The 72,089-nt window shown below is 34.8% G+C and overlaps 1 non-coding gene and 2 pseudogenes across 1 annotated transcript; all 3 read left to right on the forward strand.

The window, feature by feature from the left end:
- The first annotated feature begins 11,076 nt into the window (after positions 1-11,076).
- On the forward strand, positions 11,077-11,183 carry LOC128560457 (U6 spliceosomal RNA). Its single transcript, XR_008372957.1, has one exon. It is a non-coding gene; the product is annotated as a U6 spliceosomal RNA (small nuclear RNA).
- A 17,709-nt stretch (positions 11,184-28,892) lies between these two features.
- On the forward strand, positions 28,893-28,969 carry LOC128560639 (uncharacterized; annotated as a pseudogene).
- A 19,377-nt stretch (positions 28,970-48,346) lies between these two features.
- Positions 48,347-52,430, forward strand: LOC128598326 (high mobility group protein B3-like; annotated as a pseudogene).
- Positions 52,431-72,089: the final 19,659 nt, after the last annotated feature.

Raw genomic sequence — 72,089 nt, forward strand, 5'->3', positions numbered from 1 at the left:
CCATTTTGACACTTGTAAATAAGAAAGGGAATGAGCCTAGAATGATATGTGGTCATGGATTAGAGTTGGAGGCATAAGTGTGTACTCATATTTAACTTCACATAGGTACATTTAGATATATTATAAATACATGAATATTCATTGGTTAGTATTCACACACATTTCCTTGCTCTTGATAGGACCTAAAATAAGTGATACCTTACTAGCAAACACCCTTAAGTGCGGGTTTTATATACTTCTGGGAAATATATAGTAGGTGAACATGGAACATCTTGTAGTCCCAGAAAGTAATAAAGTACTAAAAACCAAACAAACAAACACAAAAACATACCCTTCATGGATGACAGTATGTGGAAAGCTGAAAATATTTGGGTAGGGTATTAAAAGGGGCAAACAATGAGTAACTTTATAGTGAAGAAATCTAACAAAACCCACCTCAGCCAGGTGATCAAGGTCAACATCAATAATAACATATCATGTAGTTAATGTTTACCCTTGATATGATGTGAGGAAAATGATATTTTACCTCTGTGGTCTTCTTCTAACAATCCCAGTCTAATCATGAGAAAAATATCAAATAAATTCTAATAGAGAGACAACCTATAGCACAACATTTGAGAAGTACTCTAAAAAACTGCCCACGTCATCAAAAATTGAGTCTGCAGGTTCACCCATGTTGTTGACTAGAACTGTCCTACATTGCAGCAGATGTTTGAAATGGTGTAGTGAATTATAGAAAACTGGCCATTTCTTATAAAATTTCTTATGTGGTTACACTTTGGCCTAGACATTTCATTTTGGGTATTTACCCAAGATAAATGAACTATATATTCCCACAAAATGTCTTTCATAAAAATATTCATTTAAGTTGTGTTAATAAAACTAAAAATAATCTAAATATCTATCTACTAGTTAATGGTTATACAAATTGTGGTAACCATAAAATAAAATTAATGAGCTACTGATCCATGCAATAGCAGAGTCAAATCTTAAAGATTATTTTATTGAGATATAGAAGACAAACACAAAAGATTATGTAATTTGTAATATTTCATCTAAAGTTCAAAAATTGACCAAATATTCTATGGTCTATAGCATATTTAATAATTACTATTTGAAACATTAAACTAGTATGTTTTCTTCTGAGTGTGGATTTTGAGTAGAAAGAAGCATCAGGAATCTGTCTGGGATGTTAGGAATATCTATATCCTGAATGGGGTGGTGATTACCTGGGTGCATGTAATTGCCAAAATCCATCTAATGGCCCATGTAACATGAGTTCATTTTATTGTACATAATTATATCACAATAAAAAATATTAAGCCACCAAAACAATTCTTAAAATATACATGAAATTTTGCCTACAATAAGCTATTATTCTTATCCAGAAACAAAGTGTCTCTCTCTCTCTCTCTATATATACATATATATATATTTTTTTTTTTTTTTTTTGAGACAGAGTCTCACTATGTTGCCCTAGGTAGAGTGCCATGGCAGCTCACAGCAACCTCAAACTCTTGGGCATAAGTGATTCTCTTGCCGCAGCCTCTCAAGTAGCTGGGACTACCGGCACCTGCCACAACACCCAGCTATTTTTTTGTTGCAGTTGTCATTGTTGTTTAGCTGGTCTGGGCCAGGTTCAAACCCACCAGCCTATGGCTGGCACCCTACCCATTGAGCTATGGGCACCGTCCTCAACATCATTATTATATAGAGTATTCTTCTGTGAAGAAGATAAATACATAGAATAAAATCACAGCCTGAAACTTTTAATTTGGTCATAAACAATTTTTTACTTTTTTGTGTTGTTTTGTTTTTGGTTTGGGTTTTTTTTGGAGGGGAGGAGGGAGTTGCTTGTGTTTTTGTAGTTGTTGATTAGTTGGCTAGTTGGTTGGTTGGTTTTGGTTTTTGTGTTTCTGAAAGATTTCAATGACCAACAATCAAAGCTGCATTTGAGGGATTATTTCTGAACATTTTAAGGAAGACCAAATTCCCACATGATCAAGTTAAAATGACTTCCTTATAATGGTAATACTAAAACTTGAAAACAAATTTGTCCATTGTTGTTACTTGGAAGGCTTAACTAATATCTTAAACTACATAAAATAGTTGACTGGAACACAGATTCATTTCAGGTTCATAGAGAATATATTTAACCTTAAATATGTTTCTTATATTTCAATGCCAACTTTGAAATAATTCTTTTTTCCTAATATTAAGAGCAATGTAAGAAACTCATCTAGTTGTTTATTTTGCAGCATGATGTTGCGTGTTAAACTCTTACCCGATACGTTATTTTTAATTTGCTTTAACTTCATATTTCCTCTTGGAAAAGTACATGTATTTGTTAAGATATCAATGTACTATCTGGTCCTGTGTCCTTCTGTATGGATAAGTTCATTCTCTAGTAGCTACCCACACATGCGTTTCTCACACGATTGAGGAGTTGAGAAGAGAGTAGGAAGGACACATTACTCTCTTTAATGATAATTGATATTGTATGAAATGGATAATGATGTTAGTCAAATATTTAATATGTTTTCTTGAATTTCCTTAGCTTAGGTAAGCAGTATTAGGTTTTTAATGAAGGTTGTGGAATACCCACCCACCATTTTCCTCATAAACAAAGAGTAGTTCAGGGAATTTTAAGACTTTATTGCCCTGAAAGCAACCAAAACAATAGCAAAACACAAACACAGGTCAGCTCTGACTTAATTGAATCAGTACACAATATACATATGCCACAGAGACTTTCTGGAATGGAGTTAAAGTTGCACAACACAAAAACAAGTGGGTAAATAAAATGAATGCTCCTAACACACAAAAAAGATAAATGTCTGAAGCAAAGGATGCTGCATTTACCCTAATTGGATTAATACACACGTATACCTCTATCAAAACTTCACACGTACCCTATACATACATACAATTATTATGTACCCATAGAAATAAAAATAAAACTAAAACTAAGCAACAAAATGCAAAATAACTCACTTTTTTAAGAGATAAAGCAAGCAGCAGGGTCAGACCATGAGAAAAACAAACTACTTAAAATGTAATTGGAACTTCAAAAGGAAAACAAGAAACAGAATATTTTTAAATGGTATAAATTAAAAAAAAATAAAAAAGTTAAATACTGCATGAAGAACCAGATTGAACCCATGAAAGGAAAAATAAAACAAACATATGCATAAAAAATACACAGATTCAATACATTCACCCAGATACACCAAAAACACATGTATGAAAAGCAAACAGGAAGAAGAATTTTCTAAGACAATCATAGAACAAAGGTGCCTTGCCTGCAATGCGTAAAAGAAGGAAATACAAAAGATTCCTCTGTAGAGAGAATCGAAGCTAGAATTAGAGTATCACTCAAGTAAAAGAAGCAAAAGGAACATTCAACTCAGAATATTATACCTAGTGAAAATATCTTTCAAAAATGAAGATGAAGTATGGTTTATTCAGACAAGTAAAGACAGACAGATCTATTACTTACAGACTTACACTAAAAGAAATGTGGAAAAAGCTTAATAGACAAAGGAAATATAATACTAATCATAACCTAGAACTCCAGAAGTGCTAAAAATAAAGTTAAAAATATATAGCTATATTTTTCTTATTTTGATAGCTTTAAAGGATAATTTGTTCCCTACAACAAAGCAGTAGGATTATAAATATCTGCTTTCTGTTACAAAAGATTGCTTGGTATGTTTTCGTTTTATATGAATGGAATTGCTCAGCACTTACTCTTCTATGCCCAGTTTCTTCCACCCAGGATGTGTCAACATTATATGTTTTCATTTCAAGTCATATTCCATTGCATGAGTATACAAACATTTGTTTATTCACGTATGCAGGCAGAATGGAGACTGAAGACCCCATTCTTGGCAGGGGAAGGCACCCACAGAAAAACGGAAAAATTAAAAAGTAAGTTGAAGGAGTCGGAAGAAAGAAAAGTCAGCTAATTTACCTTTAAGCCAGCCATTGCTAAATTTCTTATGTAAACAAGTTTCCGGCCTTTCTTAAAAGTCTGGCCTACTGGGGATACAGCTTACACAAATACCCCTGCTGAGTCTGTGAACACTCTGAGGGAACATAGTGGCCATAGAAGAGGCTATGGTAAGATCTAGAAAAGATACATCATCTAGGTCGTTTCCTGCCCATTAAACAGACAAAACTGATACCCATTATGGAGATTTGCATTTGGCTGGGGCAGAGACCAAGGGAACAGCTCAAGCCCTGAGATATGACCAGGAGGGCTTATGTCCCTTATCGCAGAGGAAAATCCTCTATGGTGGTGATGAGAGGAAAATGCCTCTCTCCCACTGATTCCTTAGAGGAGGCCAGTGGTGGTTTACTCCACAGAGAACTAGTGGAGTTTAACACCTCCCTAGGAATCTGTGTGTGTGTGACTCCAGACAGGAGACTGCTCCCACACAAGGAACAAATTTCAGATTTCTCAAAACTGCTCCAATCCTTAAAATTAATAATATTAACAACAGGAGCTGATATGCTCACCCAGAGAAACTGCTGGTGTCTTTGTGCCCTCCCTCAGCTTACCACCTGGGCAAAGAGATATAAATAAAAGTTGAGTGGAACAGAGACTCTGGGCCACTCGCTGAAGCCCCCAAATGGGCGGTGGTCCCCTGAGCTCCCACCTTTCACAATTCTGTTCTGTGTCTCCTGTCTCTCTCTTTATTGTCCTTCCTAACTTTATATTTCTTCAGTCAGTCATGCCAGTTCCACAGGTCTTAGTGGACCCTGCCTCTGGAGTGGGACCCCAACACACGTACTTGTTTATAAACACGTGGGTTGTTTCTTCTTTATAGCTATTACTAATAAAGTTGCTAAGAACATTTATGTACAAGTCTTTATATGAATAGGTACATAAGATTTTGTTTCTCTTGGACAAATACCTATCAGTGAAATGTCTCTATCATATGGTAAATATGTAATTAACATTTTCAGAACCTGTTTCCAAAGTGGATGTACCATTTTACTTTTTTTATATACAAACAGGAATGGTATATGTTTTAATCCTTCCACATTTCTTTGTCAACATTTGGCATTCAGTTAGTTTTCTTATTCCTCTTTAATTAGCCATTCCAATAGGGATTTAGTTGTATCTTATTGTGGTTGTGATTTGAGCTTTCATACTGACTAATGATTTTGGCATCTTTTCATATACTTATTTGAAACCTGTGTATCTTCTTTGAACTTTGTGTTTGTCTTTTCAATGGGTTATTTCCTCATTACTGACTTTTCAGACCTATGTTGTAATTTGTAATATAAGGATCTTATAGTGTTTCAGTACACACTTTTGAAGAGACTCTTCTCTCCTTTATACACTTTTCACATATGACTAAATCAGTTATATTTTCTCTCTATGTATACACATACACGTCAACATACATTGTATCAATATGCAAATCCAATCCTGAGTGATACGGTGTTTAGACAAATTGGAACAGTGTCAGCAGCAGGTGAGTTTGGACTCACCAGAGCTGTCTATTACAGATCAGGCTCCCATCAGTGATAAACTAAGGAGATGTATCATGGAATACAGGCCGTATCTGTTGTTTATTGTCTTTCTCTATCTGCTAGGTTATGAATCACACAATCTATGTGTAACAGCTATAACTGTCTACAAGAACTTAGCACACAATAAACACAGCTATTTCTTGGAAGAAAGGAAGTGAAGGAAGGAAGGTAAGGGAAGGGAAAGGAAAGGAAAGGAGAGGAAAGGAGGGAGGGAAGACAAAAGGAAGGAAGGGAAGGAGGAATATAGAATACAAGGCGAATTTCCACACAAAGTTATACAAGCATGACATAGGGATGCAGAGGTGGTACCGATAGGTACAAAAATTACAGAATTAGAAAAGATAGGAGAGAGAAAAAAGAATATAGAATAATCTTCATGAAGATTCTCAAATTTAAAAGTCATCTATTTTACAGTTTTGATTTAAGGCCACACTGGAAAATTAATTACTAACATTTCAGTATCAGCAGTATCTTTCAAAATGAAGTTATCTTTCATTCCACTTACTTTCCCTGCACTTAGAGCTGAGATCATTTGGACAAAGATCAAAAAGAGTGTGCTCTTTCTTTTCATTTATAGGAAGTTCATAGAAATCCTTTCTGACAACTGTCATGTTTTTTTACTGCTTTATCAAGCAAAGTGATAGACAGTCTTACAGCCCGTGGGAATGAAAATATCAAGTCAGAAATCAAATTTGGTAGCAACTCAGTATACAAGATAGACAGATGGCTCTATATTTTCAAAGAAGTATTTTCATATGTTTATTTATTTATGGTGTTTACACACACACTTCATATTTTGATAGATTATTTCTTGAAAGCTTCATTGAATAAAACTGGTAAGATTTAAAATGATTTGAATGAAAAGATTTTGTTATGTCTGCATTAGATCTAATTTTGTTAGAGAGTTAATAATAATATATGGATTTTTTAGTCTTAGGTAGATTATGAGTTCAGATTTAGAAATGAAATGGTTGTAACTAAAATCAAACAGAAGAGCAGAGATAGTATTCCTTTTAGACTGTTCTATTGTAGGGTTCCTTAGACTTCATTTTTATTTTTCTGAGCATTTCATGAACAATAGGAAAATCGAGAATATCAATTTAATATGTTCAAGATCTCAGAGATTTTGTAAAATATAAATGATTAAATTAATTGCAAACAGAAATTTGAGCAAGAATTAGACTAATATACAAATGCAAATATGATTTTTCCAGATGGTCCTTATTTACAATGAAAAATGTAGGTTATATTACTAAAAAGTGAGAGAAACTATGTTAAATATTACATTGAAATGCCAATTAAAATTCTAAAAATAAGATAATCAAAATTTTTGCATTCATTTATGTGTCACAAAATCTTATACTGTGAAAATTGAAAATATTAATGAATTGTTAATTATTAAAATTAATGAATTATTAAATGAATGGATGAATGAACAAATGAAAATTTAATGAATATATACCCAGGTAAATCATTAGCATTTTGTCAATTTTAAGTATCTAAAATAATAGGGCAGGGAGATAGAGAGAGATGAAAATAATTACCCTGATAAAACCCCTATTTTAAAGAATGGGTGAAATTAATTTTTAAAAAATCTATTTTTTACTGTAAAATAATTTTAGACTAACAGCACAGTTTAATAAAATGCATGTAGAGCTCCCACATACACTTCACCCAGCTTATTCTAACGTTAATATCTTACATACCCATGGTACAATAAAAAACCTAAATAATTGGTTATTAACTAAACTACATAATTTATTTGTATTTCACCAGGGTTTTTACTAACATCCTTTTCCTGTTTCAGGATACAATTCGGTATCCCACATTGTATTTAACGTTATTCATCTTTTTATCTTCCAGTCTATGACAGATCTTCAGTTTTGTTTTTCTTGATCGTGACAATTTAGAAGAGTAATGGTTAAGTATTTTGTATATTCTGTTTCAATTTTTGGTCTATATAATAGTCTATTCATAATAGACAGTAGAACCTCTGTAAGTTGACCACCCAAGGGACTGTACCAAACTGGTCAACATACAGAGGTGGTTCACATAAGGAACTAGGCATCTGTACATGAAGTGCATGTGGTACATGCCTGGTCTATGAAAATTAGTCAATTAAAGGGGGTGGTCAATGTAGTGAGGTGGTCACCTACAGAGGTTCTATGTAGTTAAAATTATGTATTTTGGGAGAGAATACCACAGAGGTGATGTGCTTTTCTTAGTATATCATATAAGCTGAACTATAAATAATATCTATCTGTGTTATCAAGGAAAAAATGAATAACTCTACAGTCTCTGCCAGGTTTCTCCAGTATAATATTATTGTTTCCATTTGTATTTGCAAAATATATTATATAGTTTGTCCTTTAACATTCATTTACTAGTATTAGCATGAATCTGGACATCTTGCCTCCAGTAATTATTACTGTGGTATATTAGTGATATTTTTCTATTTCATTCTTTTTATATTTATGAACTGGATTTATTCTGCATGGAGGAGTTGTCTTTCTCCTCCCTATGTTAGGCATTAGCCGATCATTTATTTATATCACTGTGAACTCATTTGGGTTATGATCCAATATTATTATTTACTTTGGTGCCGAAATTGTTTCAACTTTTGCCATTGGAATGTTTTCAGCCTATGTCCTATATCTTTTTTTACTTTTTTAAAAACCACTTCATTGCTCTCTTCAGGGCAAGGTCTCCAAGTTCCTTTTGTACTTCTTTGATCTCAGCTGTAGATACAATCATTTGTCAGTGGGTTTGACACATACTTCAAAAGAGGTTTCTGGGGGGAGTTTTTTTTAGTAAGGTATAATAAACATAACAAATATTATCATTTTAGGTGGCTCCTGTAGCTCAGTGAGTAGGGCGCCAGCCACATACACCAAGGCTAGCGGGTTTGAACCCTGCCCGGGCCAGCTAAAACAATAATAACAACCGCAACAACAACAACAACAACAAAGATAGCCGGATGTTGGGAGGGCGCCTATAGTCCCACCTACTTGGGAGGCTGAGGCAAGAGAATCACTTAAGCCTGAGAATTTGAGGTTGCTGTGAGCTGTGATGCCACAGCATTCTACTCAGGGCAACAGCTGGAGTCTCTGTCTCAAAAAAAAAATTATCATTTTAACCATTTTTATATAATATTTCCATGACATTAATTAAGTTCATTCACTTTGTTGTGTAACGATCACCACCATTCATTTTCAGAAAGTTTTCAACTTCTTAAACTGCAACTTTGTACCTATTGAATAATAACTTTCCCCAGGCAACCATCATTCTTATTTTCTGTCTCTATGAATTTGACTACTATAGATATCTCATATAAGTGGAATCATGCAATATTGTCTCTTTGTGTCTAAGTTATTTCACTTAGTGAGTTTTCAGGGTTCATCCGTGTTGTAGCATGTGTCAAAATTTATTCAGAAAAGAGCCATTTGTAATGTTTTATGCAATTAATGTTCTTATAAAATTTTGTCTTCTAATGACATTAGACTATAACTTATTCATTATCGTAAGATCATATTTATATTAAAAATATTATATTACCTTAAGTATATTAATGATAAAAACATTCTGACATTTATAAATTTATAATTTACATAGTCAGACAACCCCTTAAAAGCTATGATTCAAAATGCATACTTCCATTAGAATACAGAAATATGCAGTAAATTATCACTCTAAAAGTAAAAATGACAACAATTGAGATCATCTACAGACAGAAATATTTTAAGCCTATCCCTTTGGCTGCAAGATGACCTAAGTACCTAAAATCCTAAATGTGGAGTCCTTAAAGAAAAGATGTAACCTATATATTTTCCTTTTTGGTAGTGAAGTTTACAAAAGGGAAACACATTACACATAGGTAAAAAAGAAACAGATTTTTCTAATTGGCAAATAATAATTGTGCACATATATGGGGTACATTGTGTTCTGATCTATGCACACATTTTAGAAAGATTAAATCAAGTTAATTAATATATCCATCACCTCACTAATATACTATTATTTTGTGTCAAAAATATTAAAAACTATTTTTTAAACAAGTACAAAATATCTTCATCATTAACTACGGTCATTATACAGTGTAATAGGGAGGGGAGAGGTTTGACGGAGGGGAAAAGGCAGGACCACACCTATGGAGCACATGACAAGGGTACCAGTCAAATCTGTCAAGTGGCACAATAATCAAGTAAATGAGGTGAAAGCTATGTTGATTGGTTTGATCTAACCATGACAGATTGTATAAAAAAAAATATCAGCACATTGTACCCCACATATGGATGAATGTATTTATGATCTATGTGTATTTGACTTAAAAAAAAACATAAAAAAATACAGTGTAATAGATCACTAAAATGAATTCCTCCAAATTGGAACTTTGTACTTCTGGATTCATATATCCCTTTGCCCCGTCCCTCCTTCCACCATTCTCTACAATTGTGATATGATCCAGCAATCACCCTATAGGGTATGAATCCAAGGGAATCGAAATCAGTATGCCAACAAGATATTTGCATTCCCATATTCATTAAAGAATTATTCACAGTAGCTAAGATATGGAAGTAACCCAAGTGTCAGTAGATGAGCGAATAAAAACAAATGTGATGTACTTATATACAATCGAATACTCTATAGCATTGGAAAAAGATGGAAATGCTGATGTTTGGGAACAAATACACACGGAGGACATTATGCCAACTGGAATGAGGCAGGTACAAAAAGATAAATACTGCATAATTTCATTTATATGAGGTCAGACAATTAAATTTGTGAACTCATCCTAGAAAAAGTGCTACATATCTTAACCACTGTCACTTTTGAAGTACTCTCCTTGGCCATCTGGTGACTGTAGTAACATTCAGCAATAAAGTATGTAGCACTTTTTCTAGGTTGAATTCACAAAGTTAATTATCAGAGCTCCCATATGGAATCTAAATAAATTTATCTTATAAAAATAGAGTATAAAAAGGTAATCACCAGACTGAATTTTAACAATTTTTTTTCAAGTTTGCTTATCGGCTGCTATGGCAGTTTAAATTCTCTAGAGTCACCATCCATGTAAACATGAAAGAGGTAAAGTCTCCATCTTTCTTTAAGGCTGCATAGTATTCCATGGTGTACATATACCACAATTTATTAATCCATTCGTGGATCGATGGGCACTTGGGCTTTTTCCATAACTTAGCAATTATGAATTGGGCTGCAATAAACATTCTGGTACAAATATCTTTGTTATGTTGTGATTTTTGGTCTTCTGGGTATATGCCCAGCAGAGGGATTACAGGATTGAATGGCAGATCTATTTTTAGATCTCTGAGTGTTCTCCATGTATCTTTCCAAAAGGAATGTATTAATTTGCATTCCCACCAGCAGTGCAGAAGTGTTCCCTTTTCTCCACATCCACGCCAACATCTCTGGTCTTGAGATTTTGTGATATAGGCTAGTCTCAGTGGAGTTAGATGATATCTCAAAGTAGTTTTGATTTGCATTTCTCTGATGATTAAAGATGATGAGCATTTTGTGCTCACTTCGGCAGCACATATACTAAAATTGGAACGATACAGAGAAGATTAGCATGGCCCCTGCGCAAGGATGACACGCAAATTCGTGAAGCGTTCCATATTTTTACTGAAAAAAAAAAAAAAAAAAAAGATGATGAGCATTTTTTCATATGTCTGAAGGCCGTGCGCCTGTCTTCTTCAGAGAAGTTTCTCTTCAAATCCCTTGCCCAGCCTGCGATGGGATCCCTTGTTTTTTTCTTGCTGATGTGTTTGAGTTCTCTGTGGATTCTGGTTATTAAACACCTGTGGTACATCTTACAGGGGTATTTGCGAAACTTGGTAAATGTAGAATGTAAATGTTTTGGCACAGTAACTGAGATAACGCCGGAAAGGCTATGTTAACCATTGTGATAAAAATGTGTCAAATGGTCTATGAAGCGAGTGTATGATGCCCCATGATCATATCAATGTATACAGTTATGATTTAATAAATAAATAAATAAATAAATTCTCTAGAGTCCCAAACATAGGGGAAGTTTGCATCCAACTAACTTTTTCAAGGGCCATTGCTGAACGCTCACAAGAAAGATGGGAAATGGGGTCTAAAGAATAACCTTTTTAGAAATACAGGCTTATTCGTCACTCTGTATTCCAAGGGTGGAGTAGGCGAAAAAAGAATGAAGTGAATCTCTCCAGTGTTCTAGGCATTACAATGAGGGTCAATCAGTAAGAGTCTACTTTCAGGGGAAACACAGAATATCTAAGATTATCTTTAGGGTAACTTATTATTTTTTATTACAATTTAACAGAATATTCTATTTTTTTCTAAATTTTCTGATTTAATACAATGCTAGTGTATTAAACTCAGTTAATATGTCTATAAGAAGCCTAGTTGTGGGGAAACTAAGAACTAAGCCAAGATACAACCACTTGGTCATTGTAATATATGTTAACTATTGACAATTAGAAATGGTGTCTATAGAACAGGGCTTGCTAGAGAACTCTGTCTTGTCTGGCTTCTCTCACTTCTTCAATCTCTCTCCTCTCAGTTTGAAGAAGTTTGACTCCAGTTCCACAACGATAGGAAAACTTCTTTAGATACTGTCTCTGTAAGAAAAAAGGAAACTTATCCATAAGTATAACTGTCTTCTCAGGAACATTGCAAAGAAGAATGTTCATTCTTCTGTGTACCTCAACTACCTTGACATGCACATATGAATGTGGAATCTCTTAAGAATTGTTCTGTATAATAAAGGAAGTGTGTGAAGAGAAAAGAAGCAAGAGAGAAACCAGTGTAGAGGTACTAAAGATGGCTTAGCCTTTGGGCTTCATTATATAACTCCATTCAAAACTCAAAAAATTCAGTAAATCTGCCAAAAAAAAAAAATGCGTGTTTTTGTGAATATTTTTTGAAAGAGAAATTTTAAAGGGAGGCAAGTAAAATACGTATGAGCTGCAGCTCATGTTCCAGCCTCAGCAGGAATAGAACAAATGTAACACTTAGAAAGTCACCACCAAGAAGTAGAGAAGACCAGCAGAATGGAAGTGTGGGAGAAATTTGCAAAACATTTGCAGGGAGATTTGGGCTTTCATTAAGCATAACACTGCTTGAGAGATTCCAGGAAACTTTCTCTGGATCTTGTGTTCAGTGAGGCCACCTGCTGTCCTCACAGTTCTGTTCCCTTTCAGAATTTCCCTTTCTTATACTAAGGAAAGTTGAGAATCCTTCACTACCCTACAATATTGCCACTTCAGTTACACAGTACTCCATCATGTAAGTTGGTTTAAATACAAATGTGTAATGTTTGGATAATAAGCAAGATCATGGATCACAGCCTAAGGCCAAATTTGCTAATAAAATATCACCAATACTAGAATCGGATATAGAAGTAAAGGTTCAAATTTGAAGACCTTTAATAGTAAGTGTCACTGAAATGATTCTAGAAGTAAATGCTTGAATTGTAGAGTTAGAAGAGTAAGTTTTAAGGGCCATTTACTTGACATGTAATCGAAGCCTGCATAGCTAGTGACGGAACTTTGTCTAAGAAGGAAAATACATATCTGATCATGAGATAATTAATGTCAGGATTAAAGGGACAACATGGAGCCAATACAGGTCTTAATAGTTGTAATCTAAACCAGAATGGAGCTGATATGGGTACCTACATTGTGTACCCATAAACTTTCTTTTCTTTAATTGATGAGTATTTTATTTCCTGAATTAACTTTATTGTGCATTTCTCCTATGATTTACAAAAAAACTTAAAACATAGAACTGATAAATTAAACTGAGAACCAGGTTTTTATAAACACAGCCAAAATGCAAGAAGACTCTTGCCAGTCTACACCAGCCTTTCCATTTTTTTTCTCTTGCAGACCCACTCTCGCCAATAGTTTTTTGTATGAAAACCAAAAGGCTTAGAAAAAAATTATCAGAGGGCGGTGCCTGTGGCTCAAAGGAGTGGGGCGCTGGCCTCGATACTGGAGGTGGCGGGTTCAAACCTGACCCTGGCCAAAAACTGCAAAAAAAAAAGAAGAAAATCATCTACTTCAACAGCTTCATTTTATAGCTAAGGAAATTAAAACACTGGAGATTCAAACAATATTCTACTTAGTGGCCCATAATACAGGTTTCCCTGTTCCCAATATATTAGTGACTAATGTTGCTCAAATCACCCAAAACCATCTTAATACTCCCAGATTTTATCCCACTAAAGAATAAAAAAAATATGAATTATTCTGAAGTATGTGTATGTTGTGTTCCATGAATAGAATTAAGGAACATTATCAGTAAATTTAATTTTTACCTTTTTTTTTTTTTTGCTGTCAGTGTAAATCTTACACATTGTGATGATTCCATCTTAGATTTCTATTTGTAAGGAATTTAGTGACATTCATACGTGTAATTTAACCTTACAAATAGCTGATTTTTCACTATCCAAAAATTAATGCATTAACTATGAGAATAATTGTACTATTATTTTTATATTTTTCTGTCTCAGATTACTAGAAGCACTGTTTTCAGTTAGCAAATATTTTGTATGATTTTTGACTTTAGACCAATCAATGGCCCACCTTCTCTCATCCCCCTCTTTCCCAATAAACATAAAAGAAATAAACAAATACATAGAAGAGAAAAATAAATACAAAGAAGAATAATATGCAGTAGCCTACTTACTTGTTTTACTCCTCTTTTCATTACTTTTTTGCTATAAATACATGAATAGACCAATAATTGGAGAGAGATGAGCTTTGCACTCTGAAGATAAAAGTTCCTTAATAAATTACTGATTTAGAAGGTAGACGATATGAAGCATATTCAAAAGTTACTACACACTGACCTGTGATAATTATAATTATGGTGGTGCCTAGTTGGAATTACCTAATTTATCAGTGTGCTAATTGCTGTACCAGAAAGCATGGCATTAGTTTATGATTCTTCCAGATACTGCAGAGATTCTCTGAAATTTGAAACTTCATGGCAGGCTAAATAATTGACTGATTGTTTAGTGATAATACATTTTCTTGGGGCAAAATCTGAGTTTATGAAATAACAACAAATTAAATTTTTGGTCTTCACCCCTAAAAAATGTTATTCTTTCCCCAAAATGAAAGTATTGTGCAACTATTACAATTAAGTAATAACCCTAAACCCTTCATATATTTCAAGCTCAATAAAGAATGAATATAGCATTCTGGCAAGATAATAAATGAAACAATAGGAGTAATTAAAATAAGTTATAAAATAATTTCACATCAAGTCCACGTCAATGTAAAATCAAAAAAAGGATTATATTTGTACTCTGAATAAAGCAACCCTATATAGATAATGTATATTCAATAGATACTTAATGAATGAAAGAAATCTATTGTGTGTGTATTCTTATCACCAAGAGTTGGTCTGAAATATTTTCTCTAAAAAAAATCCCTCCATTCCTTGGAGAATAGCTCATTGTATTTTACAGAGCAAGAAAAATCAAGGTGCAATATGTTCTTGTTGCCAAAAATCTTAAAAATTATTAAGATTTTTGAAAGGGCAAAGGATCAGCTGATAGATTCTGACACTGTGCAGGTTGTTACAATTTGAACATGAAAAAATGTAAAAATAATTGCACCTTATTTAAGTATAGGGATGTTTTCATTGGCTGTTGTGACATTTTTACAACTGTTGAACACTTTGGATCAAAGAATGAAAGCAAAAGACAGTTTAGAAATGGGAAGGAGTAAAGTTCATCAAAGTGAAAGTTCATTTTTTTTTTTTATTAAATCATAGCTATGTACATTAATGCAATTGTTGGGTACAATGTGCTGGTTTTAGATATAATTTGAAATATTTTCATCTAACTGGTTAACATGGCCTTCATGGTATTTTCATAGTTATTGTGTTAAGACATTTATATTCTACATTTAGTAAATTTCACATGTACCCTTGTAAGATGTACCATAGGTGTGATCCCACCAATCACCCTCCCCTCTCCCCTTCCCTTCCTATCCGCTTTCCCCATATTCTTGGGCTATAATTGGGTTATAGGTGTCATATGAAAGCTATAACTTGGTTTCATAGTAGGGCTGAGTACATTGGATAATTTTCTTCCATTCTTGATATACTTTACTAAGAAGAATATGTTCTAGTTCCATCCATGGAAACATGAAAGAGGTAAAGTCTCCATCTTTCTTTAAGGCTGCATAATATTCCATGGTATACATATACCACAATTTATTAATCCATTTGTGGGTCAATGGGCACTTGGGCTTCTTCCATGACTTAGCAATTATGAATTTGGCTTCAACAAACATTCTGGTACAAATATCTTTGTTATAATGTGAGTTTTGGTCTTCTGGGTATATACCTAGTAGAGGAATTGTAGGATCGAATGGCAGATCTATTTGTAGATCCCTAAGTGTTCTCCAAACATCTTTCCAAAAGGAACATACTAGTTTGCATTCTCACCAGCAGTGTTCATGTGTTCCCTTTTCTCCACATCCATGCCAACATCTCTGAAAGTGGCCCTGGGTTATCTGTGTCATCCTTTTTTATCTGGCCTCTCTTTCTTTGTGACAGTGTCCTCTTCCTTCCTTTTCTTACTTCTCCTCCTTATTCTTCTTTTCTTTTTTAATTTTTTTTTTTTCTTGACCAATGAGGATGCTGTCTCTTTCCTGCCAGGCAGGGGGTGTTTTTTACCTTAGGCCAGGATGTGTGTAGTGTCTAAAACCCACTGTGGGCCCAAACTATAATGCACAGTGTGCCTGCGTTGTTTCTGTATGTTTCTTAGGACAATTGTGTTACCCTTATCTTTATTATTATTGCAGTATGTTCTCTTAGTATCTCCTTTGTTTACATTGTTTATTTTCATTTTTTTTTTCTGGTCATGTTTCATTTTTCTTACACTCACATTCTGTGAGGCCTACAACTACCTTTACCTAGTAGTGTGTTTTCTTAGTATCTCATTTACTTTTACAGCTCGTTTTACGCCTCTTCTGCTCATGTCTCACTTTCCTACCTATGCTAACAACATTACAAATAGAGACATTGTGAAAGAGAAAGTCCCTTGATTATTTACAGAAAGGTTAATGAACCGTAATCTTTTTCTTTTTCTTTTTCTACTACAATACTAAGTTGAAGATCACTTAGACTTTGCCAACTCAAATTTTTCTGTATATACAAAGTCCTTTGAGAATTAAACCTACTGAGTGCTGATTGGCATGTGGACAAGAAAAATTTATCTGTGGGTGGGGGAATCAAAAGCAACACAGGAAGTAGCAGAATGAGCAATGCCCAGAACTCATAGAAAGCTGGGAAAGATCTTATATCAACTGGACAGATTATAATGATGTCAGAAGTCTCTCCTGAATAGTTTGTCTTCTATTGTTTATGGAAATTTTATTTGCAAGAACTAAAAACTTGACACAGTCCAATTGCCTATCAACTGTGACTGAAAAGGTATATTAGGATAAATCAATGCAATGGATTCTATTCAGTAATAACAGGACCAAATTACGGATACACTCAACAATATGGATAAGGCTTAAATGAGTTAAGCCAATGAAATAACCTAGACACCAAATAATGCAACTGTCTGAATCCATTAGTGTAGGATTCTATAGCACAGAAGTACAGTGACTGAAACAGATCAATGTTTGAAAGAAGTGGGCATGATGTTAAGCAGTTAACTGCAATGAGGTACAGGGAAACACGGGGCCGGGGGGTGTTCACATAACTCAGCAGATACATCAAATCTCACCAAATTGCGTACTTAAATAAAATTGGTTATTTTATTGCACGTAGATTTACCTCAATAAGCTTGATTTTTGAAATTATAAAATATTAAGTACAGTATTTATGTTAAGTGACCAGTTTTAAACAGTAGTTACTAAGTTGGCTTGCCATAATTTCATACATGCATCTAATAATGAGACAATGAACCCAAATGGATTGAAAAATTTTCTTACTTACAGATGGTAAAATTATGACACCTGTTCTTTGGGCCCCAGTTCCCATAGATGCCATTTTGAGGGCCAGGAATGGCCTGCATACATAGCAGGTTGCGTTACAGGAGGGGAACTTCAATATTAGAAGCATCTGATCTTATGCACGCCTGCTAGTAAACTTGTCCTTTCTCCCTTTTGGAGAAACACTGCCCTTTTTAGTTGGAGTTAAGCAAATCTCTCTACAGAAAGGAGAAATGTGTCTTTATCTTTATGCCCTAGAAATGTCTCTGAGGAGAGATACGTCTGTACATTTTTCTGGAATGGAAATATATCCAAGCAAATTGGCTATACTACCCAGATGTAAAGAGATCCAACTATTTTCCCTTTGTCATTTATGTCTCATTTTCTATGAATCAATACTGATGGGCATTTCAGTTTCCCATCTATGTCCTCACACAAGTGCATTCTCAGTTGGGTAACAGATATGAAATAAACATTTGGAGGTCTAGATAGCTGATGTGTGTCAGCTATATTTACCAGATACTGCAGTAAATATGGCTGATAGAAATAGTGTCCGCCTCTGTGGAGCCTGCTGGCCTGCAAGTTGCACTATATTTATAGAAAGAGAAGGGACCACTTAGGCTGCCAACCCACTACTCCAAAATCCTAGAAGATTAAAAGAATTTCATTCGTAGACATTATTACTAAATTTAGTAGTTTTAATTTTTTTCTGTTTGTTCGAATTGCTTAGAATAAAATCCTTTTTATTGCTATTGGTACAAGGGTGGTAGAAAAAAATTCAGATTACTAGATTCTTGGTTTATCATTGCTGTTAGTGCTCCCTTCTCACTCCCAGCTCTGTGATTGCTGCTCCCTCCCTCCTGGATGGATGGCCGAGGAGGATTAGGAAAGGTCAATATGACACACAAGTGCGGTGTCATCCATAAATTTATCTGATGATCATGTGCTCTGCTTCTTCCAAAAATTTCCTGAAGAAAAACAGTTAACATGAGTGATAAATTAACAAACCATTAACCAAACTACTTGGATAGAGCAGAGCATCAAAATGTAGCTAAGATCTAGTTGATGTTTTCTATTTTTGTCTACAGGATTTTTTTTGTCTAGTTGCTTTGTTGAAATACAGATTTCCTGACACAGTGATGATCTATCAACCTTTGGACTCTACATAAAATTCATAATTTCTACAGTCCCCCGATGCCTTAATTCTAAACATTTGAACATTTTTGCCTCAAATTTTTGAGACTATTTTTTCTCCATGATTTTTTAAACATTTCTAGTTTTCTTTACTACTGCTTTGGCTGCTGATATTAAAAGTTGAAACAGAATGTAAAGTATCCTAATTTTGTTTCTGAAAATGTTACACTAAGTAGGTTAACATTAATTATTTGGGCTGTTTTATCTAAGGAATTACTACAGTGAGGTTAAGAAGTGTTTCAGTTTCCTAATGTTGTATTTATGTTTTTGGTCTCAGTGACATTAATGGGAGCTGCTACTTTTAATGTTATGAGGAAAATTAATTAAACAATTTATGTTAATCTGACAACTGCAACCTCATTATGAAAATGCCACGGGGTTAATATGGTAAAATACGAAATGATGAGCTTCATAGAGTGGAAATATTGATTAATCCACCTTTTAAGGTTGATTTAAAGCTAAAACGGGCATGACTGTACCATGGTCAAGGTCAATACCGTTCTTATTAAAAAATGACATTGAAGCAATCATTAGAAATTGCTTCTATGATGCATGATTTTTGATATTTCAAAGAATTTTGGGATTATCAAAAATCTAGATAATCTCATAGCTTCCTATTACAGCCTTCTACTATGTGTTTCTTAAAATCCAGACATGGTTTATATTAGTATAGAGTATAAATGTCTTAACACAATAACTAAGTAAACGAGATGAGGTATGTATTAACAATGATGTAAGTATTCCTAATTCTATATGAAATGAGCACATTGTACCCCATAAATGCATTAATGTATACATGATCTATGTGTTTATGATTTAATAATGAAAAAAGAGTCTACTAAAGATGGATATGGAGAGCTACTTGTTGGTGGCAGTTAGCTAGGAATGTTGATGAGTTTCTTGCTACATGAAGAAGAAAAAAGGTGAAAGATTATACTGGTAATATGACCTCAAAAAGTACTATAAGACAGAGCTACATTAAGTATTATAAAAAATAAAATAAAATATTAGGCATTATTCGATAATTTTGTATACATTCTGCTATTAAAACATACTGCCTGTTTTACAGAATTATCTAGGTTCACTTCTAATCCAGAGAAATTAAATATTTCATGTAGTCAGTTTTATATATGTAAAATATGTAGGCCTGTATGTTTAACTTATCTTCTGCATCCCTCAGTAGACATTATCTATCTACTGATATACTTTGAAATATACTTATAACTTTCCCTTAATATATGATATCATTATGATGATGACCATAATGCCAATAATTTTATTGTTTGGGAATCTGCTATACATGGGGTTTGGTTCATATTTAGCATGATAATCAAAAATTTTTAAATTAATGTTATCCTATTAATTTTTTCAACCATTCAAATAAGTCTATGTGATTTTGTGCTAGAATTTATTCTAGGAACTTTATATAAATTTACTCTCTTAATATTCATCAGAACTTAGTACAATAGGTACCATTGTGTTTATCCTTATTTTAGAGATAAGGAAGTTAAGGTACACAGAAGTAAATTAATTTTCCTAAATATATTATCTTTTAGTTGGTATTGAAAAGATTTGATATTCTAAAGTCTTGTTCAATCACTATTATAATATACAGAAGCACTAACATTATGAGAGGTAGTAGAACTGATAACTGGCAGAGAGAACAGGTGATTTGCATTTCACATCTGATGTTTATTCTGAGACATATGCTCATTAAAAAGAGCAGCAAGGAAAGCAGAACAAGATGTCAGACTAGAGACATCTTATCAACTACTGGCAGTAGGACAGGGCAAAATGGATGTCAGCCAAATTTGGCTGGGGGAATCTACCCAGAACTATCACTCTGGGGGCACGGTGAAGCAGTAGGGGACTTCAGGAGCTGACGAGGAGGTCTGGAGCTGAGGAAAACTGACATAGAAGGCAGGTGCTTGGTATGAGCAGAGGCCAGCTGGATGGCAGGCTATCCCACGGAGGACTGGGGACAGGTAAGGGCTGTCCTACAGTATTTGATTTTGAACTGGGCTGCTTGCTGGAGCAGCAAGTTCACTTAAACAGCTTCCAGTGGTGTGGGTGAACATGGAACAGGGTGGTTTCCCACTGGTTTTCCTCCTGGCAGGGTGGAAATACCATTATGGGAAGGCCATGCATGGGGAGAAACAATCTGAGGGGTCCTACTACATGGCCAGCTCTCATGGGCTTGTTGAGCTCCATTGGCCATACTTGAGGTGAGCTGAGCACCCTGACACCCTCTGTGAAACCTGCTTTGTTGTCAGAAGGCACTGAAGGGACTCCTGGGAAGTCTGGTGGGAGCATTGGGACCCCAGTCTCATGGAGACTGAATGCTGATGAAATGAACAGGCCTAAATTGAGAGCAACCAAGTCAGGAATACAGATATGGTCTCTTTTGAAACTAGAGAGTGGCTTCTCACTGCCATGATATAAAGTAAATCCAGCCTGTGTTCTCTGTCTCCTAAAACCACAGGACACTTGGTGTATAGGGCAATATGTTTTTTATATATTATACACAAACACACACACACACACACACATATATGTGTATATATAAATGCACATATATGGTTTTACATTTTTTACTCCTTTTTTCAATTTTTTTCTTAATTTTTCTTTTCTTTTTTCTCTATTATTGTTTTTGCTTATTTTTTTGTTTTTGTTTTTGTTTTTGGTTTGATTGTATTTTTATTTTTTTCATTTTTACTTTTTTATTTATTTATTTATTATTATTTTTTTTTTTTTTGCAATTTTTGGCCAGGGCCGGGTTTGAACCTGCCACCTCTGGCATATGGGGCTGGCGCCCTACTCCTTTGAGCCACAGGCACTGCCCATTTTTATTTTTTTCAACAGCAAGGGTGTCTTCATTTTTGTAATGGTTTTTCAGCCCCTTTTAGTCTTTCCTTCTTTTTTTATTTCTCTCTTTTATCTCTCCTTTGGTAGACATTTCTACTTTTCTCATGTCACCTTTCCCACATGAATTTCTCATACAACAGCAAAGATAAACCTTTTTTGCTCTTCTTTATCTTACGTAATTGTATTTTTAATTTTAATTATCTATTTTTATTATGCTTTTTACCTTTTATTTCACTTCCCTGAGGGCATAGGGGTCATAGCATTGGTATGGCTGAGGGGTCATGGCATGGATTTGGCTCAAAGAGGCCATGAGCTAATGGTATAGGGAGTCCTTCTAGCTTTAGTCTTTGGGAATAAGGTATTGGTAGGTACCCACCATGACATACTACTGCTTTCTTTCTACATTTGACAGAGGTGGGGTCTTGCTTTTGCCCAGAATGGAGAGGAGCTCCTGACTTTGAGGTGTACACACAACCTGGACCCCCAAAGTCCTAGAACTGGGGGCATGGTTAAAGCACTCTCCCAAACATCACCATTTCTCCTACTGTCCTTTTTCTCTCCTTTCTTCAATTCTTTCCTTCCACTCCCTTCTTTTCTTTTCTTTTATCTTTTTTTCTTTCTGTCTTCAAGCTCTTTACTCTTATCTACCCCAATTTTGTCAAGCATTTTCCACATACTTTTTTCCCTAGAATTTCGTTGTTTCATGCCTTAAATTTAAATCTTTTGTCCACCAATAATCTATTTTTGTCAATGGTGAGAGGTGCAGGTCCAGTTTCAGTTTTCTACTTGTAGTTAAACAGCTCTCCCAGCACCATTTATTAAATAGGGATTCCCCTCCCCACAAGCCCCACCCCCAGTGCCAGCTTTTGTTTGGTTTATCAAAGTTCAAATGGCAATATGTGGCTGGGTTCATCTCTAGATTCTCTATTCTATTCCATAAATCAATATCTCTGTTTTTGTGCCAGTACCTTGCTATTTTGATCACTACAGACTTGTAGTATAACTTGAAGTTTGGCAACGTCATGCCTCCAGATTTTTTTTTATTTCCAAGAATTGTATAAGCTCTATAGGGTTTTTTTCTGGGTCTATATGAAACAAAGTACTGTTTTTTCAAGTTCTTCAAAGTATGACATTTGTGCTTTCCTGGGGATTGCACTAAATCTGTAGATTACTTTGGGTGGTGTGGACAATTTGATGATTTTTCCCAGTTATGAACATGCTATATTCTTCCCAGTTATGAACATGCTATATTCTTCCATTTATTAATGTCTTCTGCTATGTCTTCTCTCAGGGTTTCATAGTCTCTTTATAGAGATCCTTCACATCCTTTGTTAGAATTCCAGGTATTTCATCTTTTTTGGTGCTACTGGAAAAGCTATTGAATTTGATTTTATTCTCAGCTTAACTGCTATTGGCATATATGAAGGCTACTGATTTGTGGACATTAATTTTGTATCCCAAGACACTGCTATATTCCTTGATCACTTCTAAGAGCTGTGTAGTTAAGTCCCTGTGGTTTTTCAGGCATAAGATCATGTCATTTTCAAAAAGCAAGAGTTTGACCTTCTCTGTCCCCATTTGAATATCCTTGATCTCCTTCTCTTAACCTAATTGCAATGGTTAGGACTTCTAGCACTTTGTTGAATAACAGTGGACAGAGTGGGCATTAAACTAGTGTTTTTAAATATGTTATTTATTTTAGGTGTACCAAATACATATTTTATGTGCTCCTTTCATAATGCCAAACTACCAGGTTTCTCTGTCTTTCTATTCCCTGTGGTAACATTTCTTAGTGACATTCAAAATTCAAATGTGGGTCAATACCAGTCCAAGTCCCATCTTCTACCCATTTATTTTCTTAAAAATTTAGTTATTAAAGAAATATATGGTGAGGGTTTCTAATAGGATAGTTACAACTTTGATGCACAAAACAGCAGTAAGTTTTGCAGTGAACACTATAAGGTACAATTTTTCTGCTTAGCATAAATAATTTTTGGAGGAACAAAGGTTCTTTTATTTACTTAATCAAATTTGTTGGCATTGATATATAAAAAAAGAAAACTCTTCTGGTACTATTTTATCATTTCCTTTAGGGCCTAGTTTTTATATCATTCATTCTTAGTAGAGTATTTTAGGGATAGGTTGAAGTAATAATAACAGAATATATTGAAAGGTGAGATGTCAAGTTAATCACCAGTAGTCACATTTAAAAGCAAATTCTTTTTTGAACAATGAAGAATCTTAAATAATCTGCCTAATCATTAGTATATAAAAATTATTATAGAAGATAAAAATCAGCCTTATCAGGTATATGTTTTGAATATAAGGTATTGATCAGAAGATATATTACAATAAAAGCAAAAGGTTAAAATTAACTATTGTCTTTTCATGAGGAAGATAGCTATGGATATGTAAATGATTCAGTTTCATTAAATTATCTTTTTCATTTTTAATAAAAAATCATCTGCAAATACTTCTTTGTGTGGAAGAGCAAAAATATGAGTTATTATTTGAATTCCAAAGACAACAAATAATGAATTTGGGTGTCTGAAATAAAATTCTAAATAGATTTAAGAAACACCTAGATTCTGTTGTTTACATTTCGACAGTACACTCGGGGAAATAATATTTTTGGGGGTGTGCTCGTAGAGTTGAAAAATTGTATTTTAAATTATATGTTAGGTTTCCTTTTCAATCACAGCAATCTCCTTTATGCCTCTAGGCTTGTTCTTTTTCTAAATAGAAAAAATAAAAAGAGAATTAAAACTTATTGAATAATTAAAGCAGAAATAATACCATTTGAAAAGAGTTCAGTATTTCTCCTTTGATGATGAATCAGGATAGATAGTGAATCTTGCTGTGTAGTAAACTTTACTGTTAAGTTTTATTTTTTAAAAAGTCACCTATATATTTTATGTTGGTAGGGTTTTAAAACAATAATCTCCATCTCATCATTGTCCACATTATAAGAAAGAGGATAAAGCATAAAAAAGCAATACAGCACTTAGTGCATAGGGTGGAAACTGCTGGCATTCTAACTGTACTTTGCTGATCTATCTTATCAGTTATATTTTTGCTACCCCAGAAGAATTGGTTCCACTTGGTGAGCATTCTACCTCATAGGTAAAAGTAGTGCCAGCATTCACTTAAATGACAGTCGTCTGGGTATTATTTTCTAAATACCGAAATGGGGCTCAAAGCCCAAAATACATCCATTGCCTATCAGTGATATTTGTAATTTATTTACAGACTATAAACACTTTCATAATTTCTTTCTTAGAAACATATCAAAAATGTAAATAGTACCAAGACATTTAATATATAATTCTAAAATAACACTCGAGATAAATGGGAGCTTCTGCCCTGAAAATATAAACAATAAGAAAGCAAAGGAAGAAACACTAAAATGCCCTCAGAAAGACTTTTGAAAAGGGTGAAACTAGCTCCAACTAGTCTGATGTCATATTTAGGGCTAACAGTGTATATTTAGAGAATAGAGAATTTCTTGTAAAGAATTATAACAACTGGCTGGCACCTGTGGCTCAAAGGAGTAGGGCGTCGGCCCCATGTCGGAGGTGGTGGGTTCAAACCCAGCCCCGGCCAGAAGTACAGAAAAAAAAAGAATTATAACAACTACTCCATTTCTTACAGGTATAAAGCCTTGTTTCCTTCATTAATTGTCACAATCTTAGGAAATTACTTTGCAGAGTCACCTTAAATTTCTGAGTTAACTGAAGAGATCTATTTTAAAGCACTAAATTCACTGCCAAAGACACGAGCAAAAATTTTGCCACTTGAAAATCTTTGGTTTCTTTCTTTTCTTTCAAAATATATTCTAACTCATTCTTTCTATGCTGTTAAGCTTACTTTTATTACTGCTGTTTACTACTCTTATTCTTGTTCTCAAAGCTTTCATAGTATATCTTGCACATATTTATTTCTTTGTATAAGGGAAATTCTTGAATCTAGAAAAGTATACCAATAACCCAAGTATATTACTAGCAACTAGAAGCACTGTTTTAGAGGAAAACATTGAAGAGATTTAGGTGAGGAAACTCCCCCCCACCCAATTTCATTCTCAAAACAAATAGTGAAAATTTGTGAGATGACAGAATGAGAGACGACAGAAATATCCTCCTTATTTTACATACTGTGAAAACAACTATCAACCAGAAAAGCTCATATTTGGTAAATCTAAGAGAAAAAAATAAATTAAAAAAATCTTATTAACAAACTTTAGCCAATGAAAACCCACCCCAGGTGTCACCCTGATAAATTCTTCTCAAACTTAATAGAGAAGTTTAAAAATTGCCATTTAAACCTCTGAGAATGAAAAGGAATATTTCAAGGTTTATGATGAGAAAATCAATATGGAAAAAAAAATCTGATTCCTTTGATTACATAGCTAAGGATCTGATGGCTGTATTAATAATGCCCTTTTGAGACTACGTCTTCTTCAATTTTACCAGCAAATATATAGTCCAAACCTATCCTTTTAGTGGCAGTTAAATTGAGAATTAATTATTCTAAAATAACTGGTTTTTTACTGACAAGTTTCCTTCCATTATTACTACCAAAATTTAACAAATTGAAAAAAAAATGCTTTTATTATCAAGAATAGCAATGGATGCTAGGTCGGTATACCAGGACACTGAATAGAAGGTGTAAAAAGGTAAGATTCGGCTGGGCAAGTGGTGAAATGAGTTCATTTTAATTCATGTGTCTAATAGTAAGCAATGTTAGGAATGAGGAAATTCAGTAAAAGATTTTAGAGATGAGGATTAAAGATGTTTGGAATGTCATCTTTAAAGATTTTAGAGATGAGGATTAAGAATGTTTTTATAGACATTACAAGGTTTTCACCTCAAACTTATCTACACATAGCAAGAATTAATTGCTTAGGTAAGAAATAAGCACTAGATTTCCGACAGGAATATGGTGTAGAATTTCATCCCACTCCTCCCCTGTAAATTTAAATGCTTTATAGCAAATGTTGGGGACTTGGTCCTCTGATGAAGACAACCAAGTGCTATTTACAAAACACAAATCATGTTGATAAGGTTTAGCTTGCAATGTGTGTATATACATTGCCAATATGCATCTGGACACTTAAGTGCATTTCAAAAAGAAAATAGCTGGGTGACCTTAATCTATATCAAAGAGGAATCATTAGCTCTTATCCTCATTCTCTTTTCCCTGTTAATACTCATCCTCAATTAACTGCCATTTTGACCTCTGACACCACAGGTTAGTCTGGCTATTTTTGAAAATTTTGTAACTTAAATCAGCTAGCATGCAGTCTTTTGCACATCGTTTCTTTTGTTCAATGTTATGTCTGTGAAGTACATTCAGGATGTTTATTGAAAGTGCTCTTTAATCATTTTCCATTGCATGAAATTATAGCAAAATATGTTGATCTAGTCTACCTGGATGGACATTCAGGTAATTTCTTATATGGAGCCAAGAAATACACTCCCGCTGTGAACATTATTGCACATATACATATATATTTCTTCTTGATTTATACCTAGAATTACAGTTACTGGGTAATGCTTGTGTTCACTTTTATTTGATGCTAGCATACAGCTTTCCAAGTCCTAATTTCACCAGCACTGGATCTGTTGCTCCTTATCCCTATCAATCCTTGCTATGATCAATCTCTTTCATGTAAGCCATTCTGATATGAATCAGACTGTGAGATCAAACTGTATTTTAAATTTGAGTATCTCTTATGACCGAGATAGAATACTTTTAATAAATTTTATTGTTCATTTGTATATTTTCTAATGTGAACTGCCTACTCATGTCTTTGACTCAACTTTCTTTTAGGTATACATATTTCATTTTGTTACTACTCAAAAAACCTAGTAAACCAACCTAGCATCCATTACTATTCCATTACTATATTATACATAATATAAAATTTACTCCTTTAACTATTTTAAGTGCACATTTTAGTGTCAGTAAGTACTTTTACAATGTTGTACAACTTTTACCACTATCCATTTCCAGAACTATTTTCTTATTCTAATAGAAACTCTATATTCATTATAATAATTCCTTATTCTCTCCTGCCCTCAGCCCTTGCTTTATTTTACTTTTTATCTCTTAGAAGTTGCCTATCCTGGCTGCCTCATACAAACAAAATTCTTTTAAAAATTTGTCATTTTGAGTCTTGTTTATATTACTTAGCATGTTTTTACGGTCAATTTATGATGTAGCATGTATCTGTCTGTTTGAATCCCTGCTGGCAATTCTTTTGGGCATATACCTTGTTTTTAAGTTGCTCTGTTATATGACAACTCTGTGTTTTTTTTATTAAATCTAACTGTGCATATTAATATATAGACTATGTTAACTAGTTTGATGTAAGCAACTCTGTGTTTAACTTTGAGCAAATGTCAAACTTTTCCACAGTGGCTGCACCACTTTACATTCCTGCCAGCAAAGTTAAAGGGTTACGACTTCTTTCACACCTTCGCATCGACACTTGTTCATTTCCATTTTAAAATAATAACCATCCTAATGGGTGAGAAGTGTGGGTTTGATGTGTGTTTTCCTAATGCGCAGTGAAGTTGAACATTTTTTCATGTGCTTATTGACCATTTGTGGGTAGGGTGGTAGACAGGGTCTTCCTCTATTGCCTAGGCTGGAATACAGTTGCATCATCATAGCTTCCAGCAGTCTCAAAGTCCAGGCAGGGCTCGAGGGGTCCTCCTGTCCCAGCCTCATGAATTACAAGCTCATGCTACCAGTGGTGGCTGTGTGTGTGTATGTGTGTGTATGTGTATATTGTGTGTGGATGGGGTTTTGCTATGTTGCTCAGGCTGGTTTCAAACTCCTGGCCTCAAGTAATCTGCCCAACACAGCCTCCACAAATTTTAGTGTATTGGCAATATAAATTACAGTAAAAGCAGTATTACTAGAATTCATCACAATATGATAGACTCATGTTCGAAAGTCCAATGGCAGTGATTTCAAAAACAGAAATAAAAGTCAATGATTCCTTAAATTGAGGAGTAAAGCTTTGTGTTACTGTTGTTACTATTAAGGTTAAATGTTCCATGCTGTTCTTTTTTTTAGAAACATCACTAATCATAGAATAAAAAGTTCCATTATAGGAACACATAATTGCTAATTTGGAAAAGCATATTATAGAGTTAATATGCTCAATCAGTGAAATTTAAGAAAAACAAAGAGCTTAAAGCTATCATCTGCAGTCCAAAATGTATAAAATGTATATGTTCCTTACATGCTGTAAGCATGTAGAATTAGATTTTTTAACTTTAAGATATGGAGGCTTCAGAGGCATATGGTTAGATTTAGGTTTAGAAATAAGAAAAAGTCATTGTGATGGGGGGCACAAAAATTGTGGCCTGTCTATGAACAAATTCCCTACATTTGAAGAAGAAGAAAAAAGTTATAAAATGTATGCAGTGGTTGTATGGGTGATCACTGTATAATTCTTTCAACTGTACTGTATGTTTCAAAAATTACTTAATAAAATATTGGAAATTTTAAAAAAATAAATAAGAAAAGATAGTTTCTGAATACAAAATCATAGAGTTCCAAAAAAAAAACATTAGAAAAGGAAACCACATAACTCTGAGCTTCTGTCAGCCAGTTATCAAAAACTCAGCCAAAGTTTTTAAGGTGATGAGAATGAGAACATTCAAGTTTAGAAATCATTAGGGCTAAGAATAGGAGATCCAAGAAGCTGATGACAAGGACCCATCATGTAAAGTTCATAATTATAACAACAATGTGACAACTGTGATTTAGTATTATTAATATGAAAGCATATTAATAATAACAGAGGCTTTCAAATATCACAATTAAAGAAACCAAAAAGAACAGTAAAAAAAGTAAAACTGAGTCTACATAAAATAAAGCAAGAGAGGAAAATGTTATAATTTTTTTTACAGGATTATTCTCAACATAAACCATTTAAAAATAATAAGAGATTTGTAAATATTTGGAAACCAGTCTACATTAGCTTACATTACAATATTTTGAGTATTTTAACTTAACATGAAAGTGTCATTTTTTAAGTAGTAGAAATTGTCTCCTATCTTTATTTTTCTCAATTATTGGGTAGGGAAAGCAGTAATATGAACACTACGAAATATTGTTAGCCTCCAAATAGGAAGAGTTCATTTAGTTATCTTAGTTCTTTACATTGGGCATCCAATAAAAATAAAACACATCTCCCAGGTTATATCAGTGTGTAATTGCTGACAGTAATTTCTAGAATTCATCGTGGGTAATAATAAACGTTGTTAGGATATTACTGGTCACTGTAAAACTTATAAATACCAATAATATTAGCAGTGTTTGGTTTAAATATTGACAATTTTATTTTAGAAGAAAAGAAAACTAATGATGAAAGATAACAGCCTACAATGAAAGTGAGTTTTTCATTATAAAAGCTCATAATAAATTAATAGTATTTTAGAATAAATTTTATTATTCTTTCCTGTCCATAGCCAATTACTTTTCATACTACTTACTATCTGGTATGAGTTTTCTAAAAATAGGCATAAAACATACCATAATTCTCAGAATTTAGGGAGTTTGTACATTATTTAATTTTAGGTAAAATAAAACACATTTTCCTTAGTGAAAACATCCTTGGCTAAGTTTTGTTTAATATATTGAAATTTATAGTTAGGTGCTTAGTTGGCTGTTAGAAATCTTTGGGCACTTATAAAGTTTCCTTAATATTGCCCTCAACACTCAAAGACAATTTGATAATAATGAATTCTTTTTTAAACATCTACTTTTGAAAATCACATAAATTAGATATTCTTCAGTTCATTAAGTCTCCACTAGATAATGTATTATTATTATCATTTTCATTAAATCATAGCAGTGTACAGTAATGTAATCATGGGGTACAGTGTGCTGGTTTTATATACCATTTGAAATATTTTCATCAAACTGATTAACATAGCCTTCACGGCATTTTCCTAGTTATTGTGTTAAGTCATTTATATTCTACACTTAGTAAATTTAACATGTACCCTTGTAGAGTGCACTGTAGGTGTGTTATTCTCCATCCACCCATCCTCCCCCTCCCCTTCCTCTCCTCTTTCCCCTTCTTCTTGGGATATAGTTGGGTTATAGCTTTCATATGAAAGCCATAAATTAGTTTCATAGTAGGGCTGAGTACATTGGATACTTTTTCTTCCATTCTTGAGATACTTTACTAAGAAGAATATGTTCCAGCTCCATCCATGTAAACATGAAAGAGGTAAAATCTGCATCTTTTTTTAAGGCTGCATAATAGTTCATGGTGTATGTATTATTATTTCATTTTATAGCAAACTGGGCCATTTGATAAAATTTGAAAACTGTATTATTTGTTTATATCTAACCAAATTGACAAACTGTGATTAATGATTTTTAAATTTTATTAACTGAAAACAAAACTTCTAGTAAATTCAAATGCATTTCGAAGTGAACATGCAAAATACCTGTACACAGCTTAGTAATTTTCCCCATACATAAAACAGTTGATGGTAGCAATATAGAAATCTACACAGTTGGTAGAAAATTATGCAATTGGTTTATCTTTTCTATGTATGTCCTGTGGATAAAAGTCATGCTGAAGTTTAATTGAAGTAGAGAAAAGCTAGCTTCTAACAGAAGCATTTGTTTTACTTATTAAAATGGTGCTGATTAAAAATTTCATTTATGAAAAGAAAAGTAGTAGCATGTCTAGATAAAGGAAGGTTTATTAAAATTATCTTTTATAGTTTTGGTCCAGTAACCATTCAATCAATATAATTTTTAAAATTATTAAATAGCTCCATTGTAACACAGTAGCCAGATTTTTAGAACTCCTTTATATTTATTGAAATGTAGTGTTAGAAGGAAAAAGATACAGGAGCTGTTTTTGAAGGCAAAGCTTATCTTTTCTGTTCTCAGAATAGTTTGGAATAGTTGGAATAGAATAGGTTTTATAGAGTAATTTAACCTTTTGAGATATTTAATTCAAAGTACACGTAAGGAATCTGAAATTATTTCAATGTCAGTTCAGACTTTTATAAAGAATTTAGACTGTCATAGAGTAGCCATGTAATTAAAACTAGTTATTAATTTATAGATAATTAAATATTATAAATATTTCAATAGTCTTTTATAACAAACTCATATTCCTGACAATATTATCTAATACATAAGGTCAAACCTTAGTTGATTCTTCAATTACCATACCATAAAACATTTGAGATGATGGAAAAAGTTGGCCCCTAAACTTTGGTCAGAGTAACTCCAAAGTTAGTTCACCGTCATATTTTAATAAAATAAACTGAAGGAATTCATTACTTCATCTGTTTTTTGTTTTATAATTTTGAACTGTAATTTTACCATTACTGCACAAATCAATAAATAAATTATAATTTTGAATATGCCTAAATCTAATAGTAGTTTTATTCATAATTTCTCAAACCAAGAACAACCCAAATGTCCACAACTAGTAAAAGAAAGTGTGGCACATCCACCGGTTGGTACAATTAAAAAGAGCAACTTACCGATACATGCAGAATGGCTGGATCTTAGATGCATTTTTCTAAGTGAAAGAATATCTGAAGATTAATGCTGTATGATTCCATTTATATGACACTCTGGGAAAATAAAATCTTGGGAAAGGATTGCCAAGGATTGGGGGTTAACTGTAACGAGTTGTCAGCTGAAAAGTAGCATAGAGATTCGGGGTGAACCCACTGTTCTATACAAAACTGTTCTCATCTCTACACAACTCTATGGATCTGTCAAAACTGACAAAATAATAAACCACAAAAAAAAATTTTTGTGTTAATTTTGGGGGGTAGAATATGGATTGGGGGTTGTGACAAACGAATCTAAGTATATTGCAATGAATCACAAAACTTAACTGAAGAAAATGTGAAAGAAGTAACCTGACCTATGTAACCTGGCAAAACACTATTTTCACTGGACACTCTAAAGTGAAAGAGAAAAGTCTGCACCAAGCCATTGTACTCTAGTTGGTAAATTTACTTCCCACAGGAGTATGATTAAGAATGACAATCCCCTTTATTTGTGTCATAGGAAATAATAAGTAGATGAAGTATAGATGAAATTAGCTTCTCACTATAGGAAGAAGCAGCTATCATTAAAGTAAAGAACAGGGAAAAGCCCATGATTAACACTGGGGTGCTGAATTGTAGGTAGTTGTGTGGCAGTAAAGACTCATGAACATATCTCAAAAATATTTGTATATAGAGAGAAATAAATATAGGTGCGCATGTGTGTGTCTGTGTGTGTATGTGTGTGTGTGCATACGTGCATGTAAGAATAAGTTAGTATATGTACATATATGTCCTGGCTCTATCCATCAAAAAAAGGTAAGACCTAGTGACAGGGCAGTAGTGCCAATGAGCAACATCATTCTCAGATCTTGGTTTCTCTGTACCTTACTGCAGAAGGGCTCCAGAGCCAGAGCAGGAATAATGCAAAATGAATAGGAAGCCTGGGGCATGTTGTGGGGGCAGATAGTCCAAAGAATGAATGACTCAATCACCAACATGAAAGAGCTCTTACTGGCCAAAGTGGAAACAACATAAACAACAATAGACGTAGTTATAGTATTGTATCATAATCCAAGAAATAATATAAATATCTTTAATCCGTAGCAATTTAAATAAATTCTGAATTAATAAATAAATGTGGATAGAAAAATGTTATGTCATTAAGTATGAAATCTCCATTTCCTTAGGTTCTAAGTTGGACAGTTGATATGTGTATCTCTGACATTTCACTTTGACACTTTTATTATTATTGTGAAGATACATCCTCATTCTTTGAAACACACATTTTGCCTGGTGGTTGTCTTTCAAATGTTTTTTTTGAGCACTTTTTGTGAAACCATGGATAAGTCAAAAATCCATGTTATTTTCAAATACAAGTCCCGCCCTGGAACCAATGCAGCGCTGGCAACTTGAGATATCAAGGAAATGTTTGAGAAGGATGTGGCTAATGAATGCCTGGTAAATTGATGGTTTGAGAAGTTCCATTACAGTGATTTTAATCTGGAAAATGAGCCAGGTGGGCAGCCTGACGCAAGGGCGGATAATGGTGAGTTGAAAGCTGTAGTAGAAGTGAATCCATCTCAACCTATCAGTGAATTAGCAGCAAGGACTGATGTTGCTATTACAATAATATTGGACCATTTGAAACAAATAGGCAGTGTAAAGAAGCTGAATAGATATGTTCTACATGAATTATACCAATATTAGGAGAGAAATTGTCTTGAACCTTGTCTTTCATTGCTGTCATAACAAAAAGGCAAATCATTTCTGCACTGTATTGTAACAAGTAATAAAAAATGGATATTTTTGTTGTTGTTGTTGTTTTAGCTGGCCTGGGCTGGGTTTGAACCCACCAGCCTCAGTGTATGTGGCTTGTGCCACACCCACTGAGATACGTGCATGACATAAAAAAAAAAAAAAAGGATTAGTTTTTGACAATCACAAACATTCAGCATAATGGCTGGATAAAGTGCCAAAACCAGACCAAAACAGAATATTCATCCCCCCCAAAGCTAATAATGTCTATTGGTGGTCCAGGGCTAATATTATCCAGCTTCATGAAACCTGGTCAATCGATTACAATGCATGTCTGTAGCAACCATTTGATGACATGTTGAGAATACTTGTTATTAGGCAGCTGAGACTGGTGAATAGAAACAGGCCAATCCTCTTATAAGACGATGATCAAACACAAGTCATTCAAACAATTCTGCTCAAACTACAGAAGCTGGGTTTGGAACCTCTCTGTCATCCACCATATTCACCAGGCCTTGCACCAACAGACTACCATTTCTTCCAGCCTTTGGACCACTTTTTGCAAGGAAAAATATTCAATTCTCAACACACTAGAAAATGCCTTTCTTAATTTCACTGTGACTCACTCTCCAGGCTTCTTTGCTTTTGGCATACACAAACTAACATTAAGATAGCAAAACTATGTTGATAGGTTAGGCACATATTTTAATTAATTGCAGTGCCCATTGTTCGAAGTACAATGAACCACGCTGGATTAAAAAATCAGACTTTTCATATTTAGTGAAATTTTTAAAAGATGGATTCTAAAATACACAGAATGAAAGACACAGAAAAATTGCCATTACAGTACCATCTATAGATGCTACATTAGTGGGTGAAAATTTAAGCAAAAGCAGGATGCTTGAATATTTGCATAGTATCTTAAAACAGTAATTACAAAAAGAAAAAAGTAACTTTATCATTGCAGAATCCTGAAAGATGCCACTTTAGCCACGTTAGCCAAAGATGCCATCTTGGCCACTTTAGCCAAGAGGTCATAGTTAATATTATGAGCAAGGAATATTGACATCATTGTACTACTAATATGAAACATTGAAAATGGCATATAACCTCTCTACCTGTAATGTATAGTCTCAATCTCCCAGGAGAAAAACAAGGTGAAACACAAACTGAGGGATATTCTATAAAATATCGCACCAGTACTTTCAAAAGAATCAAGGTAACGAAAGACAAAGGCAGTTACATAGCAGCCTGGAGTCATCGAGGGGCCCAGACAGAACAACACAAGGCAGTGTCCTGGATCCTGGGAGAAAAAGATTAGTGGAAAAATGGATGAAGTCCAAATAGTTATACTTTCATTAATAGCATTAGTTATGATAAATATTCTATCATTATGCAAAATGCTCAGTAAGTAGAAACTGGACGAAGGGTGTATAGAAAATCTCTACACCGATTTTGTAACACTTTTAAAAGTCAAATTGTATCAACAGAAAAGTTTTAAAATCCTCTTTATGCATATGAATATATTTTTGTCTCACATATTAACAACAATTTAATTTAAATGAACTATATTGTACAGGCTCTCTGCCATTTCTGAGCAACATCATAAAAATATCTATAATAAAGTAAAATGGAAAATGTTCCCTTTTCCACTGTAGTTACAATCTGCCAGAATAATGTATTAGTGTGTTTCCATTTTCTTCCCTCGTTGATAATGTGGTCATGAATAGGGAGCTGCCTCATATTTGGAATATTAAAGACTGAGGGCTGTGCTTCTTTGACCTTCTCCTTAATCAAAATGCTGTTCGGATGGCATTTTCATTCTATATCTAATGTAGATTACCTTCTATAAAACCTGACACTTTTAATTGAGTAGACAATCAAAAAGTGAATATTAATTTAGGCTGATGCCAAATTATGTTATACAACTTCTTCATGTTTGTGTAACAACTTATTAGGATCTCAGAAATGTGGTCTACATCTCTCTTTCCTACTTTCTGGCACTTTACTTATTACAAGTTATTAAACTATTGGTTTAGCGTGCACGCTATCTGTAGTACATACTAGAATGATTGCTGTCAACATAGTTGCTTAGTCATAAAGTTTACAATTAATCAGCCCTCTGAATATTTGTTAGAAAAGGACACTTGCAAATACTGACAATTATAAAGCAAGCTCAGTTAAGTTTAGCCATACTTAGGGGAATTGATTTGGAGTTATAGGGCTCATTCTGTTACTGCAAATTTGCCACACTGAATCCCTGTAGAAAGTTAAGTGAGAAATGAACTATGGACAGTATTTACTAGTTTGTTGAAATATATCTACACTGAATATCCAATCTGCATTATGCGCTGCCGTAAGTGATGTGGTTTGAGTAATACAATAGATACAGTGTCTGTCCTCTCAGAATTTATAACTTTGAAAGGATAAAAAAAATCCCACAAATAATAACAATATGATGAAAGCTAGCAAAAGGAGAAGAGAGTGAATCTTTAGCAAAGTTCGACATTGGTAATTAACTTAGTTTAACAAGTCAAAGAAAACCCTCTCATACCAAGGCATCACTCTATTTTTGTACTTGTAAGTTTGTTATAGGGTAGAGTCTGCTTTATAGTATTATACATAGTAATAGCTTGTATGACCCAATTTGTAGAACATGTGTCCTGACACATCTATCTGTTCACCTACCAGGATTTTTATTGGGGTTTAAATACAATTGATTAAATCACTGTCCAGTTTAATCCCTCCTCTTCCCTAGAGGTTGGGCTGGCCCAAAGCCCAACTGTCTACCGACAAGGTTTATCTTCCTGTGACCTCTTCTCAGTATATAATCCAGTGAGTTACAAAGACACTCCTGTCACTAAAGAAATGCCTAGGACTTAGATAGGAACAAGGGACAAAAGCCAGGCAAATTTTCATTATGCAACAGGAGCTCATGGTCTAGTAATCCAAAAACCAGAACAAAGCAAACAGAGAAATATATCTTCTAGTCTGTTAAGATGTGATTGAGAGCTATGAAGAGAGTATGCAAGAAGGAGGCTAGGGTGTGTGTGTGTGTGTGTGGGGTGTCTTATGTGGAGATTGTAGTTTTAACTTAGGTGGCTAGGTAGGGAAAGTTCAGTGAAAATAATCATTGTTTTCTTTCTTTTTTCTTTTGGAGACAGGGTCTTGCTCTGTTGCCTAGGCATGGGCATGAATTCAGGGGTGTCATCATAGCTCACTGCAACCTCAAATGCTGGAGCTTGATTCTCCTGGCTCAGCTTCCTGAGTGTAGCTGGGACTAAATGAAGGCGGCACTACACCTGGCTAATTTTTCTATTTCTTGTAGAGATGAGGTGTTACTATGTTGCTCAGCCTGGTCTTGGACTCCTAGGCCCAAGCAATATTTCCACCTTGGCATCCCAAAGTACTAGGATTTTAATTGTGAGCCACCATGAAGTCATTTTTTAAAATGACTTTAGAGGGGATGGTTTTTGCGATTTCATTCTTTTAAAATGTTCACTGTGGAGTATTTCAGAAAAATTATATATTTATTTTTTAAGTTGTGAAAACGTATATCATTCCTTTCTCTTTAAACATTATATCTAATAGCTTTACCCCCTTCCCACACTGAAATACCTAAATTCACTTGTCTTCCCAAGCACCTCTTCATACATAATTTTACTTTCTGGTTAAATGTATATTTTCCTAAGAGATAGTCAGTACCTCCTTGTATCTTTTTCACATCAATTATTGCTTGGTTTAGAATTAGCAGGTTTATTGGCTCGGCACCTATAGCTCAGTGGCTAGAGCGCCAGCCACATATACCAGAACTGGCGGGTCAACGACAACTACAGACAAAAAATAGCTGGGCGTTGTGGCAGGCCCCTGTAGTCCCAGCTACTTGACAGGCTGAGGCATGAGAATCACTTAAGCCCAAGAGTTTGAGGTTGCTGTGAGCTGTGATGATACAGAACTCTACTGATGGTGACACAGAGAGACTCTGTCTCAAAAAAAAAAAGAATTAGCAGGTATAACTATATTAAAATCTCAAAAATACCTTCTCCTCAGTTAACAAATAGTAAATTTAACAATAATTGTGATATTTTGTCTAGACAGAAACCAAATACTAAACATAAATTTAAAATAAATCTACAATTTTGAGAATATAACTTTAATTAGATGGTTGTAAAACTGCCTATACCTTTATAAAACAAACTTTTAGTAACCCTTTTAACTTCACGTATAACTGTTGGATACATCATAGAATTAACTCTTACAGCACTGAGTTCAAACATTTATGAAAGAGACCAGATTTTAAGAAATATATGTAAACGATGTATCTTTTACCAACCATAGCATGACAGCATTTTAGACAAAAAAAAAAAAAAAAAAAAAAAATTGCACAGGCTTTGCCTGAATTTTCTTAAAAGAAACATATTTAGACTAAACCAAGGTTTTTTGTACAAATTTAATAATTTTACCTCATGATATCCGTGTGGACGTCTGTTTATCACTGCTCCTATCCACATTCACTTGCTTTTGCACTGTGACTTCAACTGTTAATGGTAGTTCCTGGTGGAGCGGTGCAGTGTTTGAATTCACATATCTGCCTTCTGCCTCTAATTGCTTTCTGGAACCACTTTGTAGTAGGTACATAAGAATCAAGAAATTATCAGGTTGTCCTCGGGGTGTAATGTTAGCTTCATTCAAAAATATGTGTTCCAGACTTTAACATGGTGTCTTGGCAGGCCAAATGGTATCTAATGAAAAACATGTCAGTTCATATTTGGGGGTCACAATTTTCCCAAGAGCCATCCTATCTCACTACCAGCACCATTGTTAAGTTCCTGTTGGTAAACTAGTTACATACCAGCCAGTTTCTAATTTTCTTTAAAGGGAAGCACACTTGACTCAAATATCAATTATTTTATTAAATTCTTTTGTTCAATGAAATCATTTCGTTAATCCATTAGCTACACCTACTAATGTCACCACTGAAGTTTGAACCGGGTTTTCTTAAAATGTTAATTTTCATCAGGAGTGTCCTAAATGTATCTCCTATGTGTGAATGACTTTAATACATTTAACAGAACAGCATTCTACAGCTAATGTAATAAATCCTTTTGTTCAGTTAGAAGTACAGTGAAATTATAAGCTTGAAGATGATTATTTATATGTTGTCTTTTAAGTTGAACTGCAAGTTTATCATAGTGCTCAAGCCTTTAGTATCTTTAGTTCAATTGCAGAGTTCTCTTGCAGCCTAATGATTGTTTTTTGTGGTTAAATTTCGCCTTTTCTCCTCTTTCCTCGCCTCCTCTTCTACCCCTCTCTCTTTACCTCCTCCTTTTCTTTCTTCTTTCAATGACTAAAATGTCCTGAGTGTTTCTAATTTGAGGGAAAGCATCTCTGATAACTTAATTGAATACTTCATGATTAATTTTCCCTCTTTTTCCCTGATGAAGACATTAGCAAATTGTTAATAAAGAGGTACATAATTTCTCTGACTCATTATATGTTAAAGTTTAGGGGAGAATGTATCAATATATAATTATGTAGCATACCAGCAGTAATAACGTTAATATAAATAATAATAAACATGACACCAAAGTATCTCAAATTCATGGTACTTTACAGATAAAGAACTTTCGCTCACATTCACTCATTTGATCTTCTTGATAAGCCAATAAGGTTTTCAGGGAGAAAGTCTTAACATACCCTGTTACAGATTATTAAAGGGAGGCATGGAGTTGTTATTTGACTTAATTAAAATATCTCATTTGGTAAGTGTGAAGGTTTGATCTTGAATAAGGGCCTTGATGGTATTTATTCCATTTTACTACATGTACAAAAAGAAAACAATGGTTTGTCTGACAATTCATTCACCATCAATTTTTCTTCTAAGACTAATTCTTTCATTGTCTTTTGTGGACTACTGGTATAGCTATTTCTACTATTTAGTTCCAATTTGAAATTGCACATTTTCATATGACATCATCTTTATGGCCACTATTAATTTGTTTATAAGTGAGTTTTCATCCTAAGCAATTAGAGTCTTTCCTCATGATTTGTTGCACTGTCCTCAGGAATGGTTGCTTTGGGCTGTGAGAAGTGGGGGTGTTCTCCAGCCACTGTTCTTATCACAACTGGAAGCCAGTCTACACTGACAGAAAGTGATACTGACATTCATAAAGATTGGGGACAAAAGATAGGCAGAGATGTTGCTAGACCTGATTAATCCCCTGGTGCCAACTGTTTCTGAGTCCCGGATGTATCCCCACCTTTCTTCCCACAGATAATACAACATTTTTGTGAATTATTTGAGAGTCCTCAGTCTCCTCTCAATGATTCACCTTTTCAAGTTAGATTACTGAAAAAGAATATTGAGTGATCTGCTATATAAAGAGTAAAGTATTAGTTTTTATTATTTTCAGTTTTTGAGACAGAGTCTCACCTTGTCATCTCTGGAGGTGCTGTGGCATCACAGCTCACAGCAACCTCACATTTTTTTTTATTAAATCATAACTGTATACATTGATATGATCATGGGGCATCATACACTCGCTTCACAGACCATTTGACACATTTTTATCACAGTGGTTAACATAGCCTTTCCGGCGTTATCTCAGTTACTGTGCCAAAACATTTACATTCTACATTTACCAAGTTTCGCAAATACCCCTGTAAGATGCACCACAGGTGTGATCCCACCGATCCCCCTCCCTCTACCCACCACCACCTCCCTCCCTTTCCCACTTCTTGGGCTCATGCGATTCTCTTGCCTCAGCCTCCCAATTAGCTAGGACTACAGAAGCCAGCCACAACGCCTGGCTATTTTAGAGACTGCTGAGGCTAGTCTCAAACACTTGAGCTCAGGGAATCCACCCGCCTCAGCCTCCCAGAGTGCTAGGATTACAGGCGTGAGCCACTGCACCTGGCCAAATTATTACTTTTTAGAGTGCCATTTTATTTCGTCTATTGTCTTCTTAGCTATGCCTTTTAAAACTTATTTTTCATGATTAATATTGAGCTAACAATGTGCCATTTTACATATCAGGATCCAATTGCATTTAATATTGTATCTGTTTATACTGTCAACCTGACATTTCACACTTCACAATAGAATGGTCTTCACTTGTCTGCCCCATATGTTATGAGTTCGTAGTCATAATATATAAGGTGGGCAAGCTATGGACTGAAGCTTCCTAACCTGGTTTAAAGTTCTGCTAATAGGTGACTTCAATACCCCAGCTGTCATTTACTAGTATTGAAAACAATAATTGAATTGCATGGGATGGTTTGTCAGTGGTTAATTTAAGATTGGTGGACACTTTGATTTGTAGGCCTTTTGTTTTCCAGAAGCTTTACAAATGAGATAAAACAAAAGCGGACGGAATAACAAGGTTGGGGAGCCATATTAGCTTATCAAATGCTCATCAAATCAATAGTGTCTGAATGTATTATCTATCAAAATTCTAAACTTAGGGTTATTTCTAAACAGAAAGAGAGAGAGAGAAGTGGCTGTATGACTAGGATAACGGAAGCTGAGACTGCTCTGTCTATAGTTAATAATGGATTGCATCTTGGCTGCCCTGAAATCTTTGTAACTTTCCAATATATTTCTTATTTTAGTGAAAGATTTATGGTTACTATTTTGACTTTCGTTACAGCAGTATGGGGAAAAGCATTGACCTGCAGAATCTGGAAGGAAGTTTCCTTGGCAGCCAGGTGAGGATTAAGAAAAGAGACCCAATTTTGGATGAGATAATTTAAATGTTGAAAACATTGAGGACAGTGTTCTCCACTAATCTATGCCAACAGCTATAATAAAACATCTTGTTTCTCCATAAATCCACATATCATAACTATTGCCTTTTTGCATAGTTTTTATTTAGTTTCTTGTCTTTCTCACCTACTTCATCATAAAGCACTTGGGCTCCACAGCCATATCTTTTTATATTATAAGCTTAAAATTTACCCATAATATTTGGTAAGTAGTAAACACTTCAGTAAAGATTTGCGGACTATTGAACCAAAGACAAAGCAGTAGGAGAGAGCATAACTTGTTCTATAGAGTTGCATGACTCTGGATTTCGAGTCCTTTCCAAACAAGCTCCCTTTCAAGAAAGGAAAACAGAGGCTCCGTGTTTCCTTAAGATTTTTTTCAGTCTGTATATGTAAGTGTTGGTTTTATATACTATTAATTTTATCCTGAATGTGCACATAAGAAGTTTTGAATCAGAGACAGAGCTTTCATTAAATACCTTACAGCAGGAGGAGAGCAAGATGGTGGCCAAGTAACAGCTTCCTTGCATCTGGGCACCATGAGTCCAGGGAGATAGGACTCCAGGCATCTCTGGCTGGTGGGATCTGCCTATCATCACCCCTGCGAGGATACAGAGAGTCAGTGAGAGACTTCTGGACCCCAAGAGGAGGACTAAAACAGTGGAAAACTGGCAAGTGGTCACGTGTGTTCAATCAGTCTAAACCCGCCCGCAACTGTAAGTTCAGTAGCAGCAAGACTGCAAACCGGAAAGGCCTTACCTGTGAACTGTTTTGGTGTCTTTGGACTTGGCACTTAGTTGAGCTGCCTTGGGGAGAGCCTGAGTGGGAAGGCGGAGAACTTTGGCCTTTGTCTAGGTCCCCAGTCTGAGCCGCTGAGCCAGATGGAGCTAATAGTGTTTGGCTGTGGGCCACAGGGAGCCATTGTGAGCAATCTGCCCCGGCAATCTCCACCCTCAGGGTCGCAGAGCTAGAATCGGGTGGGAGCTGGTAACCCAGCACCTAGTAGCCTAAGGGTGGGGTCTGAGCTGCCTTGCAGCTCTAACCCTCAGGGGCAGAGTGAGACCGGTTTTGGCACACTGGGTAAGTGGATAGCCACTTCAGCAGTGATTCCAGCGACAAGCAATTTCCTGGGAAGGCTTCTGCTCAGCAAGTTTAAAAGTTCAAAGTGCCTTTTAAGTGGACTGAAGAGAGATTTAGGGTGTCTACCTGCTGGGGTTTGAGAAATCAGCAGCCTCCAGTCGTATCAGAACTGTGATTAACATCTCATACCCCAGAAGAACACGTGTTGCCCAGACAATATTCAACAACATATACATACAGCTTTGTTTTTGGTTGTGTTTTTTTTTTTTTTTTTTTGGTTTGGTTGTTTTTTTGTTTATTTTAATGTTGTTGATGTTGTTTTGTTTTTAAATTTCAACCTTTTCCATACAGATCTTTTTTCTTTCTCAATTTTTCTAGTTTAATTATAACTTCCCATTGCTGCCTTTTTTAATAGCTAGAACTTCATTTTTGCTAGTGTTTCTACCGCTATTATTTGGTTTTTCACCCAATTTTATCCCGTAAAGTTTTCTGTTTGCTTGTTTTGGTTTGATTTATAGCATTTTTGTCTTTCCTCTCTACTTGGTGGAGGTGGGGTACTGTGTCTGATCAGGTTAGCAAAGAGCTGCTGACCTCAAGGGAAGCACCCAACTGGGCACCCCAAGAAGGTGGTTTTTTTTTTAAGGTTGTGTCAAAGTACCCTACTGTACACCTATATTGCTCTGTCTCCCTATTTCTGTGCCTCTCTTTTTTTGTCAATATTCCTTTTACCCATTTCCTCTCTTTTCTCTATTCTTTTTTTCTTTTCACTCGGTCCTCCTTTCTTTCATCCCTTTCTTGCTCTTCAACCTTCTCACTCTTCTGGTCCTGTACAAAAAGGACTCATCGAACCCTTAGTCCACAGGCATGAGAACTTAAAGAGCAAGAGGAAGTGAAAGGAAAATTAGGGCAAGGAAACAGATAAAAGAAATCACTCATGAGGAAGAATCAGCAGAAAACTCCAGGCAACATGAAGAACCAGTCCAGAACAACTCTGCCAAGGGACCATGAGGTAGCTACTGCAGAGGATTCCACCTATAAAGAAATGTTAGGAATGACAGAAAGGGAATTTAGAATACACATCTTGAAAACAATGAAAGAAATGATGTCAATAATGAAGGCAACTGCTAATAAAGTGGAAAATAACCAAAAGGAAATCCAAAAACAGAATCAAATAAGAGATGAACAATATGAAGAATATAAAAAGGATATAGCAGAGCTGAAGGAACTGAAACAGTCAATTAGGGAACTTAAAGATGCAATGGAAAGTATCAGCAACAGGTTAGACCATGCAGAAGAAAGAATTTCAGAGGTAGAAGACAAAGTTCTTGAGATAACTCAGATAGTAAAAGAGGCAGAAAAGAAGAGAGAGAAAGCAGAACGTTCACTGTCAGAATTATGGGACTTTATGAAGTGTTCCAACATACAAGTTATAGGAATCTGAAGGGGAAGAAGAATGCCCCAGAAGAATGGGAGAATATTATAAAAGAAAATCTCCCAAATATCACCAAAGATTATCACTAGAGAATATTATAAAAGAAAATCTCCCAAATATCACCAAAGATTCTGACACACTGCTTTCAGAGGGATATCGGACCCCATGTCGCCTCAACTCTAACAGAGCTTCTCCAAGCCACATTGTGATGAACCTGTCCAAAGTCAAGACAAAAGAAAGATTCTGCAAGCTGCCAGGAGTAAGCGCCAGTTGACCAACGGGGGCAAATCCATCAGAGTGACCACAGGCTTCTCTAATGAAACTTTCCAAGCAAGAAGACAATGGTCATCTATCTACCTTTAATCTACTTATGAGTTAAACAGAACAATTTCCAGCCCAGAATTCTGTACCCTGCTAAGCTAAGCTTCAAAATTGACGGAGAAATCAAATCGTTTACCGATATACAAACATTGAGGAAATTCGCCACAACAAGATCAGCTCTACAGGAAATACTTCAACCTGTTCTGCACACTGACCACCACAATGGACCATCAGCAAATTAAGAACTCAGAAATTAAAGGACAGAACCTAACCTCCACACTGATGCAAAAGATAAAACTAAGCAATGGACTCTCACAAAATAAGATAAATAGAATACTACCACACTTATCAATTATCTCAATAAATGTTAATGGCTTGAATTCCCCACTGAAAAGACATAGATTGGCTGACTGGATTAAAAAACACAAGCCATCCATTTGCTGTCTGCAAGAAACACACCTGGCTTCAAAAGACAAATTAAAGCTCGGAGTCAAGGGTTGGAAGACAATTTTTCAGGCAAATGGAATTCAGAAGAAAAGAGAAGTTGCAATCTTATTTTGAGATTCATGTGGATTTAAAGCAACTAAAGTCAAAAAAGACAAAGATGGTCACCTTGTATTGGTCAAGGGAAAAATACAACAAGAAGATGTTTCAATTCTTAATATTTATGCACCCAATTGAAATGCTCCCAGATTCTTGAAACAGACCTTACTCAGTCTGAGCAATATGATATCTGATAATACCATAATAACAGGGGACCTTAACACTCCTCTTACAGAGCTGGACAGATCCTCTAAACAGAAATTAAACAAAGATATAAGAGATTTAAATGAGACTCTAGAACAACTGTGCTTGATAGATTGCATATAGAACACTCCATCCCAAAGATAAAGAGTATACATTCTTCTCATCACCCCATGGAATATTCTCCAAAATTGATCATATTCTGGGACACAAAACAAATATCAACAGAATCAAAAGAATTGAAATTTTACCTTGTATCTTCTCAGACCATAAGGCACTAAAGGTGGAACTCAACTCTAACAAAAACACTTGATCCCACACAAAGGCATGGAAATTAAACAATCTTCTGTTGAGTAACAGATGGGTGCAGGAATAAATAAAACAGGAAATCATTAACTTCCTTGAGCATAACAACAATGAAGACACAAGCTACCAAAACCTGTGGGATACTGCAAAAGCAGTTTTGAGAGGAAAATTCATTGCTTTAGATGCCTACATTCAAAAAACAGAAAGAGAGCACATCAACAATCTCACAAGCCATCTTATGGAATTGGAAAAAGAAGAACAATCTAAGCCTAAACTCAGTAGAAGAAAAGAAATATCCAAAATCAAATCAGAGATCAATGAAATTGAAAACAAAAGAATCATTCAGAAAATTAATGAAACAAGGAGTTGGTTTTTTGAAAAAATAAATAAAATAGATAAACCATTGGCCAGACTAATGAGAAATAGAAAAGTAAAATCTCTAGTAACCTCAATCAGAAATGATAAAGGGGAAATAACAACTGATCCCACAGAGATACAAGAGATCATCTTTGAATACTACCAGAAACTCCATGCCCAGAAATTTGACAATGTGAAGGAAATGGATCAATATTTGGAATCACACCCTCTCCCTAGACTCAGCCAGGAAGAAATAGAGCTCCTGAACAAACCAATTTCAAGCACTGAGATCAAAGAAACAATAAAAAAAATCTTCCAACCAAAAAATGCCCTGGTCCAGATAGCTTCACACCAGAATTCCATCAAACCTTCAAGGAAGAGCTTATTTTGGTACTGCAGAAATTATTCCAAAAAATTGAGGAAGAAGGAATCTTCCCCAACACATTCTATGAAGCAAACATCACCCTGATACCAAAACCAGGAAAAGACCCAAACAAAAAGGAGAATTTCAGACCAATCTCACTCATGAATATAGATGCAAAAATTCTCAACAAAATCCTAGCCAATAGATTACAGCTTATCATCAAATAAGTCATTCATCATGATCAAGTAGGCTTCATCCCAGGGATGCAAGGCTGGTTTAACATACGCAAGTCCATAAATGTTATCCACCATATTTTAGAGGTAAAAATAAAGATCACATAATCCTCTCAATAGATGCAGAAAAAGCATTTGATAAAATCCAGCATCCTTTTCTAATTAGAACACTGAAGAGTATAGGCATAGGTGGCACATTTCTAAAACTGATTGAAGCTATTTATGACAAACCCACAGCCAATATTTTACTGAATGGAGTAAAACTGAAAGCTTTTCCTCTAGAACTGGAACCAGACAAGGTTGTCCTCTGTCACCTTTACTATTCAACATGATGCTGGAAGTTCTAGCCCATACAATTAGGCAAGACAAGGAAATAAAGGGAATCCAAATGGGAGCAGAGGAGGTCAAACTCTCCCTCTTTGCTGACGACATGATCTTATACTTAGAGAACCCCAAAGACTCAACCACAAGACTCCTAGAAGTCATCAAAAAATACAGTAATGTTTCAGGATATAAAATCAATGTCCACAAGTCAGTAGCCTTTGTATACACCAATAACAGTCAAGATGAGAAGCTAATTAAGGACACAACTCCCTTCACCATAGTTTCAAAGAAAATGAAATATCTAGGAATATACCTAACGAAGGAGGTGAAGGACCTCTATAAAGAAAATTATGAAATCCTCAGAAAGGAAATAGCAGAGGATATTAACAAATGGAAGAACATACCATGCTCATGGATGGGAAGAATCAACATTATTAAAATGTCTATACTTCCCAAAGCAATCTACCTATTCAATGCCATTCCTATCAAAATACCAACATCGTACTTTCAAGATTTGGAGAAAATGATTCTGCGTTTTGTATGGAACCGGAAAAAACCCCATATAGCTAAGGCAGTTCTTAGTAATAAAAATAAAGCTGGGGGCATCAGCGTACCAGATTTTAGTCTGTACTACAAAGCCATAGTGCTCAAGACAGCATGGTACTGGCACAAAAACAGAGACGTAGACACTGGGAATTGAATTGAAAACCAAGAAATGAAACTAACATCTTATAACCACCTAATCTTCTATAAACCAAACAAGAACATACCTTGGGGGAAAGACTCCCTATTCAATAAATGGTGTTGGGAGAATTGGATGTCTACATGTAAAAGACTGAAACTGGACCCACACCTTTCCCCACTCACTAAAATTGATTCAAAATGGATAAAGGACTTAAATTTAAGGCATGAAACAATAAAAATCCTCAAAGAAAGCATAGGAAAAACACTGGAAGATATTGGCCTGGGGAAAGACTTCATGAAGAAGACTGCCATGGCAATTGCAACAACAACAAAAATAAACAAATGGGACTTCATTAAACTGAAAAGCTTCTGTACAACTAAGGAGACAATAACCAAAACAAAGAGACAACCTACACAATGGGAAAGGATATTTGCATATTTTCAATCAGACAAAAGCTTGATAATTAGGAATTATAGAGAACTAAAATTAATCCACATGAAAAAAGCCAACAATCCCATATATCAATGGGCAAGAGACATGAATAGAACCTTCTCTAAAGATGACAGACGAATGGCTAACAAACACATGAAAAAATGTTCATCATCTCTATATATTAGAGAAATGCAAATCAAAACAACCCTGAGATATCATCTCACCCCAGTGAGAATGGCCCACATCACAAAATCTCAAAACTGCAGATGCTGGCGTGGATGTGGAGAGAAGGGAACACTTTTACACAGCTGGTGGGACTGCAAACTAGTACAACCTTTCTGGAAGGAAGTATGGAGAAACCTCAAAGCACTCAAGCTAGACCTCCCATTTGATCCTGCAATCCCATTACTGGGCATCTACCCAGAAGGAAAAAAATCCTTTTATCATAAGGACACTTGTACTAGACTGTTTATTGCAGCTCAATTTACAATCGCCAAATTGTGGAAACAGCCTAAATGCCCACCAACCCAGGAATGGATTAACAAGCTGTGGTATATGTATACCATGGAATACTATCCAGCTATTAAAAAAAATGGAGACTTTATATCCTTCGTATTAACCTGGATGGAAGTGGAAGACATTATTCTTAGTAAAGCATCACAAGAATGGAGAAGCAGGAATCCCATGTACTCAATTTTGATATGAGGACAATTAATGACAATTAAGGTTATGTGGTGGGGGAGGAAAAGCAGAAAGAGGGACTAAGGGAGGGGGGTGGGGCCTTGGTGTGTGTCACACTTTATGGGGGCAAGACATGATTGCAAGAGGGACTTTACCTAACAATTGCAATCAATGTAACCTGCCTTATTGTACCCTCAATGAATCCCCAACAATAAAAAGAAAAAAAAGAAAAAAGAAAAAAAAATACCTTACAGCAAGTGAGTCAGTCACCAATTCCATAATCTTTACCCCTGTAACAAGACAATAAAAGTCAAGTTAATTGTCTTAGCGAAGTACTTGGATTTTCTGTAGATCATGAATCAGGAAATTTCTGCTTGTGTAGAAAGGGACTACTCTGTCCCTTCCACAATCTCCTCTTTAATCAACTTTTTAGTATGCAAATTTCTCTAAGAGTCAGTAGCACCAAGGATCTGAGATGTTAGGTCTGAGGCTCATTCCTCCTTGAAATGCAAAATCTATGAGAATAGGTCCCTCTAGTCATCCAGATACTATGGGGCTTTAACTAAGGAACTTAGAAACTAAATGAAGGAAGAATTATGTTTAACTTTCTTAGACAATATATTTCACATGTTTATGACTGACCCGATGGTGAATTAGTTGCCAGTGACTATGTTAAGTCACTGACAGAACATAGATATTTCGTTACTATTGATAATATTCACATACCTACTTGGAAAAATTATGTTTTAAGTGTACATTAATTTGGAGGGGAAATTTATGTCTTTTTAATGAATCTTCCAATATAACATAATACAAGTGACTGTGCAATTTTCTGAAGGAGATGAAAACTGCACAAATCATTCGAATTTTTATTAAGATTACTATAGGGTCCTGTCTCATTTTTTATTTGACAGAGAGATTGACACATTAGAGACAGATTTTTTTTTAACTGAGGCCGTGTTTTCAAATATTTTCACTTCATGAACAGTTTGTTCACTCGTAATTTTTCAAGTGTTAATACAACAGAACGGGTGAGTTGGCTTTAAATGATATTTTCAGAATATTTGAAAATAAAATCTTGCAATTTGTAAATGCATTTTACATTTTCTTTCATTGTGCTTCTGAGTTAATAAAAATATTTCTGGAAGTAACTGGAATTCAGAGACAAGGGGTTAAACTCTAAAGTATAGGTTTTTTAATAGGAAGAACATGCACACTTAAAATGTTAGTCATTTTTTTGTCCTCTTTTAACAATTTTGAATTTCTCTCTCCTCAGGCAATCAGCACCTCTCCTATCCTCATTCTGCTCTGATAATCTTGCTTTATTTTCATCAAGAAAAGAGAAACCATCAAAAGAGAATGTCCTTCCCCTTCCACACCATGTCTACCCACATACTTACATCCACTCTTGAGCCCTATTCCTCTGTTTCCTTCATAAAACTAAGAATGTAAGGGTCTTGCTCTTGAATGGGTCAAACCCCTCCAGTTATGAAACAGATTCTTTCTCTCTGCCTTTTTAAAAGCATTATTCTACAATTTTCCCTTCTAACCCTCACATAATCAACTTTTCTCTGTTCACTACGTTATTTTCATCCCATTTTCCATCACTTCAATTTATTTTTTCTTGTCTTGAAAAATTACTCCCATTGTCCCACATTCTCTTCAGCAACTGCTTATTTCTCAACCCCCCTTTAGAACAAAATCCTCAGATGAAATTGTCTGTGTTCAAATTCTCTGCTTCCATTCTCTGATAACCTTACTTTCATTCTATGTTTGCCTAAAAACATAGAATCTGTTTATTGCTGTGCTCAACAAACTTTCAAAGGCTAAGTCTAACGTTGAATCGCATTCTTTACCTTATACAGACTATCAACAACATTTGAAATACGGTAGCGGTATCACTTCTTTGAAACTAACTCTTACTTCTCTCTGTTTGTGTAGCCCCGCAGGCTCTGGCTTTCTTCCTTCTTGCCATCCTCCCTTTAATAGTGGAGCATTCCAGGGCTCACTTCTCCATCTACACATCCTCTCATTTACTAGTTATGCCACTCGGGCCCTGACTTTAAATGCATTTTATAGTCTGACATCCAGACTCATGTTGAACAATCTCTTTGAAAACTTCATTTGGAAAGTTAGCAAGAATTTCTGACAGAGGGTGCCAAAAAGTGTTTTCACTTTTAAGAGATGCTACCTATGTAATGCGTTTTGTAGTCCAACTGAAGGTACCATTACTGGTCAAGTATATCTAGACATGTTACCTATACCCAGTTCACGTGCATTTCATACACTTTTGGGGAATGATCGATTTTTACTTCCAACAAGATCTCTTAAAATGTATGTACCATTGTTGGGCACTCCTGGTATATCCAAGGCTGGACACCTCATCTTGTACCTACAATATGCTCCACCTGCCATCTTCCCTGATGCCACCATGTCAATGCTACCTGTTGGTTATTAAAGCCCCAAACTTTGGGCTCAACCTTGTTAACTCTTTCTCTTATACCTCCATCTAATTCATCAGCAATTAGAACATTTCACTTTCAAAATATATCTAGAATTCAAAATTTTCTCATTACCTTCGTTACTATGTACAGCCCGGATATAAGATACCTTAATGTTTCACCTGATCATGATACTTCTTCCTAAGTAGTTATTCTGTCTCTGAAGTTGATCACTCTTTCATCTGTTATAAACCAAACAGCACCCAGGATGAACCTATACATGGTACATCTGATCTTCAACCTCTGCTTAAAACCTTTCATTTCTTGTATTTAGCAAATAATAAACCTCAATAATATTTTAACGACCACAACACCATGGTTACCTTCTTGATTTAATCATCCACTGTCGTCACTCATTTGCTGTCATTTCCAGCAATGCTGCCTTCCTTGCTGTCCTCTGGATACCCTAGACGTACTTCCTCACTGAACTATGCCTTGGCTGTTCCCTCAGTTTTGTGCATGATTTTCTCATTCATTTTCCTCTAACGTTTGCATAATACTACCTCCTCACATGGTATCTGAAACTGCATCAAAGTTGCACATATTTTCAAACATTTGTAAAATGCTCAATGCAAAATTATGACAGCCTTTCCCTAGCACTTTTTATTCTTTGCTGCATTTTTCTACATAGCTGTCTTCTGATATACTGCATTATTCATCTACTTTTCTTTTGGGTCTATTTCCATGAAGAGTGTATTTTTTGTAAACAAATTTAAAAATTTATTCTTTAAGACTAGTGAACAAGACACTCAAGATGGCTAAAGGCAACCACAAGAAACCACAGGGAAAGATGCCTGCCTATGCTTTCTTTGTGTAGACACGCAGAGGAGGACGTAAGAGGAAAAACCCAGAGGTCGCTGTCAATTTTGCAGAATTTTCCAAGAAGTGCTCTGAAAGGTGGAAGGCAATGTCTGGGAAAGAGAAGTCTAAATTTGATGAAATGGCAAAGGTGAATAAAGTCCACTGTGATCAGGAAATGAAGGATTATGGACCAGCAAAAGGAGGAAAGAAGAAGGACCCTAATGCCACCCTCTGGATTTTTCCTGTTCTGTTCAGAACTCCACTCCAAGATCAAGTCTACGAAAACCTCGTATCTCTATTGGAGATGTGGCAAAAAAGCTGGGTGAGATGTGCAATAACTTAAGTGACAGTGAAAAGCAGCCTTACATCACTAAGGCGGCCATGGGGAAGGAGAAATATGAGAAGGGAGTTGCTGACTGTAAGTGTAAAGGGAAGTTTGATGGCATAAAGGGTCCCACTCAGGTTGCCAGGAAAAAGGTGGAAGAGGAAGATGAAGAAGATGAGGCGGAAGAAGATGAAGAGGGAGGGTGAATAAAAATACTGTTTATCTGCCTTCTCCCGAAGACCTTAGTGTAGGGGAGAGCTGTAAATGACACATCTCTTATTTGAGAAATGTCTATTGCCTTCACTAGGTTTAATCACAAAATTTGGTCACAATCATATTGTAGTCTCAAAGTGCTCTAGAAATTGTCAGTGGTTTACAGGAAGTGGCCAAGGGTGTTTGGAGCGCCCTGAAACTGTATCAGAGTTGTACATGTTTCCAAACATTTTTTAAATGAAAAAGCACTCTCATGTTCTCACTCTGTGCACTTTGCTGTTGGTGTGACAAGGCATTTAAAGGTATTTCTTGTGGGTGGCGCCTGTGGCTCAAAGGAGTGGGGTGCCAGCCCCATATGCCGGAGGTAGTGGGTTTAAATCCAGCCTTGGCCAAAAAATGCAAAAAAAAAAAAAAAAAAAAGATATTTCTTGCATTTTTTTCCAATTTGTAAGGTGGTGTTAACTATATGGTTATTGGCTAGAAATCCTGAGTTATCAACTGTACATACTGATAGTTTGTAAAAAGAACAACACAACTGAGACCAACCCTTGCTGCTCCTTGCTCCACGTTAAGGCCATGAGGAAGGATGCCTTTCTGTGGGGCTGTAGCTTAGGTGTGCACCCTGAGCTGGACCTGTTGACATTGTGCCGGGCGTCCATTTACCTTCAGGTTGTCTTGTTTTTATGTATAGTGGCATAGCATTCTGCTGCCATTCTTAGCTGTGGACAAAGTGGGGTCAGCTGGCATGGATTTTTTTTTTTTCTTTTTTAGTTAAGCCAGTAGTTTTAAAACTTTTAAAATAAACCATAGAGCTCTTGATTGTTGGCAAAGCAGAAGAGCCATCAGTGAAAGTTCAAGAACCTTCTGTACTTAAGCACATTTGCAGCGTTCTGTTATTTTTTGAGTGTTTAGATGCTGAAATGTTTTTGAAGTTAAACAGTATTACATTAAAAAAATTATTCTTTGGGGCAGTGCCTGTGTCTCAAAGAGTAGGGTGCCGGCCCCATATGCCGGAGGTGGCAGGTTCAAACCCGGCCCTGGGCAAAAACTGCAAAAAAATATATATATTCTTTGTTATATGTTCATATATAGCTCAGTTTCTAGCATATTGTAGGTGACCAATATTTATCTTTGTAGTAAATACGTGTTCTGCTCTTTGAAGAGATGTCTTAATCAGATTTTTTGACGTTGTTTAAAGGATTTGTTTTTATTTTTTTCTTTTGGAATGATTTTTTATCTGATATAACCTGAGTTTTTCTTATTAATTAAAAACCTTTGCCATAATTATTAAGAAATTTTTATGAAGCATGGTACTTGATACTCTTGGTGGTACAGAGAAGTAGTGACCCATGACAGCCAGCAGGGGGAGAGATGGAACCTTGTTTCCTTCCCAGGGAGCATATCTCATCTTGGTGGTGAGCATGTCTTCATGAGTGAATAGATCACCCAGAGTGAGTCTTGAATGGTTCAAGTTAGTGCTGTGTATTTACAGTTCACCTATCTAAACTCAGTTGCCATTTAGCTCTTTTCTCTATCATACTTCATTTCTGAGCTGTTTCTAGAGTTAGGAGTTTAGGCTACATAAATTAAAAAAAAAAAAAAAATCCAAAAAACTATACCATTGCTCCCTCAACCTTATACAAGCTATTTTGCTGAAATTTGAAATAACTCCATCTATATTTGGCTCTCTTTCTTCTCTATAGTTGAACATGTTAAGCTGAAAGTCTAATCAACTATAGTAGTGGTTCTCAGTGGGGACAGAGGCAATTTTGGCCTCAAGGGAATGTTTGATAATATTTAGAGACATTTTTGGTTGTCATACCTGGTGTGAGCTATTGTCATTTAGTAGACTGAGGTCAGAGAGGTTGCTAAATATCTTAACAATACATAAGATGGCCTTTGCAATAGAGAATTTGGGGTCCAAAATGTCAGTAGTTCAAAAGTTGAAGAAACCTATATAATAAACATCTAAAAAAATGGAAACCTTCAAAAATAATTTTTGCAATCATCTATTTTAAAAATACATGACATTTACCAATTAAAGAAGAATACATTGGTCTACAAAGTATGCCTTTGTAACGCTGCAGTATCCTAATTTAAATAGTTTAGAAAGAATAGCACAGATTGTAATAAAGAAGTTCAGTAAAATATGTTGTTCTTAGAAGATATCCTTTGGTTCAGAGTTACTCGTATGATTTGTTATGAAAGAAGCAATAAATTATAATTGCTAAAATATATTCATTTATGACAAAGTATCTTCAGCTGAACATTGTGCTCTTTTTAAGATTTTTAGACCTAGTCATCTAAATTCCAAAAATATCATTAACCTGGATCAGATTGGATCCTGAACATCAGATAAGTGATCAAAAATGTTATCATCCATGTACATCAGCTGAAATATACTTGCTGTGGACTTTTGAAAAGACTTTATCGGTACCTATAACTTAGATGTACTATTAAACTCATCCCCTTATGAAGCATATTTTTTAAAAATATGTTTATTCATTCCTGTTCCAATTGCTTTTCATATCCATTACTTTCATAGTAATTTAATCACATTTGTTTTTGTAGTTTTCATGGAACTCAGGTAAACAGAACCAAACAATTACTGTCAATATTGTCGTCTTCTCTGAGGAGTAGAAAGTTGAAAATTTTTTACATGTTCAGTGTGTTCCTTTCCTATCCTGTCCCCGTGCTCTCCACATATAAACACAATCTGAGATGATTATGTCCTTTGTTCATGATCTTTAATTTCTACAGTTGAGTAAGATTCTTTACTGTCTAAAAGAATATTTTCCTTATCAAGATTTATTTTGGATTTACAGGAAAAGATTATCTGCCATATATATTCCTGGGTACTTTTTTCTTTTTAACCTTATTATTAAGGTCTATTTAACCTTATTATTCCAGTACTGGCATTTTTTTTTTAAATTTCCACATTTCAAAGAAAATTAATGATCATATTTTACATAGCATTTATCATATGCCAGTAGGTAGTTTTATATATAATCTACAAATTATCTTTTTCATTTCTTACGAGATAAATTGAATAAGTAGTCCTTTATCCCTAATATGCCTATGAAAAAACAGAGATTTTTGTAATTTGTCCATTGGTAGACAGATGTTCCATGGCTAGACTGGATTTTGAATTACATCTCTGCAGATGAAATAGACCCTGTACAAATATAGGTATCAAATTTTTCCCCATCATTGAAAACTAAGAGTTAAAAAATATATTTAATATGCTTGAAAAATACTCATAAGATACCACATTTTCCTCTCTTGCTGTAATAACAAAACCAAAATATTAAATACTAGTAAGCATATAGTTTTGTCCAGCATCCTAGAAGTATGAATATACCCCTCTAAAAAGCCCTTCATTCCATTAATACATATAGCATCAGTGAAACATATTTAAAAATTCTATTATGGGTAAACATTAGGGAATTTAGGATTATGGGAATAGAGTTAGATTGATATAATAATGAAATGATTGTATGAAAAATTTTGTGATCAGGGTCAGTTATGCAGGATAATGGGGAAGGATACGAGCCTCCACAAAGAATATATTATACTAGGGGCTTCACGAGATAGCTTGGCACGAACATCAACGACTTCAAGGAAAAGGTCTGCAAGGGCCTGGCTGGAGGCAGAAAGGACCCCAGGAAAAAGGTCCATAAGGGCCTGGATGGGGCCTGAAAGGGCTCGGGAAGCCACTTTAGGACAGCATGTGCAGCTGATTCATTAAGCAAGAAAGACTAGTTCTTATAGGTGTGAGATAAGAGGAAACAGCTTTGTTGCTCCACGCTCCTGAGGTGAGTAGAGCATCAACTAATCTGCCCCAACACAGAGGATTAACTGGGTGGCATTGAGCTCCAAAGTCATGTTTCCTTTTCCTTTGTTTCTGTAATCCTGTTAGTGACGGATAAGTATCTTAAGAAGTAAAAGTAATGAAAATAGGTACAGGGTAATAGGGTTTGGGGGGGGAGATGGAGAATTGGGGCATGAGAAACTGCAAGGATGACGTATGTTGTTGTTGCAAACACCCATTTACTGATCAACAGAAGTGATAAAAACTGAATGCATCTGGAGTTCAGTCATTGCCGTCTCTCATGTAAAGGGTGTGGACCCCTCTGGACCCACTCTATAAATTCTACTCCATTTTTATTGTCTTTGTTTTCCTTCTTCCCTTGTCACCACTGAGCATTGGGGACACCCATGAGCTGTGTGGGGTCTGCTTTCCTATACCCTGTACTTCTGAAAATGTCTAATTGCAAGTATATTTTATCTATTTCTTATTAATTTAGAGCTGAAGTCACTAATTAAAAAACATGTTTTTTTGGTCATTATATTGACCTGAGTTATCCTTGTGGCTTAATGGAGTCAGTATGCAACACCTATTATGCCTTCCCTGAGTTCAAAACTCTTTGAATGATAAAGAAATAAAAAATATGAAAGTTAAAATGTCACCTTTATTCCTGATAAAAGTTAAGTTATGGATATGGTTTATTCTGCAAGCCAGTGACCTTGCTTAATGTTTCTTTCAAAGAGTTCTCTCTTCTTTATAAGCCAGACTTATGCTCTGTAACTAATGTGAATTTTCATCATTTAAATATATCTAAGTTAGCTTGTGATATTTCCAGCTTGTACCGAACATTAGCAAACATATCTTGCAAAACCCTCCTGCACTCTCACTGATTTTAAAGTGACAAATAGTAATGTGTGTGTTTCTGGATGATATAGCAATGACAAATTTTACTGAATATAGTATATATAGTATATCTACAATGGAATAGCATTCAGCCATAAAACAGAATGAAATCCTGCCATTTGTGACAACATGGATAAGTCTGGAGGACATTATGTTAGGTGAAATAAGCCAGGAGCAAAAGATGAACATAATTGTTCACACTCATTTGTGGAAGCTAAAAATGTTGATGTAGAATGAAAGAGAATAGTGGTTAACTAGCGGATGGGAAAGATAAGGAGGAGTTGGGGAAAGAGGTGTTAAAGGATGCAAAAGTAAAGCTACATAGAAGGGATAAATTCTAACATTCTATAGTATTGCAATGTGACTATAGTTAACCATTCATTATATATTTTCAAATAGCTGGACAACATTGTGAATGTTGCCTTCACAAGGAAATTTTAATATTTGATGTAATGGATTTGCTAATTACCTTGATTTGAACACTATACATTATATGTTTTGAAATATCATTAAATGGACCTGAAAATATATATAATTATTATTTATAAATTAAAAAAATAGAAAATAAGGGTGCTCCATAAAATTATCATTAAAATTTAAATATTAATATACAATAATAAATTCCCAACCAAAGGTTGTCAGTTTGCTTTATTGTGGGACCCTTAGCTGTGCAGAAGGTTTTTAGCTAGATCATGTCCCATTTATTAATTATTAGTGTTGCTGAAATAAAATAAATTCCCAGACCCATCAGGGAACTCTGGATGTGGAGCACAACAAGCTTGGTAGAAGATTCTAAAATATGTTAGTTTGTAAACCATTGCACTACAATATACAAATAGAGTTTAAGCAGCTTCCCCCAATCCAAATTTACAGAGGGATAGCTTGTTACAGTTGATAACTTATTTCATATTCTACCTTGAGTACTCTGGTCTAATTTTTCTCTTCTTTCTTCATAACCGTTTCCAATTAAATAAGATCAGTTGATATTTTAACCACTAAATAATTTTTGTTCAGAGACATTATACACACACACACACACATATATATTTTAATGTTTCATTTTTTAAGAACATATTCTTTTTTCTTGGTAGCAGATAAGTGAGAACATTCAAGCATATAAGAAACATTGATACGCAGAGTATGCAAATCTAAGAGTTCCAGTGAAACATTAAATTGCAAGTAGATATGGAGAGAGAACATTTCAGGATAAATAATACAAATAACATTTATAAAATGAAAAAGTCTAGTGCTCTGATAAGGCCAGCCATAGAAAAGGGTCAATGATTTGTGCATTAAAAATAGGAATAAGGCCTCGGGTTCTGTTAAGGCCATTTCAGTTAAGCTCACCTAAAATCCTTTTGGGAAATTGACAGAAAGAAGTAATGAATAAATAAATAAAATTTAAATAATCAAGTTAAGCTAATCAGGTCAAAAAGAAGTTAGAAACTAAAGCAAACTCCATCATGTGGCAACAGAATGTGTACAAAGTCAGCAAGTGTTTCAATTCCACCTCCTTGAGAAACTCCATGTCCCAATTTGTGATGGGTCCCCACTTGTTATCACCAACACATCAATTTATAGTAAGGTAATAAAATCACTATGCCCTCTGATTTTGTTAGGCTTCAGTGTCAATGCTTGGAGGATTTTTTTCTTCTATGACTTATATTATTAAGCAGAAAACACTGTAAATTCATAATCTTTTGACAAAACTCCCATATATGACAAGCTGTCACACATACATGCCAATATTCTTAAACTTTAAGCTTTAGACGTCTTTGATTGCATTCTTATTTTCTACAGAATATTGATTGTGCTTTTTAGCTCAATTGGTTAAGCATTCTGTTGATGAAGCCAGACTTTTAAGTTTTAAAGAGAATGAAGAACATCTATCTATATATACACTCTTTAATACCCTCAGACCCAACTATTAGCAAACCCTTTTGGTTCTGATCTATTCAGGAATAGATTACTAAACATCATCTCTTGCTGGGGATAGTTTCACTTTGACTTTGTCAATATTTTCAATAATCCATTGCCCTTACAATACACCATCTATGGAACAATAATATAATGAGCCTTTAGAAATGTTGTCATGCTCAGAATGCTCTAGTTGATTCTTACCTCTCTCGGGGTAAAGGCCCAAGTGTCAAGGCAGCCCTACGGACTTTGGCAATCTTTCCAACCAACAGCCTAGCTATTGAATTTGCGTCTACATCACTATCCCTCATTCACTCTGCCTCTTAGGAGAAATGCATTAGGATGTCATGGGCCTAGCAACTTTTGTCTTCATGAACTTCTTCTTACAGAAAAAAACACGAAAAATATAACCCAGGCTGGATTTATTATTATTATATGTTCTCTTTTATTACATTCACTTTTTTCTTTTAAATTTTAAAAGAAACTAAAATATAAAATTTGCTGGGCCTTTAAAAGTATTGTATGCCATATGCCCTACACTCCAGGCAGACTCTGCTTCTTTTTAAGGAATGTACTTTAAATTTGATAAAGAATATCTGGAATGTGATTCCTCCAAAGAGCCAGAAGATTATTTCTACAGGTCTACTCTCCCAAAAGTTTTCCTCGACCTTACTATAAAAAATGTTCTTCAGTATAAAAAATGGCCTTCAGCATTCCTTATTTTTCTTATTTGTGTTTTTATTTTTTTCTGCATTGTGTTTTGACCTAACATTTTAAAAGGATTTGACATACTTTTTAATATTGCTATTATCTTCCCAAACAAGAATGAGTGTTATGGGAGAAAAAGAATGTTGTACGTTTTGTTCATTGTCTTTTTTTTTAAAGCTCTTAGAAGTGCAGCTTGATGTAAACTTAGCATGTCATAGGTGCTTAACTAATAAATGATCTATCAACATTTTATGTGCTGGAAAGGTGTAAAGTACTCACAGAATATGGACAGAATAATACTATTTGTCGATTGAAGACACAACAAAGTGATGAGATACTCTAAAATGTAACTGATATATTAATACTTGGGAAAATAGATATTTTCAGGATATTCATACTCGATGCTAGAAAGTGGAAATAAAAGTGTGTAGCAGTCACAGCATTGGGGATATAGTTGCTATTGAATTCACTCTTTGGTTCACAGTTATTTATAGCAACAACAACAAAAAAGTAAAACAAAAATGTGATGGAACTAGAGACCATTATCTTAAGTTAACTGACTAAAGAATGGAAAAAGAAACACCACATGTACTCAGTGTTAAATTGGAACTGACTGATAAGGACACGTGTGCACAGAGGGAAGTAAAACTCAGTGGAAATCAAGCACGTGGGCGGGCACAGAAGGGGATGGGTGAAAACCTACCTAACGGGTACAGTGAACACTGTCAGCTCGCGGGGACACTTATAACTCTCAGTCAAGCTTAGCAAAGTGATCTATGTAACCAAACACATTTTTACCCCCATGATATTTTGAAATTAAAAAAGTAAATTAAAAAGGAAAAAATAAACAATGACATGAATTACACTAGATTCCATTCAACTGACTTCACATGTGTGATATTTTTTATGAGCTAAATATTTGAGGTTGGAATATATTTATTTATTGTTTAGCCTGTTAGGTTGCTATGGTTCACTTAAAGGATGCAACTTGTTTTAATCCCTAAAGTTGAAAAGCTTTGTGTCAGTCTTCTAGGTGTAGTTTTAATTTCTTAAAAACACTAAAGTTAAACTTTATCTCTTAAAGTAAATAAATTTTCAAAGGACATCTCAATGGTCTTTTGACACTGGAATTATTTCAGTGAGTTATTTTTGGAGTGCTGGCACAAGCCATCTTCATAATTTTCCTATCCATCAAATTTATAGGAATTGGCTAGCACTTGTCATTTCAACTTTTCCAGTAAAATAAATGAAATAAGAAATGACAGGATGGGCAAAGACATTTGAGTCTGAGGAGGAGAGTAAGATCAGAAGCAGCATTTCACAGAAAGAGTAAATCGAAAGATAAACCACAGGATAGTTGGAAGATAAATTTACATGAAATAAAAAGAAATATTGATAGTATACTCTTTAAAAGTCAGCATGTTTAAAATAATAAGATACCAGTTGCAATCTTTGCAGAAGTATTAAATTTCTCCTATTTTCAATCATGCTGAGTGTGAACAGCTACTAGCTGCTTCCAGGTGTAATAAATGACAAACTGTGGAGTTAACCCTTCACTCGAATATGTGAAACTCAGCTATGAAAGTGGCACTACTGGGGCGGCACCTGTGGCCCAGTCGGCAAGGCGCCGGCCCCATATACCGAGGGTGGCGGGTTCAAACCCGGCCCCGGCTGAACTGCAACCAAAAAAAAAAATAGCCGGGCGTTGTGGCAGGCGCCTGTAGTCCCAGCTACTTGGGAGGCTGAGGCAAGAGAATTGCTTAAGCCCAGGAGTTGGAGGTTGCTGTGAGCTGTATGATGCCACGGCACTCTATCAAGGGCCATAAAGTGAAACTCTGTCTCTACAAAAAAAAAGAAAAAAAGAAAATGGCACTACTGATTTTTTAATAGTTGATTCATTTTTACTTTAATAGGTGTAGGAGGCAAAAATTGAATTCCATTACATGTATATATTGTGTAGCAGTGAATCTGGTCTGGGTTTTTAGTGTACCCATCAGCTATGTAGTGTCCCTTATACCCTGTGGTAATTTTTCATTCCAATCCCCCACCTACCCACCACCTTTGGTGTCTTTAATGTCCATTATACCACACTGTGTGTCCTTGTGTAGCCTCAGCTTATAAGTAAATGAGAATAGGTGACATTTATTTTTCAGTTCCTGAGAAATAATTCACTTAAGATAATAGTTGCCAATTCCATTTAAATTGCTGTTAAACATATTCCATTCTTCCTTCTGGCTCTTTAGTATTCTACTGTGTGTGTGTGTGTGCATAAAGAAACATATGTTTTCTTTATGCACTTATCATTTTATGGCACTTACGTTGATTCTGTATCTTTACAATTGTGAATTGTGTAATCAACATATGAGTTCAGTTAACTTTTTGATATAATGATTTATTTCCCTCCAGGTAAATACTCAATAGCAGAATTTCAGGGTCAAATGGTAAATCTAGTTTTACTTCTTTGAGCAGTCTCCATACTAATCTTCATAGAGTTTGTACTAATTTACATTCCCACCAATAGTGTATAATGTTCCCATTTCAATGCATGCATACCACTACCTATTTAATTTCCCTTTTATTATAGTAATGGAGATTCTAATTGGTATAAAATGTTATTTCTTTGTGATTTTAATTTGCATTTCTCTAATGATTAGTGATGTCGAGGATTTTTAAATATATTTGTTGGCTTTATATGTCTTCTCTTGAAAAATGCCTGCTTAGACCATTTTTCTACTCTTTAGTTTTTTTTTTTTAATCTTGCAGGTCATTTGAGTTCCTTTCTAGAGTCTGAATATTAGTCCTTGGCCAGGCACACAGTTTGCAAATGTCTTCTGCCATTCTGTAGGCTGTCTTTATTTATTCTTTTGATTATTTCTTTTGCTGAAGCTTTTTAAGTTTTGTAGCATTTGCTATTGGGATCTTAATCATACATTCTTTGCTTAGGGCTAGGCCAATCTCCAGAAGAGTTTTCCTAGCATTTCTTCTAGGATTCTTATGGTTCCAGGTTTTATATCTAAGTCTTTAATCCACCTTGAGTTAGTTTTTGTATATGGTGAGAGAAAAGGATCCAATTTCATTTGTTTGCATATGGCTATTCTGTTGTCCACGCACCATTTAATGAACAGTGTGTCCCCTTCACTGTGTATGTTTTGGTCTACTCTGTTGAAGATCAGTTGGTTACAGGTGTACAGTTTTATGTCTGGATTTGGAGTTCTGTTCCACTGATCAGTATGCCTGTTTTATTCCAGTATCGTGCTTTTTGGTTATAGTCCCAATTTAAGTCAGGTAATATGATGCCTCCAGTTTTGTTCCTTTTGCTTAGAATTACTTTGGCTATTCAAGTTTTTGTTGTTGTATATATGACTTTTAGAATAGTTTCTTCTAATTGTGTGAAAAATGACATTGATATTTTGACAGGAATTTAATTTTATCTGTGGATTACTTGGACAGCGTTGTTGTTTTAATATTTATTCTTCTAATTAATGATGGAAACAAATCCATCAATTTCTTTCATCAGTGATTTAGTTCTCCTTATTGAGATCTTTGACATCCTAGGTTAAGAATATTCCTAGATATTCTAAATTTTTTGTAGCTATTGTAAATGATACTGCATTCTTGATTTAATTCTCAGCTTGGTTGTTATTGATGTATGAGAATGCTATTGAGTTCGTAAAAAATTGTAGATAAATAACTACCAAAATTGGACCATTTATATTAATAATTATCATGGGCCTGTCTGAATCAAGTGATTTATACAAAATAAATTTGATTTACAAATCTCTGTTTAAAATGTCATCATGTTAAAATATGTTCAAAGTGTCATTCAATCCACTTTTCTAATCTGAACAAATAATGTATGCAAAATTAAATCTTTAAGGGCTTGAAAGTGAGCAATAACACTACTTCTCATAAGAGGAGATGAGAAAAATTAAAAAAAAAAAATCCTAAAACAAAGAATAAGTTTATAAATTCTCTACTCCTTGAAAGTTTCTGAGGAATAAAAACAGAAAATAATACCAGTAAAAAATTTTGTAGGTAAGAAAACCTTTGACATGCCTGAGAGCTCCCTTACCTGACACCAGATGGCTGGTCCATAATTCTTATTGATAGCAAAATACCTATCAGTTTTATCAGTACTGACGTTCCCAGGTTTGAATGCAATAACTGGCTAGATATCTTAAGATTTAGGGCAGAGAAACATAAGAGGTTACAGTAGTAGCAAAAACAAACTGGTTCTGACAAATGAAACCAAGTTCAAGAACCCATAATGTGAGCAAATAGAAAGAACTATGCGCATTAATGGCTCAATTTGTGAGAAGCCCAGGCAAACACAGCATAAATCAGAGGCTGGCACTAGGAATAAAAATGTAACTTTGAACATTATAATAGTTATATAAAATAGCATTTCAAGTAGGGGCTCTTTTTACCAACGTTACAATAGGGATCATTAAAGGTTATTGTGCTAGCAGTGGGTGAACATTTCCATTTATGTTAATAGATCAGTTTACAGAGGAATTTAAAAATGAAGTGAAAAAAAGAACTGTAGGCTGGGCATGGTGGTCACGCCAATAATCCTAGTACTCTGGGAGGCCGATGAAGGTGGATCGCTTGAGCTCAGGGATTCCAGACCAGCCTGAGCAAGAGTGAGACCCTATCTCTACTAAAAATAGAAAAACTTAGGCTAGAAGATTGCTTGAACCCAGGGGTTTGAGGTTGCTGTGAACTATGATGCCAAAACATTCTACTGAGGGTGACAAAATGAAACTTTGTCTCCCCAAAACAAAATATATATAAATGTAGGTGTTTATATAGGGACCTATGATAGAGTAAAAGATTCTCCAAAAACTAACTTTTTGTTTTATAAAGGAGAGTATCTCAGGAACAAAATGATAGAAAACTTAGTAAAATCTTTTGATGATATGTCACACGATTTCACAAAGCTCCAGAACAAAAAAGAAAACAGATAACTAATGTTGAAAATTATCACCCATAACATTGACAATAAACTTTGCATTGAAACATTGTAAGACAGATTATAAAAGATATCAATTAATTTTTGAAAGCTTGTACAAATTTCTTGAATTTTTTAAGGTAATCCTTAAGCATGCAAAAACTGCTGACATGTTTCCTTATGTTATAAGATGGAGTTTGGTATTTAGAATGAAGTATGATAAATATAGATTGTTTCTCCAAATCTATCATGTTGGCTTCAATAATCTTGGGTTCCTTCTATAACTGGAATGTTTATAGAATATGTTTCAGTTTTTTAATTATTTCTTTTGAAGTGAATACTTCAATAAGAATAGTAATAATAATATGATTAGTTCTCAAGACAATTGCTGAAAGGCTCACTTCATTTTCATAAAGTAAGTGTGATTTATGTGAAAATCTGTGTCTGGAAATCTGGAAGGAAAAATAATGAGTTCACTGAATGCATGGTATTAATTGAATCAACAAACAAATCATGGTTATTACTTGGATGCGTATATGTGTGTGTGTGTTTTGAAGAATAGTAAGAACTTTTAGAAAATTGTACTTACTTAGGAAGTATAATGTTTTCTCAAATCTTTAAAAATGTTAAACTTGATCTTACTATTCTAGGAATAATGACTTTTCTGACTTTCTGATATAAGAGAAGGACATTTATAAAGTTTTTGCTAAATTATCAGACATGTTCTTAGGTTAATTTACATTAGCCATGAATAATTTTTAAATATATTTTCTGAGTATGCTATAAAAGAAAATATTTAATTAAAATGCAGGAATATTTAATTTATAAGAAACATTAATTTAATATAACATTGCTATACCTTGGAAAACACAGCATTTTCGCTTTAGATGTAATAGAACAAGAAATAAGTGTAAACTTACTTGTTTTTTGCTGGGACTCCCCTTTTCCAAGTAAGCTAACAGTAATATAATTATTATACTATTGGTTATAAATGCTATCCTAAGTCACTCTTTAGGAGCAGAGTGACAGAGATGGGTATTAGCAACTGCACAATCCTGAAATTAATTTTTAAAAGAATTATGTCTGCATATTTCATTGTTTCATTAAAAATTAATTTATGGTAGATTAGACTATACTTCAGGAAATGTGGGTTCTAGTTTTGTAATGAATTAAGTATAACTAGTCTAAGTCACTATACTATTTCAAAGCTATGTTTGAATGTAAGTGAACAAAAAATTGAGAATACAAATAATGTGAACCAAAATCAAATATCTATCGTAAAGTAAAATATGCATTTCTTCTTCATTACAAAAGTCCTTTTGGGTGGCGCCTGTGGCTAAGTGGATAGGGCGCCAGCCCCATATGCCGAGGGTGATGGGTTCAAACTCAGCTCTGGCCAGCTAAAGCAGCAGTGACAACTGCAACAAAAAATAGCCAAGTGTTGTGGCAGGCACCTGTAGTCCCAGCTACTCAGGAGGCTGAGGCAAGAGAATCGCCTAAGCCCAAGAGTTGGAGGTTGCTGTGAGCTGTGATGCGACAGCACTCTACCAAAGGTGACAAAGTGAGACTATGTCTCAGAAAAAAAGTCCTTTTGCACTAAATTGCAGACTTGTGAAAGTTGAAAAGCTAAGTGCAGACCCTTTGTGTGTACTGTTCTTTTAGCTTTCACTAATGTTAGTGTCTTACATAACCTTGGTAAAAAGATCCAAACTAAACCTTTCACATTCATACAACACTGTTGTACCTCCAAGATATGGTAGTAAGGCACATGTATATTTGCAGGATTGCAGAAAGCTGACTTAAATGCCTGGGGCAGAGTTTGATAGTTGTACCTTAGGCAGTGGTTCTCAACCTGTGGGTTGCGACCCCTTTGTAACAATGAAAATGCATTGTGGCATTAGGAAGATTGAGAACCACTGCCTTATAGTATCAAGATTTTATTAAGCATTTTAGTATGTTTCTTTGTATGGTATCATATTATTATGTAACAAATAAGTAGAAGGGAATTAATATAAAAATTTTTATAGTGATTTCTAGGCTAGATTAAAATATATTCTGCTTAAAATACACTGTATTTTCAAAATGTTTTAGAGTATTTGAATCCAGGATCACATGATCACATCATCTAATCTTGTCCTTGCATCAACTTGATCATAATATGTTTAAAACAGTTCAGTTCATAAGGCGTCTGATCCAGAAAGCTAAGATGTTTGATTTCCAGGGAATTCCGTTCAGACTACTTAAAGTTTATCTTTTAATGCAATACAGAAATTATCCTCCCAAAACGGTACTGTGAGTGGGCAACCACAACTAAGAGACTTGTCAAAATGAGTCTGAACTCTACTCAAGTGCTTTCTAAGTACAAATAGTCAAAAATGAAGTGTCTAGTACAGAACAGTACTTCAGAGAAGAGACACTCAATAAATATTGAACTTCAAGTGTTCACAGTAAAATGGTTCTTAAAAAAGAATAAATCAACTTCACCACAATCAAGATATTGAGATCCACTTGTTGCAAACAAAAGATATATGATATATATATGTATATATATACACATATACACACATATATAAATGCATTATATGAAGAAATAAATATATATGACATATATATATCAAGAAATACATATCAGGGAATTTAAGAATAAAAGGCATACAAATTTGAACAAAACAAAAATGATGCAAATACATATAAAACTAGGAACTGGATGATAGACTTTTCAACAGAACAATGATGCTGAGCTCTGTTCTGAGCTTTTCCATCAAACTTGCTCTATAATACCTTCTTCCTGGTGATGTTGGTCTTTAGAATATTCTTTTATGGATATTTAAATAGTTTATACACTGGCACGAGTATGATAAACTTCAGATAATCTGTAATTATATCTATGTACATCTATCTATGCATCTAATCTTCCCCACTGTCCTTGCTTTTTTTTTTTTTTAACTATGAAAGGTAAGATTTTTGAAAAGCTCTAAAGTTTTTGCAGGAAATCATGTAAAAACCGAACTTTAATGTAATACAAATACAAATCTTTCGAACAGTTGGGACAGTAGTAGTTGATAAAATAATGGGATAAAGATTACAAAGAATTTTAAAAATCCATGTAGGTGAGGGAAATCTTTTCAATGAGCTGGTTTCTTGTCCTTATAAACTGTCTCCTTGTCCATGACTGAGAAAGCGCATGCACCATAAAACATTTGTTCACATCTGCAATGGATGGACTCCAAGAGTCTCATCTACCTTCCATATTGCAACATATTATCATCAAGAGCAAGCACTTTTCTTTTAATTTTTTATTAAATCATAACTGTAATTTTTTAATAAGTCATAACATAATTTTATTAAATCATAACATTAATGCATTTATGTGGTACAATGTACTGATTTTATATACAATTTGGAATGCTTACATCAAACTGATTAACATGGCCTTCACCTCACTTACTTAATTATTGTGTTAAGACATATATACTCTACTCTTAATAGATTTGACATGTGCCCTTGCAATATAACTATAGATGAGGTCCCACCAATTACTCTCCCTCCCCCCACCTTCTCTCCCCACTTCCCTCTTTCATCCTGGACATTTATTATTTTATTTTATTTTATTTTATTTGGCCCTGAGGAAGAGTTTGGCTTTGAGCAGGTTGAGGCCACTTCAAGGCCTAAGCTCTGAAACAAGGTAATTTGAAGCAAAGGAGGAAGTGGGAAGGAAAAAGGAAGATAAGTAGGTGAACAAGAGGAAAGAGCACATGAGGAGGAACCAATAGAAAAATTTAGGCAACATGAAAACCCAAAACAGAGGGACTCCCCCAAGGGGCCATGGGGCAGCTACTGCAGCAGACTCCACCTATGAAGAATTAAGGGACTTGACAGAAAGGGAGTTTAAAATATGGATGATAAAGACAATAAGAGGAATGGATGAGAAAATGTAAAGATAGAACCAAAAGTCAGATGAGAGATATGGAGAATATAGAAAGGATATGATGGAGCTTAAGGAAATGAAGGAGACCATCAGGGAATGTAAAGATGCAGCAGAAGGTATCAAAAATAGGTTCGCATGGAGAAGAAAAAAGCTTAGAGCTGGAGGATAAAGTTTCTGAGTTAATCCAGGTAAAGAGACAGAAAAGATGAGAAAGTAGAAGAGGTACTTGGAGAACTATGAGACTCCATGAAGCATTCAAACATGAATAATAGGGATTCCTGAAGGGGAAGAAGATTGTTCCAAAAGAATGGAAGCTCTAGTGGAGACTATCATAAATGAAAACTTCCCAAGTTTTACTGAAGTCCCCAACACACTCCTTTCAGCTCTTCTACAAATGGAACTTTACCCTGGAAGTGAGAACAATGTAACCTAAATATCATACCCTCATATTAATTTGAATAAAGTTTGAAACAAACAACCAAAAAACAAACATTGGAAAAAATGCTCATCATCCCCAACCATCAGAGAAATGCAAGTCCAAATTACCTTGAGATGTTACCTAACCCCAGTGAAACTGGCCCACATTACTAAGTCTCAAACTTGCAGATGCTGGTCTGTATGTGGAGAGAAGGGAACACTTTTACACTGCTGGTGGGACTGCAAACAAATACAACCTTTTTTGAAGGAAGTATGGAGAATCCTCAAAGAACAGAAAATGGATCTCCCATTTTATCCTGCAATCCCATTACTAGGCATCTACCCAGAAGAAAATAACATCCTTTTATCATAAGGACATTTGTAGTAGACTTTTTATTACAGCTCAATTTGCAATTGCCACAATGTAGAAATAGCCTAAATGCCCACTAACCGAGGAATGGATTAACAAGCTGCGGTAAATGTATACCATGGAATACTCGTCATCCATTAAAAAAGATGGAGACTTTACATCTTTTGTATTAACCTGGATGGAGGTGGAACACATCCTTCTTAGTAAAGCATCACAAGAATGGAGAAGCAAGAATTCAATCTACACAATTCTAATATGAAGGCAGTAGATGAGCTAATACAATGTGGGGGGATGGGAAAGAGAGAGCAAGGAGAGGGGAGGAGTGAGGAGGTTAAGGGGTCATGATTATGGCACACCTCGTGGGGGTAGAACACATTTATAAGAGGGACTTTACCTAATAAATATAATCAATGCAACCTAATTTGTACTCTCAATGAATCCCAAACAATATAAATAAATAAATAAATAAATAAACAAATAAGATACATGACTTGATGCTAGCCTATGCACATGAAATACTGAAATAGAGAAATGTTCTGAGGCATCCAGCTTCTGTATTCACCTCTTTCATAGTGTCTCCCATGCTCCATATAATTCTTAAGGCAACTATAAGAAATAAAAATATGACTATGGAAATGGCTAATCAGTATTTTGCTATGATCTATGCATGACATTGTATATAGTGTGTCCAAATTGATTTTAAACGAGCAGCAGCAAAAACTGACATGAGCTACAGGTTTTCTATGCTATGATCATTATCCCCACTCCTGCTTAGCTTCTTGATGTACCTTTTCTTATAGTAGTACAAGCTCAGCATAAATTACCTTGTGATTTCCTTTAACACCTAACCCTGCCATTTAATTTATTAAATTTTCATCCACTAGAATGAAAGCTATAAATGGAAATCATTCACTAAGAAATGTGAAGTTTATTGTTATATTGCCAGTACCAGCGTAGGGCTTATATGTTAGGTTCTCTACAAATACTTGCTGAAGATATGAATGAATAATTGAATGAATTCTTTGAAACTCAGCTTGATTATCAAAATTTATAGGTGGTCTTTCCTGCTTCTTATCAACATTTATAGGCGGTATTTCCTGCTTCTTATCACCATTTATAGGAGGTCTTTCCTGCTTCTTATCACCATTTATGGGAGGTCTTTCCTTCTTCTCCTCCAGTACCATCAAGGTAAATTAGATGTCTCTCCACAAGGTTCCCATGTTAATACATAGGCCTTTTATTATTGTGCAAGCTGGATTATTTTAGAATTATTTGTTGATATATCTGTTTTTTTTTTAGATGTTGAATTCTCTGTCATTAGAGATTCTGTTTTTTTTAATCTCTAAACATTTTTTTCATGCCTAGTAGAGCAGATGATATATATTGGGCATTCAATATATATTTGTTCAACAAGCACATGAATAAATTTTTAATTCTAAATTCTTTCTCTATATAGTGTGTGTGTAAATTCATGTATTCCTCAAGGTTCAATTCCATCCATGCTCCTTCTAGGATTGTCAAGGTTAGATGTATCTGCTTTATGTACTAGATTCTACTTTGCTTCTTTTGAAATATAAAAAGAAACAGATTTAATATTTGCTAAAGAGAGATTGCTTGTTTCATTCTGTTGTTGTTGTTTGTTTACATGCCATTCATTCTTTTTTCAAATCGAATACCATAAAAACATTCATATGTTATTTGCACTTTTCCAAGACTCCTGTTGAAATATAGAAAACATCAGTGTTCTCAATAATTAGGGTACATGATAAGGAGGCTTTTCCAACAATATTCAACAATCTACCTTACAGAGTAAAACAATGAATATTTTCTAATTCCAGAGCAACACATGTTTATGCATTAGATGATCTCTCCCATCTAATTAAGACAGCATGAATGCATATTCTCTCTCAGCACATAGTTATTCTTTCAACAAATTATTACAGTAACTATGAATTTTAGTTAAGATCGACTGGCTTGGCGCCTGTGGCTCAAGTGGCTAAGGCACCAGCCATACACCTGGGTTGGCGGGTTCAAATCCATCCCGGGCCCGCCAAACAACAATGACGGCTGCAACCAAAATACTAGCTGGGTGTTGTGGCAGGCGCCTATAGTCCCAGCTATTTGGGAGGCAGAGGCAGGAGAATGGCTTGAGCCCAGGGGTTGGAGCTTGCTGTGAGCTGTGATGCCACAGCACCCTACGTAGGGCAACAGCTTGAGGCTCTGCCTCAAAAAAAAAAAAAAAAGAAAAAGAAATATGATCCGCTATCGGTCACATCTTCTATATGTGTCATCTTATAGAGGTTACCTCAAACTCTTGGGCTCAAGTTGTCCTCTTGCCTCAGCCTCCTGTGTAGCTGGGACTACAGGCACACACCACAATGATGGGCTAGTTTTTCTATTTTTCATAAAGATAGGGTCTCACTCTTGCTCAAGCTGGTCTTGAACTCCTGAGCTATCCACCCATCTTGGCCTCCTAAGTGCTAGGATTATAGGCATGAGCCCCCACACCAGGCTAAAAATGAGTCTATTAACAAAAATAACTCACACAGAAGGTAAATCCATTAGAAAGTCTATAAAGGTTGTTTATTTTTAGTAGCAAGAAAAGGATCTTCAGGAGCTAATGGTTAATGTATGAGGTCAAAGGGTCAGC

This window comes from Nycticebus coucang, chromosome 11 (genome assembly GCF_027406575.1).
Source record: "Nycticebus coucang isolate mNycCou1 chromosome 11, mNycCou1.pri, whole genome shotgun sequence".
In the NCBI taxonomy this organism is placed as follows: Eukaryota; Metazoa; Chordata; class Mammalia; order Primates; family Lorisidae; genus Nycticebus; species Nycticebus coucang.